General features: G+C 42.1%; 3 protein-coding genes across 6 annotated transcripts in view; 1 reads left to right on the forward strand and 2 right to left on the reverse strand.

Moving 5' to 3' along the window:
• hira (histone cell cycle regulator a) overlaps nt 1-4,974 on the reverse strand; it is a 116,041-nt gene extending 111,067 nt beyond the window's left edge. For 3 of the 4 annotated variants that reach the window (XM_078553883.1, XM_078553881.1, XM_078553885.1), the window contains exon 1: nt 4,789-4,974. In XM_078553883.1, coding sequence (XP_078410009.1) covers nt 4,789-4,825 — 37 coding nt within the window. In that variant the 5' untranslated portion in view covers nt 4,826-4,974. Of the gene's footprint in view, nt 1-3,850; nt 3,908-4,788 lie in introns of those variants that run through there. The other variant, XM_078553882.1, reaches the window with a different exon arrangement.
• A 2,824-nt stretch (nt 4,975-7,798) lies between these two features.
• Nucleotides 7,799-23,618, forward strand: mrpl40 (mitochondrial ribosomal protein L40). Its single transcript, XM_078553886.1, has 4 exons — nt 7,799-7,964; nt 11,221-11,304; nt 20,391-20,546; nt 23,222-23,618. Exons 1-4 carry the CDS (start codon nt 7,930-7,932, stop codon nt 23,529-23,531), a joined length of 585 nt encoding a protein of 194 aa, XP_078410012.1. The 5' UTR covers nt 7,799-7,929; the 3' UTR covers nt 23,532-23,618.
• A 1,086-nt stretch (nt 23,619-24,704) lies between these two features.
• c12h22orf39 (chromosome 12 C22orf39 homolog) lies at nt 24,705-37,076 on the reverse strand. The gene is made up of 3 exons (XM_078553887.1): nt 36,960-37,076; nt 35,033-35,200; nt 24,705-25,140 (listed from the first exon to the last, which is right to left on the reverse strand). The coding sequence occupies exons 1-3, from the start codon at nt 36,981-36,983 to the stop codon at nt 25,015-25,017; spliced, it is 318 nt and encodes a 105-aa protein (XP_078410013.1). The 5' UTR covers nt 36,984-37,076; the 3' UTR covers nt 24,705-25,014.
• Between the last annotated feature and the right edge of the window lie 35,013 nt (nt 37,077-72,089).

A 72,089-nucleotide genomic window follows, 5' to 3' on the forward strand; every position in this document is an offset into this window, starting at 1 on the left:
AGCTACACAAACTGCTTCACATATCTCAAACAGTTTCAGATGCCTTTACATTCACCATGACATAAGCAGCAAAAATATCAAAAAAGCAATTGCAAGTACTTAAAAGTAGTAAAAACTGGACTATTTAACGATCATTCAGATAGATGTGCATTCATATAACACCTTTAACAAAGTAAAACCTCCCAAGAAGTTCACAAGAGCATTGCAACAATTGACACTGAACCAAAGGAGGAGACATCAGATGACCAAATACTTGGCAAAGGGGGTAGGTTTTCAGGAGCGTCCTGAAAGGGGAAAGAGTGGAGGAGTTTAGGGAGGAAAATAACACACACAGCCCTCAAAGTATCCTATTTGAAGGATATGTTTTCTAACAATTCTGTGGCATTGTGTAAAAGTTCCATCTATTGAAGTAAAAATGTACTTCAATTGCTAGTCCAAAGAAAGTGTCATTGCCAAGTATTATAAGCATGAAGTATTTCTTTGCAGAATTAAGTGTCTTACTAACTGCCCAGAATGATTCCACAGAGCAAATGAAATCATGCAAGTCATACAACAAATATGTATGTCATACCAGTAACAGAAACTTTTAAAATTCATGGGTCATCTGCTGCATTTCTTCTAATCTCTCATCTCAATCAATTTCCTTCTCTCGGTGCTTATACTCACTATCAGAACTCAAGCACTTTGTGAAAGGGAAATCATGTTTGACAAATCTATTTAGAATTTTTCAAGGATGTAACTAGCAGGGTAAATAAATGGGACCCAGTGGATATCATACATTTGGACTTTTAAAAGGCATTCAATAAGATGCCACAAAAAGTTATTGCACAAGGTAAGGGCAAATGGGTTGAAAGTAATATATCAGCATGGATAGAGAATTGATTAAAGAACAGGAAAGAGAGTAGCAATAAACAGGTCATTTTCAGCCTGCAGGTTGTAACAAATGGGGTGCCAAAAGAATCAGTGCTGGGGCTCAGCTATTTACAAGCTACATTAATAACTTAGATGAAGAGACTAAGTGTAATGTATCCATGTTGTTGACACAAGCAGCATGTGATGCTCAGAGCCAAGCAATCCCACTACCAACAGATCAGACCAAGGCTCTGCAGTCCTGCCACATCTAGGAGTGAATGGTGGTGGACTATTAAACAACTAACCGGAGGAGGAGCCTCCACAAATATCCTCAAAGATGAGGCCAGCACATCAGGTGGATGATCCAACTTAGCCTCCTCCTGAGTCCCCAACACCACAGATGCCAGTCTTCAGCCAATTCAATTCACTCCACATGATATGGCTGAAGGTACCGGATACAGCAAAGGAAAGGGGCCCTGACAACATTCCGCAGTAGTACTGAAGACTTGTGCTCCAGAACTACTCTCATCCCTAGCCAGGTTGTTCCAGTGCAGTTATAACGGTGGCATCTACCTGACAACGTGGAAAGTTGCCAGGTATGTCCTGTCCACAAAAAGCAGGACAAATCCAATCCAGCCAATTACCTGCCCATCAGTCTACTCTTGATCATCAGCAAAGTGATGGAAAATGTCATCGACTGTGCTGACAAGTGGCACATACATAGCAATAATCTGCTCACTGACGTTCAGTTTGGGTTTTGCCAGAGGCAATCAGCTCCAGACGTCATTACAGATTTGGTCCAAACATGGACAAAAGAGCTGAATTCAAGAGGTGAGGTGGGAGTGACTGCCCTTGACATCAAGGCAGAATTTGACTGTGTGTGGCATCAAGGACTCCAGTAAAATTGCAGTCAATGGGAATCGGGGGAAAACTCTCCACTGTTTGGAGTCATATCTAGCACAAAGAAAGATGGTTATGGTTGTTGGAGGTCAATCATCTCAGTCCCAAAACAACGCTCCTGGAGTTCCTCAGGCCACAGTTCTACACCCAACCATCTTCAGCTGCTTCATCAATGGCCTTCCCTCCATCATAAGGTTAGAAATAGGGATGTTCGATGATGATTGCACAGCATTCAGTACCATCCATGACTCAAATACTGAAGCAGTCCATGTTCATAGCACAAGACCTGGACAACATTCAGGTTTGGACTGATAAGTGGCAAGTAACTCACCTCCTGATTTCCCAAAGCCTATGCAAGATGCAAGGCACAAGTCAGGAGTGTGATGGAATACTCTCCACTTGCCTGGGTGAGTGCAGCTCCAACAACACTTATGAAGCTCGACATCTTGGACAAACCAAACCACATAATCAACACCCCATTCACCAGCTTAAACATTCTCTCCCTCTGCCACCAACACGTACTGGCAACAGTGTGTACCTTATACAAGCAACACTGCGACAACTAGCCAAGCCTCTTTCCACAACACTTCCAAACCTGTGACCTCTACCATCTAGAAGGACAAGGGCAGCAGATGCATGGGAACACCATCACCTGCAAGTTCTCCTCCAAGCCACACACCATCCTAGCTTGGAGCTATATAGTCGTTCCTTCACTGTCGCTGGGTCAAAATCCTAGAACTCCCTTCCAAACTGCACTGTGGGTGCACGTACAACAGGCGAATGAAGAGTATTCCAGTTGGACTGCAGCAGTTCAAGAAGGTGGCTCACCATCACCTTCTCAAGGGCAATTAAGGCTGGGAAACAAATGCTGGTCTAGCCAGAGATGCTTAGATCCCATGAACAAATAAAATTGAAGAAAGTTAGTTGGGAAAGTAAGCTGTGAGGAAGACACAAAGAGTAGGAAAAGTAATATAAGTTAAGTGAGTGAGAAAGGTGGCAGGTGAGGTATAATGTAGGCAAATGTGGGGTTATTAAAAACAAAAACAAAAATATCTAGAAAAACTCAGCAGGTCTGACAGCATCTGTGGAGAGGAATACAGTTAACGTTTCAAGTCTGTATGACTCTTCACCAGAACTAAGGAAAAATAGAAAAGAGGTGAAATATAAGCTGGTTTAAGGGGGAGGGGTGGGACAGGTAAAGCTGGATAGAGGGCCGGTGATAGGTGAAGATTGCCAAAAGTTGTCATAGACAAAAGGACAAAGAGGTGTCGACGGTGGTGATATTAGCTAAGAAATGTGCTAATGGTGACATTAAGGGTAGAAAGCAAGACGAGCAAGGTACAGATAGCCCTAGTGGGGGAGGGGTGGGGTGGGGGGAAGGGATCCAAATAGGCTAAAAGGTACAGATAAAACAATGGATGGAAATACATTTAAAAATAATGGAAATAGGTGGGAAAATAAAAATCTATACAAATTTTTGGAAAAAGGGGGATCGGAAAGGGGGTGGGGATGGAGGAGAGAGTTCATGATCTAAAGTTGTTGAACTCAATATTCAGTCCGGAAGGCTGTAAAGTGCCTAGTCAGAAGATGAGGTGCTGTTCCTCCAGTTTGCGTTGAGCTTCACTGGAACATTGCAGCAGGCCAAGGACTGACATGTGGGCATGAGAGCAGGGTGGTGTGTTGAAATGGCAAGCGACAGGAAGGTCTGGGTCATGCTTGCGGACAGACCGAAGGTGTTCCGCAAAGCGGTCACCCAGTCTGCATTTGGTCTCTCCAATGTAGAGGAAACTGCATTGGGAGCAGCGAATGCAGTAGACATTCACTTTGATTGGTTGAATAGAAAAACAGATATCTTTTAAATGGTAAGAATCTATTAAACATTGGTGTTCAGAGGGATTTGGGTGTCATTGTACAAGAAACAAAGCTGGTTAACATGCAGGTTCAGCAAGCAATTAAAAAGATAGATGGCATGTTGGCCTTTACTACAAATGGATGGAGTACAAGAGTAAGGACTGTAACTGTACAAGGCTTTGGTAAGATCAGTCCTAGAGTACTGTGCACAGTTTAGGCCTCCATATCCAAGGAAGGATATACTTACCTTAGAGAGGGTACAACAGAAGTTCACCAGATCGATTCCTGGGATAAGAGGGTTATCCTATGAGGAGAGATCGAGTAGAATGGACTTATACCCTCTGGAGGTTAGAAGAATGAGAGGTGATCTAATTGAAATGTAAAAGATTCTGAGCAAGCTTCAGAGCATGGACGTTGAGAGGCTATTTCTCCTGGCTGGGGAGTCTAGAACTAGGGGGAATCCCAAGATAAGGAGACGGTCATTACAGGCTGAGATGAGGAGAAATTCTTCATTCAGAGGGTTGACAGCCTTTGGAATGTGGTTGCTCAGTGGTTAAGTATAATCAAGGCTAAGATCAACAGATTTTTGAATGCTATGGATATCAGGGGATATGGGGATTGTGCAGGAAATTGGAGTCGAGGTCGGGGGTCAGTTTTATGAGCATTGAATGCGGAGCAGGCTCCAGGGGCTGTGTAGCCTACTCCCCCTCTTACTATTTATTTCAAGAGTCTTGCAGTCCAATAGTTAGTTGTCCCAAGCACCAACTCACTGTGGTGACTAGGTCAGTCACCATGTCCCATTCCATAACCATTCTTCGAGGTCCACAAGTACATACATTGTGCATTAGCGACTCCAATACCTCCAGGCCCACTGTTAAGTCTTAGTACTTCACTACTGTCCATCTGGATCACTAGGCAGACTTCTGTAACACATCGCCACTTCAACCAACTCTCTCTGGGGATTCTGTCACCCATTCAAGCTCTTGGGTCTCTTAGATCTCCAGCTCCCCTCCCACTCACCTCGATCCCAGCACAATCTTTAGTTTCTGCCACAATCCCCATTCACCCTCTCTGACAGATACAGTCGCCTCAACCTTCCTGCAACTCCCAGCCCTTCCCGGCTTCCTGCCTCCACCGTCCCACTGCCAGTCCGAGTTCCCCCGGTCATTGCACAGCCCCGCTCACCATTGTGATGGACCCAGGCAGGTTTGAGCAGCTTCATGCTGGGCCCTGAGACCTGGGACTCAAGCTGCACCTCACTCGTTCCTGGTGTCACTGTCCCGGGGTGCCCCCGGCCTTTCACTCCGCTCCCACCGGAAGGGAGCAACACACTCAGCGCTCCCCGGAAAGCCGCGTGCCACGGCCGCAACACTCCGAGGAAATGTCAAGGTCAGGACAAACGTTCCTGTGCAAAATAAAGCCCCAAAACATAATCCATTCGGTAGCTGCACTTGGGCCAGGAGTCTTTCAAACATATCTGTGGTTATTAATGTGAACATATGCTAATCTAATTTCTTCATTTATTTTTGTTTTACTGAGTAGAATAAATGAAGAACCTGTGTGATGACCCAAAGCATCAGCAAACCTAACCCCCAGCCTATTTGGCTGGCCGACTTGTGTATTCAGCAACTGGCAAATTCTTCATCTCCCTGATGGAGAAAATGCTGCCCCAGTCACTACACGGAAGCGAAATCCAGTTACTCCCTAAGGTGGATTCCATTTATAAAAAGAAAGAGCTTGCATGGCACTAGCATGAGGGACTTCAGTTATGTGGATAGGTTGGAGAAGCTGTTTTCTTTCGTGAAGTGAAGGCTGGGAGGAGATTTGCAGTTCAAAATCATGAGGAGTCTGGAAGAGTAGCTAGATTAAAAACTGTTCCCAGCGCCAGAAGGATCGAGAGCCCGAGGACACAGGTTGAAAAGTGACTGGCAAAAGAACAAGAGGCAGCGAGTGGCTACAATCTGGAATGCCAGTTGCCTGAAATGGAGGCAGATTCAATCATGATCTGCAAAAAGGAAATTGCAGAAACAAGTGAAGGGAAAAGTATTGCAGAACTACAGGGTGTTGGGGTGTGGAACTAGATAAATTGCTCTTACACAGAGCCAGTACACTTGACAGCTTGAATTGCCTCTTTCTGTGCTGATTTTGTGATTCTTTCACAACCTCGAGGCACTTAATTACAACAAAATAATTGCTTTTGAAATGTAGTCATTGGTACAATTTAGGAAACGCCCCAATTTATGTGCAGCAAGATCCCCCAAACAGCAATGAAGTAAGAGCAGATAATCTGTTTCAGCGGTATTGGTTGAGGAATAACTATTGGCCAGGGCACCAGGGAGAACTCTCTTGCTTTACGCTCACCTGAGAGGACAAACAGGGCCTGGATGTTAATGGTAATTCACATGTAGATGTGAATTACATCTCATCCAAAAAAACCTGCTCCTATAATGCGACACTCCCTCACTATTGCACTCAAACGTCAGGCCAGATTTAGTGCTCAATTGACTTAAAAGTTATAAAGAAATGTTAAGGAAATTGTACTTGATAAATTTGGGAGGGGAAATACAATTTGATATGATATAGTTGAAGTTTTCTAGATTATTGTATGGGGAACTAATGAACTGGCCCAGGTCAATTATTCACTATGATGAAGAATTCAAATTAGATGGTGTTGGTAAATGGGCTTAAGAAAAAAATTATGATTGCATTTCTAGAGAGAAGTGCAATTTAGAGATATGGTAAGAGGAAGGGTAGCATGAAAATAAAGGATGGACTTGTTGGTGATAGTAGCCATGTCCTGTTCCTAATTTTTCTTATATTCCTTAATTTTTATTAGTTATTTCAATGCTCACAGAAGGGCAATAATATACTTCATATCGTTAGAAGAACAGATGTGCACACAATATTCCAGAACAAATGGTGCAGCACTCTTTCTATGGATCCAAATACTGCAATTGTTTGCCAGTATAATTAATTGATTAAAAGAAAGACTTGCATTTCTTGTTTTACTTGCTTTCACAACCACCAGATGTCTTAAAGCACATTACAGCCAGTTAAATACTTTAGAAGTGCAGCCACCTTGCACATGCAAGCTCTCACAAACAACAATGTGAGAATGTTTTTTTTTGTGATGTTGTTTGAGGGATAAATATTGGCCAGACAGGGGACAGGGTGGGAGGGGAATAGCTCTTCTTTGAAATAGTGCTGTGGGTTCTTTTACATTCGCTTGACAGTGTAGATGAGGCCTTGGTTTAACTTCTCGTTCGAAGAATGGATGATATCCACCATAACCCCAAGATCTACTTCCTTATTAGTATGCCACATAACTGTACCATTAAGCACATGGTCCCTCTTTGTTCTTTATTCCAATACTAATTATTTTACACCTATCCACATTAGATCACATCCATCACTGTTAAATCAGTTGCCTAAAAAAAAACCCATATCTGATTCCGAATGTTGTTTCACATTATTTGACCTCTCACATACTTTATATTCTGCAGTTTGAAAATGTGCCTCCCAATATCATTGTCAAAGTAAGGAGCATTTATTGAAGAAACAAGACTTATAAGACCAACTCTTTGGGTAACCCAATTGAAAACTCTTTCCAGCTTGAAAAATTCTCATTGATGGCAACATTCTGTTTCCTCTTGCTAACCGAGTTATTTATCAAACTTAATACTTTACTCCATACATTTGCTATTAATTGCCAGTGAGAAACTTTGTCAAAAACTTGCTGGAAGTACAAGAATATTACAATTCATTCCATCGTGAAAGGTGCTATATAAATGCAAGTTTGTTCTCTTCTGGGAAAACTCCATAACACTTCCCTTTCTTAAATCCATGTTGCATGCCTTTAGTAAGTTATATTTTTACAAGTGTTTTTCAATTCAAATATCTCATTTTACATTATAAATGAAGCTATTAATTCCCATTTTTATTTAAAGACTTTGGGTGCTTGGTGCACAGATTGGGCGTAAAAATAGGTGTGCTTACTGTAGATTTATTTAACAAAAAGAGTTGTGCAGTTAATAATCTTATTTTTTTTAAAAAAACGTTGTACAGACGTTCAAACTGAAAACAGACCCCTGGGTGTTAGCGTTTTTGCTCAGATTCTTGGCTGTGTGGACTAGGAACAATAATCGTGAACTCTGCATCCGAGTCGGACTGTATTTCTGTGGTGATGAGTTGCTGGTATTGGTGTGCCGCTGAAGGTGACTCGGGTGATGTGGAGACCGGGACCGGGGAGGGGTTGAGAGTGGGTTGGTGAAAGAGATAGCGAAAGACCGAAGGAGGTGTGGGACACGGAGACTCTTCACGGTGGACATGTCCTGGATAGTGCGACTGGCCCTCGGCCTGATGTGAGTTTGCGAGGGGAGAGGCTTCGGGTCAATGAAGTGACTGTGGGATCTCTCCATGTTGAGAGGGTTGTCCCTGCTGTGCGTGTTTCGCTGCTCACAAGTGTCGATCCCATGTATAGGCAAGAAGCCCCTCATAGTAAATGAAAAATCTTGCATTTATACAGTATCTTCCACAACTTCTGCAGCCCCAGTGTAATTAAAGTATCGTCATTGTTATAATGTAGGAAATGCGGCCGCCAGTTGGCGCACAGCAAAATCCCACGAACAGCAACCAGCTAACCTGTTTTTAGCGGTGTTAGTTGAGGATAAATATTGTCCGGCAGAAAGCCCCTGCCCTTAGACTATTCCCATCCTTTGTGTCGTTCCGAGAAAGTAGACTGCACCCGGGCTGAATGTTTCACCTAAAAGGGGGCACCTTCGGCCGACAGTACAGCAATCCCTCAGTACTGCAGTGCAATGCCAGCCTATGGATTATGGGTTTGTGTCCCTTGAACTGAATCTCAGAATGTTAACAGCACAGGAGGCCATTCGGCCCGTTGTGTCTGCACCGGCTCTCCAAATGAGCATTATGACCTAGTGCCATTGCCCTGCCTTTTCCCTGTATCCTTATACATCGTTTCTATTTAAATAATCTTGTTTCTATTTAAATAATCATCTAATGTCCCCCTTGAATGCCTCGAGTGAACCTGCCTCCACCACACTTCCAGGCAATGCATTCCAGACCCAAACCACTCATTGTGTGAAAAACCTTTTTCTCACATCACACTTGCTTCTTTTGCAAATCAGTTTAAATCTGTGCCCTCTCATTCTTTATCTTTTTACGAGTGGGGACAGCGTCTCCCTATCTACTCTGTCCACCCTCCTCATGATTTTGAACATCTCTATCAAACCTCCACTTAGCTGCCTTTCTCCAAGGAGAACAGTCCCAACCTCTCCAATCTATCTCCATAGCTGAATTTTCTCATCCCTGGAACCATTCTTGTAAACCTCTTCTACACTCTTTCCAATGTGTTCACATCTTTCTTATAATATGGTGCCCAGAACGGTACACAATATTCCAGCTGAGGTCTAACGAGTGTTTTATATAAATTCAGCATAACCTCCCTGCTCTTGAAATCTATGCCCCTATTAATAAAGCCCAGGATACTATATGCTTTATTAACTGCTCTCTCCACCTGTCCTGCCACCTTCAATGATCTATGCACATATACACCCAAGTCTTTCTGCTCCTGCACACCCTTCAAAATTTCACCCCTTATTTTATATTGTCTGTCCATGCTCTTCCAACCAAAATGCTTCACCTCACATTTCTCCACACTGAATTTCATCTGCTACCTAACTGCCCACTCCACCAACTTGCTTATGTCCTCTTGAAGTTCCACACCATCCTCCTCGCAGTTCACAACACACCCAAGCTTCCTATCTTCCGCAGACTTTGAAATTGTCCCCTGCGCACCAAGATCTAGATCATTAATATATATCAGGAAAAGCAAGGGTCCCAATACCGACCCTTTGGGAACTCCACTTTAAACCTTCCTCTAGCCCAAAAAAATATCCATTGACCATTACTCTCTGCTTCCTATCTTTCAGCCAATTCTGTATCCACGTTCCTACCATCCCTTTTATTCCATGAGCAATAACTTTTCTCACAACTCTGTTGTGTGACACTGTGTCAAATGCCTTTTAACAGTCCATGTACATCACATCAACAGCATTACCCTCGACCTTTTCTGTTACCCGTTCAAAAAACTCCAGCAAGTTAGTTAAACACGACTTCCCCTTTAGAAATCCATGCTGGCTCTTCCTTAACCCATATTTTTCCATGTGACTACTAATTCTATCCCAATTAATTGTTTCTAGAATCTTGCCCACCACTAAAGTTAAATTGACTGGTCTGTAATTGCTGGGCTTATCCTTACAACCTTTTTTGAACAAGGGCGTAATGTTTGCAATTCTCCAGTCCTCTGGCACCACCCCTGAGTCTAGGGAGGACTGAAAGATTGTGGCCAGTGCCCCTGCAATTTCTAGTCTCACTTCCTTCAATATCCTTGGATGCATCTCATCCAGTCCTGCTGTTTTGCCAACTTTAAGTACTGACAGTCTATTCAACGCTTCCTCCTTGTCAATTTTGAACCCTTCTAGTGACGGAGTTTCCTCGTCTGTCACCATGGCCTGGGTAGCATCTACCTCCTTGGTAAAGATGGATGCAAAGCGTTCATTTAATACCTCAGCCATGGAACCTTTGTCCATGTGTAAATTTCCTTTTCGGTCCCTAATCGGCCCTGCTCCTCCTTTTACCACCGTTTTACTCTTTATATGCCTATGGAAGACTTTGGGATTCCCCTTTATGTTGGCTGCCATAATCCCTCTTCACTTCTTTAATTTACTTTTTAATCTCTCCTCTGAAACTTCTGTATTCCTCTTGGTTCTCAATTGTAATGTCTACCTGACACCTGTCTTAAGCACATTTTTTCTTCTTTAGCTTAATTTCAATCTCCTTTTTCATTCAAGGAACTCTAGATTTGTTTGTCCTACCTTTCCCCTTTGATGGAATATACCTTGACAGTGCCTGAACCAATTATTTTTTGAAGGTAGCCCATTGTTCTGCCAGATAATCTCTTTCTGACTCAGAGGCAAGAGGGTTACCATTGAGTTGGTGCTCAGGCTTGGTAGAAAGATTGTTGGAAGTGACTGAATGCATTGCCCTTTTCAGCAGGTTTTGAAGGGAGGAAAGCAAGGAGATGGAGTTTAGGAACAAAGCCTTATCACTGATGGGAAGTTGAGTGGAAGAAGCTTGGAAGAGATTTCAGAGAGAGTGTGGGCTGGAAGCTGGTAAAGCAGAACAAAAATGTTAAATTCAGTGTATTGAGGAATGATCTGTGGAGGATGGGAGGGTGATGAGTTGATGTAGAGTGGAACATAAGAGGCCGGCTAGGAGCAAGTCACAGGAGTTAAACCTTAAGGTAACTAAAGCATGAACGAAGATTTCAGCATCAGTGATGTTGAGGCAAAGGCTGAGCTGGACAATGTTGCAGAGGAGGATATGTAATTGGTGGTGAGGGATAAGGTTTCAATCTCAGCTCTAGTTCAATCAGGAGACTGCAAGGTTTGGCCAGAGAAAGAGATGGCTTTGGATACTGAACTTCTGACTGGAACTGAGTAAATTTTGTCATTGTTAGTTTGGAGAAATTTTCTACTTTATTCAGGCAAGCAATCTAACAGCATATTGGTGAATGTGTCTTTCCTTCTCTTCCAGACCCCGTACAGTGTGGAATGCTTCTGTTCGATATAGTCACTGGCAGATGTCCCTGTTGGCACTCAGAGAATCCTTACCAATGAGGTACAGTATATCTTAGGACAGGTTGCGATTCTTCCGACCTGGGTTTGTATGGAACAGTACTCTACCCATTATATTCTGGCAATCAGTTCCTCTTTTGCAGGTGAATACTGTAGTTGGGACAGTCTCAAGGACTGTGTTTATAGTTGGCCAATTTTTAAGTATCTTAGCTGAGGAACAGTTAGCCTACACATTCAGTTACTGTGTTTTATGCAAATGCATTGACATCACCAATGATGTATATTTAAGTTATTGTAAAGATAAATAACAAGAGGTAATGTACAACAGGATAATCGCTGTCATTATATCAATTAAAAAGCAACAAGAAAAGTAATGTTGGTAGTCTGAAACATAAGGACTAGGAGCAGGAGTAGGCAATTCAACCCCTCGAGCCTGCCCCGCCATTCAATACGATTATGGCTGATCTCATTTCGGCCTCAACTCCAATTTCCCGCCCTCTCCCCATAACCTTTCCACCCATTACTAATTAAAAAACATCCGCTCCACGTCTACTTTGTCTATCTCCTTTAGCACCTTATATACCTCAATTAGATCTCCTCTCATCCTTCTAAACTCTAGTGAGTATAGGCCTAAACTGCTCAATCTCTCCTCATAGAAGAGATTAGTAGTAGTGGGGAACAAAGAAATGGCGGAGGAATTGCATCAGTCTTCACGGTGGAAGACACGAGTGACATCCCCAAATTTCAAGAGAGTTGGGGGGCAGAGGTGAGTATGGTGGCCATTACCAAGGAGAAGGTGCTAGGAAAACTGAAAGGTCTGAAGGTGGATAAATCACCTGGACCAGATGGATTACACCCCAGAGTTCTGAAAGAGATAGCTGAAGAGATAGTGGAGGCGTTAGTGGTGATCTTTCAGGAATCACTCGAGTCAGGGAGGGTCCCAGAGGACTGGAAAATGGCTAATGTAACCCCCCTGTTTAAGAAGGGAGTGAGGCAAAAGACGGGAAATTACAGGCCGATTAGCCTGACCTCGGTTGTTGGTAAGATTTTAGAGTCCATTATTAAGGATGAGATTTCAGAATACTTGGAAGTGCATGGTAAAATAGGGCAAAGTCAGCATGGTTTCATCAAGGGGAGGTCATGCCTGACAAATCTGTTAGAATTCTTTGAGGAGGTGACGAGTAGGTTAGACAAAGGAGAGCCAATGGATGTTATCTACTTGGACTTCCAGAAGGCCTTTGACAAGGTGCCGCACAGGAGGCTGCTCAGTAAGATAAGAGCTCATGGTGTTAGAGGCAAGGTACTAGCATGGATAGAAGATTGGCTGCCTGGCAGGATGCAGAGAGTGGGGATAAGGGGGTCCTTCTCAGGATGGCGGCCGCTGACTAGTGGAGTTCCGCAGGGGTCAGTGTTGGGACCACAACTTTTCACTTTATACATTAATGATCTAAGATGAAGGAACTGAGGGCATTCTGGCTAAGTTTGCAGATGATACAAAGATTCGTGGAGGGACAGGTCGTATTGAGGAGGCGGGGAGGCTGCAGAAGGATTCGGACAGGCTAGGAGAATGGGCAAAGAAGTGGCAGATGGAACACAACGTGGGGAAATGTGAGGTTATGCACTTTGGTAGGAAGAATAGAGGCATAGAGTATTTTCTAAATGGGGAGAGAATTCAGAAATCTGGAGTGCAAAGGGACTTGGGAGTCCTAGTCCAGGATTCTCTTAAGGTTAACTTGCAGGTTGAGTCGGTAGTTAGGAAGGCAAATGCAATGTTGGCATTTATTTCGAGAGGACTAGAATATAAAAGCGGGGATGTGCTGCTGAGGCTTTGTAAGGCTCTGGTTAGACCACGTTTAGAATATTGTGAGCAATTTTGGGCCCCATATCTCAGGAAGGATGTGCTGGCCCTGGAGAGGGTCCAGAGGAGGTTCACGAGAACGATCCCAGGAATGAAATGTATGAGGAACGTTTGAGGACTCTGGGTCTATACTCGATGGAGTTTAGAAGGATGAGGGGGGATCTGATTGAAACTTGCAGAATACTGAAAGGCCTGGATAGAGTGGACATGGGGAAGATGTTTCCATTAGTAGGAGAGACTAGGACCCGAGGGCACAGCTCAGAATAAAAGGAAGACCTTTTAGAACAGAGATGAGGAGAAACTTCTTTTGCCAGAGAGTGGTTAATCTGTGGAATTCATTGCCACAGAAGGCTGTGGAGGCCAGGTCATTGAGTGTATTTAAGACGGAGATAGATAGGTTCTTGATTGGTATGGGGATCAAAGGTTACGGGGAGAAGGCGGGAGAATGGGGTTGAGAAACTTATCAGCCATGATTGAATGGCGGATCAGACTCGATGGGCCGAACGGCCTAATTTCTGCTCCTATGTCTCATGGTCTTAGAAGACAAGCCCCGCATCTCTGGAATCAATCTAGTGAACCTCCTCTGAACCGCCTCCAATGCAACTACATCCTTCCTCAAGCAAGGGGACCAAAACTGTGCACAGTACTCCAGGTGCGGTCTCACCAATGCCTTGTACAGTTGCAACAACACTTCCCTATTTTTATACTCTATTCCTATCCATTTTGGAAGCCAAAATCCCATTTGCCTTCCTTATTACCTGCGTACTACCTTTCAGTGATTCATGCACAAGGACACCCAGATCCCTCTGCAGTGAAGCATTCTAAAGTTTCTCTCCATGTAAATAATAAGTCGCCTTTTTATTCTTCCAACCAAAATGGATAACCTCACACTTATCCACGTTAAACTCCATCTGCCAAATTTTGGCCCATTCACCTAACCTGTTCATATCAATTTGTAAATTTCTTATTTCTTCTTTGCAACTTACCTTCCCACCTATTTTGGTGTCATCTGCAAATTTAGCTCTAGTACCTTCTATCCCTGAATCCAAGTCATTAATATAGATTGTAAATAGTTGGGGACCAAGGACCGAACCCCATGGCATCCCACTAGTTACAGCTTGTCATCCAGAAAAAGACCCATTTATCCCTACTCTCTGCTTTCTGTTGGTTTGCCAATCCTCTATCCAAGCTAATATATTACCCCAACTCCATGTGATCTTACCTTGTGTGTTAATCTTTTGTGCGGTGCCTTATCAAAGGCCTTTTGGAAGTCCAGATATACTACGTCTACAGGATCCGCATTATCCACTTTGCTTGTCGCATCTTCAAAGAACCCGAGCAAATTAGTCAAACACAATTTACTCTTCATAAAACCATGCTGACTCTGATGGATTGCATTTTGACTTTCCAAATGCCCCATTGCTACTTCCTTAATAATGGATTCCAACAATTTCCCAACAACAGACGTTAAACTAACTGGTCTATAGTTTTCTACTTTCTGCCTCTGTCTCCCCCCCACCCCTCTTTGAATAAGGGCATTATTTCAGCATTTTTCCAATCCACTGGAATCTTTCCAGAATCTAGGGAATTTTGGTATATTATAGCCAATGCATCTACTATTTCTGCTGCCACTTCCTTTAAGACCCTGGGATGTAGGCCATCAGGTCCTGGGGACTTGTCACCCTTTAATCCCAATAGTTTGCTCAATACTTTTTCTCTAGTGATGGTGATTGTTCTAAGTTCCTCCTTCTCTATACCCTCTGCACTACTTGTTACTATTGGGGTGGTACTAGTGTCCTCCACCGTGAAAACTGAGGCAAAATGTTGATTAAGCATCTCTGCCATTTCTGCGTTCTCCACCATTAACTCCCCAGTCTCATCCACCAAGGTACCAACATTCACTTTAGCTCGTCTCTTTCCTTTTATATACTTGTAGATACTGTAGAAACAAAAAGAGAAAATGCTAGAAACTTTCAGCAAGTTAGCCTGCATCTTAGAGAAAGCATAAGAACTAAGAGCAAGAATAGATCATTTTGCTCCTTGGGCCTATTCTGCCACTCAATAAGATCACGGGTGATTTTGTACCTCAGCTAAACCTTCCCGCACTATGTTTCCATATCCCTTGATCCCATTAGTATCCAAAATTATTTATCTCTGACTTGACTATATTCAACCACTGAGCATCTACTGCTTACTGAGGTGGAGATTTATGAAGGTTCATAACCCTTTGAGGGAAGGATCTTCCCTTCATCTTATTCCTAAATGGCTGACCCCATATTCCAAGACTGTGATCTCGAGTTCTAGTTTCCTTAGCTGGGCAGAACATCCTCCCAGCATCCACCTTGTCAAGCCCTTTAAAAATTTTTAATGCTTTATTGAGGTCATTTTTCATGCTTCTAAAGTTGAGGAAATAGACTTGGTCTATTCAATCTCTCTTCATAGGACAATTCCCTAATCCCAATAATCAGTATAGTGAACCGTTGTTGCATTCCCTCAAAGGAAAGTATATCCTTTCTGGTCTCAGCAAGGCCCTATACAATTGTAGTAAGACTTCTTTACTTTTATACTCCAATCCCTTTGTAATAAAGGCTACTGTACCATTTATTTTCCCAATTGCTATCTGTATCTGCATGTTAATTTTCCACGATGCGTGTACAGGAACACTGGGATCCCTCTGAATGCCAACATATCTGATGTCTCACCATTTAAAATATGTTCTGCTCTTCAATTTTTCCTACCAATAAAGATAGCTTCATATTTCTTCACATTATATTCCATCTGCTATATTCTTGCCCACTCATTTAAACTGTCTAAATCCTTTTGCAGCCTCTTTGTGTTCTACTTTCCCACTTAACTTTGTATCATCTGCTTTCATAGATACATATCACTCAATCCCCTTAACTAAGTTATTGTTATAGATGTGAGTAGTGAGGCCCAAGCACTGATCATTGTGGTATCCCACTAATTACTGCCTGCCAATGTGAAATGTGTTGTTTAATCTTGCTCTTTGTTTTCTGTCCTTAACAAATCCTCAATCCATGCTAATATACTGTCCCAAATCCCATGAGCCCTATTTTTGTGTAATAACCTTTTGTGTGGCACCCAATTGAAAGCTTTTTGAAAATCCAAATATGTTGCATCCACTGGTTCCCCCTTATCTACCCTACTTTAAAAAAAGATTTATCAAACACAATCTCCCTTTCATTAATCCATGTTGACTCTGCCCAATCACAGTGATTTTTCGAAGTGCCCTATTATTACCTCTCTAATAATTCCAATACTAAGATTGTAGCATTTTTCCTACTACTGATGTCAAGTTAACTAGCCTGTAGTTCCCTGTATTCTCCCTCCCTCATTTCTTGAGTAGAGGGCTTATATTCGCTACTATCAAATCCATAGAATCATTCTAGATTCTAGGGAATTCTGGAAAATTGAAACCAGTGCATCTACTTTCCCTGTAGTTACATCTTTTAAAACCCTAGGGTGCAAGCTGTCAGATTCAGGGGATTTGTTGGCATTTTGTTCCATTAATTTCTCCAGTACCATTTCTTTGCTAATACCCTTAAGTCCCTTATTTTCACTGAACTCTTGGTTTCCCATTATTTCTAAATGCTTTTTATGTCTGCTAGCATGAAAACAGGTACAATGTATTTGTTTAATGTCTTTGCTATTTCCTTATTCCCCATTATAATTTATCCTGTCTCTGCCTCTGAGGGAATTGCATTTACTCTTGCTAAGCTCTTCCTTTTTGCATACCTTTGGAAGATTTTACAATCTGTTTTTATTCCTCTAGCTAGTTTACTCTCATCCTATTTTTCTTTCTCAATTCCTTAGTCATCCTTTGATGAATTTTAAAACAATTTTAACATTTTGGACTCCAACCCTTTAGGAGGTGGAAAAAAAAATACAAGCATTTCAATAAAATCAGGGCAGTGGAGACAAAGGAAACAATTTCTTTATTACGTAATATGGATAGAGACTTGAATCCAGTTGCACATGTTCCACTCCAAAAAGCTAGGTGGTACAGGATAGAACTGGAGCTCATTTTCTACCCAATTTAGAAGCTTTTATTTACAAAAGATGCACATTGCAATAAACACAACAACCACAATTTCAGTCTGTCCCTATATATAGGTGCATAAGTATATCTCCAGTTAATGCCCACCATCTGAATACAATTAAATACTCAAATATTATACAATTAACAGCACATTCTAATGCACTGTCAATTCAAATGATACTTTCAGCACAAGAATACATTCCCAAATCACCTTAATCATCATGTATTAATATTTCCCTACACTAATCTATACTTCATGAAATCGGGACCAGGCCCTTTCATTTTGAGCATCGGCAATTTTCTCTTAGTTACATAACATTCCTCCTTTTACCTTTTACCTTTACCTCTTTTAAGATGAAGTAATACAAGTGGAAAGAGTGATCGGACTGTAAAACTGTGAAGATAGAGGAAAGAGAACAGTGCAAGAGACAGTTGAAAAAACAAAAATACCTCTAACTCTTTGAGATTCTTTCCCATGTTGTTTCCTTTTCTTCTATTTTGGCAGTTTTACATTTCTTCACTCATTTCTGTTTTTCTTGCTTTATTTTCCTAGTTGATTTGTTCTTGTCTAATTTTGCTTTCTCCTCCTCTGATTAAATATGGCCTAATGTTTTGGCTCAATCTCTCAGCTGATCTTGGTTTGTCTTCCACAATCCTACATTATATCCTCCATTTTCAGCTGGAACCTTTCAACCCAGTAATTTCAAAAGCTATGGAAGCTGCTCCTCTCTTTCTCACAAATTATTAGTAAGTTCTGCCCTAACACTTTAAAGTTTTTGAGAGTTGTGTTACTCAGGTGTATAACCTAAACAAGAGCATCAATGTAACAATCATGATGAGAATGGCCATGGTTATTTTACTTGTGATTTTGTTGCCTCTGTTATGTATGACAGGAGCTCAACACTTGAACACTTCAGTGAAGCAGGCGTCATTATCTTCGGCATCTCCAAAGTTTTGTCAGAGCCTGTACCAATTCCTTCTAAATCAGTTTGTACCATATGCAGTCTACACGGAGCTATATTCATTGTTCTGTAGTTTCCTTAACTGCGCTGCACTTGAAGGCTCACCCTTTGACTCTTTCACCATTAACTCGGCTCCCCAAGTCTACATTCCCTTTTATAACAGTGATCTCCATACATTTTCCAACCCTCTTGGTCTGATGATTCCACTCTACATTCATCAACTTCCTTCAGAGCTCTCGCCTTCCATCCTCACCCAGTGCAGTGGCTGAGTCACTAAAATTCAATATCCTCTATACCCTTCAATGGTGCAATAAAAAATTCTTTAAATTCTTCAAAAATCAAATTTCCTAATTTTTCTTCCAAATCCAACCTGCAGCTACTACTTCTGAACTTTAATGGCTCTGCTCCTTGTCCTCCTTCCAGCATTATTGGCTTTGCTGTTTCCATTCACTGAAGCTACCTCTGAGGGGTTCACTTCCCTATTTAGTCCCAAATACTTTTTCCCTCAACAAATCCTACTTCTTCACAAAGTCCATTCAAAGACCAATACTGTTCTTCTGTCCTAACAGACTCTTACAGCACCCCTCACAAGCATGGGATATGGTATGGGGAAAAGCTTGTAATCAGATAGGTGATTCCTTTCTCATTTGTAGCCTGAAACCTCTATCTCTGCCCCAACCTCTCATTTCTTTTTCTATTCTTTCAATATCAATATGGCCAGTTGTTCTCTTAACATTTCTCTCTCATTTCTTCTAAGCTCCCAATAAGCTATTGTGCACACATTTTCTTCTCTCAGCACCTTACTGTATCTAAATCAAGACTCATTGTGGACTATCTTACTCAAATTTATTGTTTCCTTAGACATCAAAATTAGAACTTCTTGCCTTCTCTATGTCTTTCCTTAAGCTTTCAAAGCCTTGCTGAAAGGGCAGAACCCTTGTGAGGTTATCCTCCCTCATGGAATTAAGTTGTTTGCCAACACTCATTATCAAGATGCATACACATATGATGCCCATTAGAGAGAGGGACTGATAGGTGGCCAATGACTGTATGTAAACACCTCAAGTTTTAAAAATCTTATCCTCTTGTTCAACTCCTTCTATAACCTTGTCCCTCCATATCTCTATATCATCCTCCAGCGCTACAACCCTCCAAGAACTCTGCATTCCTCCAAATATGATCTCTTGTGCATCCCCAGTTCCTATGCCCATCATTGGCAGTCATGGTTTCGGCCATCTAGGCCCTAAGCTTTGGAATTTCCTCCACAAATCTCTTCACCTCGCCACCTTTCACTTCACTTTTGGTTCGATGTCAGTGTTTGTCTGATTACTCTTTTATGAAGCTCTCTGGGACATTTTTGTATTATAAATGTAAGATGCCATTAGAATAAATACCTGCAGCAGCAGAAAATTTCAACGTGTTCATGAGGTTGGAACTTCTGTATCAAGTTCTGTATATTAAGTTCGAAATCGTTAAAATTGCCTGAATCACCATTTGAGTACATTAATGTTTGAAAGGATAAATTACATTTTACATTTGCACAGATCAAAAAATGACTGAATTAATTACTATTGCCACATAATACTTTTGGGAACTAGTGCAACAGATAAAGGAAAGCAAAATACTGTGGATGCTGGAAATCTAAAAAGGGAGTTGCAGTACTTTAAGTTATGCACATCAACTTCTTTTGAGTCCCAGATTCTGACCTTGCACTTGTTATGAGAGGAGAAAAATTGAGGCTATGCATCTCTGGGGATGAATTAGAGGATATCATCCAGGCTGCTCTCGACCACTTTGCAGCAACTTCATTTACTGGCAGAGGTCAGGAAACAGAATGTATGGATGAGCTAAATTTATCCATCACATTTGGGAAACAGAAGATGTCAAAATAGAAAGCGTTAAAAAAAAACAAAATTGATGTGACATGAAAATTCTTTCCTCTAATGATGCCTTTGCCTGAAATCCTTATATCAAATGGGTGCTGTGTTGGCACCAAATGAGCCTGGGCCTGTGATTTCCACCTGACATAATCTCAGCTTTGACTGCTACGTCTGGGAAAAGCCTAAGGAAGATCAGCGGATAAGGCACTGCTGCCCCATCTCTGCACTTCCTTGTGGCTAGGTTAAAGTGGCAGCAGTAGATGCTGGAAGCAGGTCTCCTCACCATCCATTGCAGGGGAGAGATGCCTCGGAGACAACAGCATAGCAAAAATTATTTCCTCAATATTTGTATGTGAATTTGTTTTGCAGAGCTGAACCCAGGAAAAAGAAGAAAGTGGATCCCAGGAGAGAACAGGCAGCGAGAGACCGCCTGAGAAAAAGGCTGAAGAAATTGGAACGTGTTCCTCCAGAGCTGATCCCGATTGAAGATTTCATCACTCCAACTAAGTTCCTTGATGAATCCAGGTCTGTATGATCTGAGACAGAAAACCAAAAGACTTCATAGTTCCCAAGAGGGAAAAATGACCTTCCCTTGTAGTCTGGTCGGGATAGGGAATTAGGTACCTTTGTAGTTGTATTTTTTGTTTGTGTCATGTTTTTAAAATTATTGTAATGAGAAGGCATCCAACTTTCCAGATTTAAACATTCAAAATGGACTACCTGGCCAATACTCAAAACACAAAACTATCTCTTGGAAAGGCCAGAGTTGTTTTTTATTCACTCATGGGATGTGGATATCGTTTTCAAGGGCGGCATTTATTGCGCATCCCTACTTGCCTTTGAGAATGTGGCGGTAAGCCACCTTGTTGAACTGCTGAAGGCCTTTGAGGTGCATGTACACCCATTGAGCCTAAATAGAGTTTAAGTAATACCAGTGTACATTTAAGTACCTGTTTAATCCAGCTATTTGGCTTCGCAATGCTGCTTCTCAAGAGGCTCTTTCATTAACTGGATATCTGATGTATGCAGAAACCTACCAATGTACGTATGAATATCCTGTGAAATCAATATTAATAACTGAAGGTTATACTTAATATAATTATGGATGAGAATTGTATGTGGAGAGGTCTTGTTGATACAATTAGCACGCACACTGACTAATCCCAATACTTGGTTAAATCCAGTTCAAATGCTGGGAGCAGTTTGCCCAATCATTAAAAGGCTGGGTTGAGATTTGATTTTCTTTTTCATTGCAACTACTCATTCTGAACAGTTGTTTCATTGTGATTTGTTTTGTTATATTATTGGTAAAAGTTTATTTTCAGGCCTGGACTTTCTTTTCATCGAATTGGATTATTTTTGTGTCATCACCATTATCCATCTTCCTCCAGCTAGGAAAAGACCAGCGGATCCAACATCTGGGCTAGGGAGAGAAAGATGCAAGAAAAGGGAAAATGAAGTAGGAGGGCACACTGGTATTAGATTTAGGTGAGAGAGGTAGAGGCAGTGGATGCAAATGAAGACAGAACAGTGAATCCAGGAATCAAATGGTTAATTTGTTTGGGACAAGAAACTGATTGCTCAGCTACCCATCAGTCTGTAGCAGTACAGGGCTTTTGTGTTGCTCAAGTCCTAGCTTCAGCTCAACTGATGGCCCTCTGAGCTCATAATTTAAGACGACATTTCATTGAGATGCTGTCCTTTGGATGATCCATCAAAACTGAAACTATCTGCTCTGAGATATGTGAAAGACACCACGGTACAATTTGAAGAACAGGGAGTTTTCCCTGGTGTCCTAGCCACTATTTATCACTCAATCAATTAATTAATTACCTGAAAGTGTAGTGACTATCGTAACCAAACACAATGACTACTTTGTACACAGCAAGATTCCACAAACAATAATTAGATGAATGATCAGCCAATTTATTCTTGGTGATATTATTCAAGGGAGGACACCAGAACTTATTGCTCTTCTCCATCTAATAGAAATGGGATTCTCACTGGTGCCCTGACCAATATTTATCCTTCAATTAATATCAATGAAACATATTCTGATCATTATCATATTCCTGTTTGTGGAAGCTTGCTATGCACAAATTGGCTGCTGCGTTTCCTACATTAGAATAGGGACTACACTTTAAAAGTATTTTATTGGCTGTAAAATGCTTTGCGATATCCTGAGGTCATAAAGAGCACTATATAAATGCAAGGCTTTATTTCCTTCCTGATTTAAGACATTGGTTTAGACAGATGAAGTCTCAATTCAATCTCCAAATCCCATTTTCAATTAGTTGAGGAAGAACAGCGAGTACTGCTGTCCTCTCTTAATTAGCATTACCAACAATAGATTGGTAGGTCATTCATCTCATTATTGTTCATGGAATCTTGTGCACAAAATATTTGTTGTTTTTGGTTATAAAAGTCATGACACTTTGAAGTAATGTATGCGGTACTTGGGAGATATGAGAAATATTGGCCCAAATCTTCCAGTATCCAAGTCATCAGAGATTGCACCTAAATTGGGAAATGCAGGTCAGGACCTGCAGCGCCCTGACATGCAGGCGTACTGAAATTGCCCGGGAAGTTTAAACTTTTATTGGGCTTATTTGTGCTGCCCTGGAACCTCGGCGAAAGTGTCTGATACTGAGCTCGGTGTCAAACACTTGGGCCGGGTATGTGGGACTTAGCTGCATACTTACCCTGGAAATATTACACTGGTTAATGCCTGGTGTAACTTAGTTTTTAAGCCAGCATAACTGAACGGAGCACCACAACGGACACCACCGCCACCCCCCTCCCCCAGCCCGACCCAACTACCCAGCCCTGGACCCTACTACCCATTCATCCATTCACTAATCCACTCACTTACTGAAAGAATTGATACTGATACCTTTAAAAACTTAACCTGAATACAGCAGCTATGTTGTGAAAAGAGGCATATCCTGTCTTTGTCCATCATTTCTTGCACTTGGATGTCTGCGCTGACCCATTGATGCTTCAGCTGGATCGCGAAAAATGCAAAGAAGTCAGTTTGCAGGAATTTTCAGGCATCGATGCTGATTGGAAAATCTGGGCCAGTATTTATAAATGCAGGTTTTGACAGATTGCATTGGTTCAGGTCAGACTGCACCATGACCAATATGTTGTAATAACTGAGCACACAGCCTGCAATAAAGCATTGTATGTATTACCTACAGAGTCCGAGATCCTCCCAAGCTGACATTGGAAGAGAGCGAGAGGCGAGCACTTCTGATGAAGGAGTGGTCACGGTATAAGCAGAAAGAACATAAAAAGGAAGCTGAAATGATCCAGTCCATGATTGAGGCGCAGCAGCAGGCCCTGCAGGAACTGCGGCTCGAATCAGAGGAGTTGTACCAGGCTGCCATTAAACGAGACCAAGGACTCTTTCCATTGGAGTTACAAGGATGTAGTTTTACTCCTCCCATAGCTAACTATGAAGCACCTGATGGAAAATACAGAGATATCACAAAAGTGTATAAACAGTGACATGCCTGAGACCCTTACTGCTCTTGGGTTGTCCTTGTAAGCTAATTTTTCTAAATAAAGTGAATATTAACACGTGAATATACTACATTGCTGCAGCAATAGTGTACATATCATGCTTATATAAGTTTCCAGAAATGATGCTGGGTTTTATTAAATTAGTTTTGTTAGTTTTTTCTGACAGTTGTCATTGTTATTGCGTTGAGGTAATATGCTGTCTTGTGACCAGGTGACTGTATGCATGTTATACTTTGTGCTATAGCCTTAAAAACCAATGTGGTCAGGTGACCAGTAGTCAGCACAGTAAAAAAGATGTGAATGCTTCCATAACTAAATTGATTTACAAATATCGTAGGGTTCACAGGCAGAAACATGCTGTTTTCCAGTGCCTGTATTGTACTGTACTAGTCAGTTTATGCAAATTTACTCATGTGCCTACAATTTTTCTCCTTTCCAGGAGTCACTGCAGTAGACTTATCAGGATGTGAGTTCCCCTCAGTTGTAGCTGTTTCCTGTTCATGGAATAATAGTGCCTAGTGTTACACTATTTAATTTATTCATTCATGGGATGTGGCATCATGGGCAATAAATATTGGCCTTGCCATCAAGAAGGTGGGATGAACCAGCCACCCCTGCAGGTACACCTAGAGTGCTGTTAGGAATTTACATCAGAAGCAACATCTTGTATAGACCTGCAGAAATTCCATAAACTTGTGTTTCTCAATGTTTTCACCCTTCCAGTGTGCTGGTAAAGAAAAAGATTGCAGTTCCAAATTCCTCTTCAACTTTGACACATAGTATCTCACTGATTCAAGTGGAGACAATGCCCTGAACTTCTGCAGAAATTCTCCCAATTTCCTGTTGTAAACTTGAATGGAGATCAGTAGATGTCTCAGAAGTGGCATAAACACCTATTCACAATTTCTTCCCAGGCTCAGCTGATCTACAGAGTTGCAGCATGAGATTGGAATGGCACCCACAGAAATTCAGGATAGATGTATTTTAAAATCTTTGCCTGTGTCCTTTTTTACACCAGTTCTCTCCTAAGACAAACTGGTGTCTGATAATCTCTTATTCAATCTCCATTTCAAGTCAGTCTTGGACAGCTCTCTGACCGTCTTTCAAACTAAGAGCATTTACAATCACAGGTGTAAAATAAGCATTTTTTTAAGAATCCATAGTTAAAATGTTAGTTTATTTATTGAACACAGATCTTTACCACAACATGGCAATAGGATGTGCTATGGAGACAGTTACATAAACATTCTGATTACCAGATGAAAGACAGAAGGTGTACCACCTCTCCTAGTTCCTAGGAAAGTGCATCCAGGTTAACTGGTGATCCTCAGGCTGAGAACGCCACTTCCAGTTGGGTTCTCTTAAATCCAATGTTATTATGGGATGCACATCAGGGAGGAGTTGACAAACTTACACAGGCCCTATATCCCAACTGTCCAGAAGCTTGTGACACCAGGCGTGATCAACTCTATTTCCCTTTTCCGTCACTTAGGGGCAGATGCCATTCAGCTGGTGGATTCTTCCTCATCTTCCAGATTGGAAGGTGCCTCTTTTGTTCTTCTAACCTTCTCTTCTCACTCTGGCATAAAGCTTTCTGTAAATTTAAAACAATTTTTCAGTTAGATCCACATTTGCAGCATCATCTGGCTAAAAGCTGAAACTTTTGTATAAAGGAGCACGTTGATCTTACTGCATATCACAGATGAGCTTCCCACCCAAATATTCATGCCATCACTAAGACCACCCATTTCCATCCCCAACTCAGCTCATCTGCTGCTGAAACCACATTCATGCTTTTGTTATTTCTGGACTTGACTATCCCAATGCACTACCGTCTTGTCTCCCACACTGTACCCTCCGTAAACTCAGTTGTCCAAAAGTCTGCTGCCCATATCTAACACGTACGACGTCCCATTCACCTATCACCCCTGTGCTCGCTGACCCACATTGCTTCATTGGGAACCAATGTCTTGATTTCAAAATCTCATCCTCGTTTTCAAATGGCCTCATCCCTCCCTCTCTCCAATCTCCTCCAGCCCCACATCACTCACTCGTGCTCCTCTAATTCTGACTATTGTGCATTCCTGATTTTAAAATCACTCCACAGCCTCAAGATCTGGAATATCCTCCCTACACCTTTCTGCATCTCTACCTTGCTATCCTCCTCAAAACCTGCCTCTTTACCAAGCTTATGGTCATCTGCCTTAATATCTCCTTATGTGGCTCAGTGTCATACTTTGTTTTATGATGCTGTGAAGTACCTTGGGAGATTAATTAAAGATGCTATTCAAGTACAAGTTATTGTTTACAAACTATTGTAAGGAGCTTGAGATCAGGAGCAAGAACTGTAGCTCATTTTTTCTTCCCTGTTCCAGAGACATAAGAGGCCAATTGTACCATCCCCTAATCCAAGCTCCAATCAAGAAATTTAGTACAGCTGACTGGGTTTAGAGTGAAGGGTAAGAGTAACAATATTCTGATTCAAAACACTTTGCAATTATACTACAATATATTTCCCTAATTGTACCATATATTAAAGAACTGGACAGGAACTTTTCACAAAGTTGTAACAAAAAGTTCCCACTGGCGGAAGGATCGAGAACATGGGGGCACAGATTTAAAGTTATTGGCAAAAGAAGCAATGAAGATATGAGGAAAAATTCTTTCACTCAGCAAGTCGTGGGGATCTGGAATGCACTGCCCGAGTGTGTGGTAGAGACAGATTCAATCGAGGCATTTAAGAGGGAATTGGATTATCTGAAAAAGAAGAACGTGCAGGGAGTGACAATGGGTAAATTGCTCCTTCACAGAGGCAGTGCATACACAATAGGCCAAATTGCCTCTTTCTGTCTGTACTTAAAGATTATAAGGCACCAGGACCAGATAAGATGCACCCAAGGTTACTGAGGAGAGAGAGTGGAAATTGCAGAGACACTGGCCATAATTTTTTAGTCTTAGACTTGGCAGTGGTGCCAGAGGACTGGAGAATTGCAAACATTACATCCTTTTTGAACAAGGGTGTAAAGATATGCCCAGCAACTACACGCCAGTCAGTTTAATTTCAGTGGTGAGGAAACATCTAGAAATATAATCCAGAACAAAATTGTCACATGGACAAATGTGGTTAATTAAAGAAAGCCAGTGTGGATTTCTTAAGGGAAAATCATGTCTGACTAACTTGTTGGGAGTTCTTTGAAGAGGTAACAGAGGGTTGATGATGTGTACATGGACTTCCAAAAGGCACTTGACAGTGCAAAACAACAGACAGGTAAGCAAGGTTAAAAATCATGGAATTAAAAAGGGATATAAACAACATGGATATTAGATTAGCCAAGGGACAGGAAAAAAGTAGTGGTTAATGGTTGTTTTTCAAACTGGAGGATGGTTTGTAGTGGAGTTCCCCAGGGTTCAACGTTGAGACCCTTACTTTTCTTGATATATATTAATGATCTAGACCTTGGTGTACAGGGCTCTATTTCAAAGTCTGCAAACGATACAAAACTTGGAAGCATTGTGAGCAGGGAGAAGGATAGTGTAGAACTAAAGGGACATAGACAATTGGGTAGATTGAGCAGACAGTTGGCAGATGAAGTTAAATGTAGAGAAATGTGAAGTGATTCATTTTGGTAGTAAGAACATGGAGAGACAATATAAAATGATAGGTACAATTCTAAAGGGTGTGCAGGAGCAGAGGAACCTGGGTGTATATGTGCATAAATCATTGAAGGTGGCAGGACAGCTTGAAAGAGCAGTTAAAGCATACAGTGTTCTAGGCTTTATTAATAGGGGCAGAGAGTACTAGAGCAAGGGGGTTATGTTGAACTTGTACCAAGACACTAGTTTGGCCTCAGCTGGAGTGTTGTGTCCAGTTCTGGGCACGGCACTTTAGAAAAGGTGTGAAAATGAGAGAGTGCTGAGAAGATTCACAAGAATGATTCCAGCGATGAGGAACATCAGTCATGAAGATAGGTTGGAGAAGTTACGGCTGTTTTCCATGGAGAAAAAGGCAGCTGAGAAGAGATCCGATTGAAAATCATGAGGAATCTGGACTGAGTAGATGGGGAGAAACTGTTCTCACTCCTGAAAGTATCAAGAAAAAGAGGGCACAGATTTAAAGTGATTGGCAAAAGAAGCAAAAGCAATGAGAAAATACTTTTTTCACACAGCACAAGGTTAAGGTTTGCAATACACAGAGTGTGGTGGAGGCGGATTCAATCAAAGCATTCAAAAAGGGAATTAGGCTCATCTCCCCATAACCCTGCACAAAGGGAATTGCTCATTTGGAGAGCCAATGTAGACACAATGGGCCGAATGGCCTCCTGTGCTGTAACAATTCTTGGAACAACAAACCATGACGGCAAAGCACACAGTTTGTCATCTGAAACCCAGTTAGGTCCAACCACAGTTTCTGTTCCTGTACTCCTCCTCATACCACTCGCGGAGTTCTGCTGGCAGGCATTTGTCAAATTATTTTCTTGTTTTATATTTGTTCTTGGGATATGGGCATCAATGGCAGTGCCAATATTTATTGCCCATCCCAGCTTCTGACCTGCTCCTGTAGCCATTGTATTTATGCACTAATCCAGTTAAGTTTCTGGTCAATGGTATTGCCCAGGATGTTGGTGGTGGGAGATTCAGTGATGGTAATGCTGTTGAATATCAAGGGAAAATGGTTAGATTCTCTCTAGGTGGACATTTCCATTCCATGGCACTTGTGACCATCCTCAGCTGAGCACCATCTTGGTGACATGCGAGTTCTGCAACATGATTCAGTGTCATGAAGCCACATATTCCAAAGAGAATTTGATTATTTCCATCCGTTCCTAATGGTCTTTACTTATCTTTCTTATCCAGCACTTTAATGTAAGAGAAGTGCAACGTCAACTGCTTTTGCTGATATTCTGATCCACATTTTCAATTTGGAGTGAAAGCCTCCAAAGTCGCAGCTTCACTGAAGATTTAACTCTGTATTCATATCCCGTAATCACTTTTCAGCCTCGCAACCATTCTACCCAGTGAAATCATGGCTGATCTGTTCCTTCACTCCATTTACTTTCCTTTGTTCCATGGTCCTAGATACCCTGACCTAACTAAAACTGGTGTGAAATCCAGAACAAGAGGGCTTAATCTTAAAATTAGAGATTGCTTCATTATTTCAATTCTAAAATGTGCAGTTTTTCCACATAAAAGGTGGAAATTTGAGTTTTCATATGGAAAAACTGCACATTTTAGAATTGAAATAATGAAGCAATCTCGAATTTTAAGATTAAGCCCTCTTGTTCTGGATTCCACACCAGAGGATTCTTTGTATCTGTGCTGTTGAATCCCTTTAGTATTCTAAGGCCTTAGTTAGATCTCAACCTTTTAAACACAAGGAACTACAAATCATGTTTATGTAATTTATCTGCATAATTTAGCCTTTTGAGCCCTGGTATAATACTGAGAGTAGGGCAGTTGTCCAGTTGGCTTGATTAATATGAACTCTTCAAACAGAAACAGTTTACCTGGTCATTTATTTAATTGCTGTTTGAGAGACTTTGCTGTGTGCAAACTGGCTGCCATGTTTCCCTACATTACAATAGTGAGCAAACTCCAAAAGTATTTTGTTGGTTGTGAGGTACTTTGGGATATCCTGAAAGGTGCCAAATAAATGCAAGGTTGTTTTAACGTTATTTCTGTTTCTGTATACTAATCAAATAATTCTTCTACAACAACAGTTTGAAGCTATATTTCAGTAGTTAGTACAAGGATCCCTGAAAGTTCCTTGCCCCAACAGTCCCAAGCTAGAGGGGCAAACAGTCAACCGCAATTCCCATTTCCATAAAAGGTCAAAGTGCAGCTATACAAAGTAGAATTACTGCAATTTTGGTGTGTAAGGGAGTTCAATGAGGAGGGGAGGGAGGTGCTCTTTTCCCATCTCTCAGCTTCCAGGGACCAGGAGTTGAAAAGCTGCAAAAAAGGGCTGAGTTTGAAAAAAAATCCATGAGTGACCTCACAGGAGAAACAGAAGTTCATTGGTTGGTGAGAAGCCGCTGTTAGGGAGGATTTAGCTGAAAATTAGAAAAACGCATTCTTTTTTAAAAGAAGTAGCTACCTAGATTTAAGTAAGAAATATAAGCAATAGGGAAGTAAAAGTCAAGTTAAATAAAGTAGTATGAAGTAAACCAAAGTAAATTGGTGCCATGGTAGGACAGCTCAGTCGTGTGGAACGCGTGTCCTGTAATATGAGAGAAGTCGTGGGCCCGACTGGTATCCTAGATGACCAAATGTGCAGAAGTGTCACCAGCTGAAGAAACTCAGCTCTGGGTTTCAGAGCTCAAATGGCAGCTGGAGTCATTGTGGCAAATCACGAGGCTGACAGCTACGTGGATTGCATAGAGAGGTGGTCACACAACAGCTTAGGACTCTGGAGGCAGAAAGAATGGGTGGCTGCCAAACAATCCAAGAGAACCAGGCAGGTAGTGCAGGAGTCCCAATCAATTTTCCATTTCGGATACTGGTGAGGGTGTTGATTCCTTGGAGGAGTGCAGTCAGAGCCAAGTTTGTGGCACCACATGCAGCTCTGCTGTACAGGAGAGGAGGAAGAAGAAAGGAAGAGCAGTAGTCATGGGGGAATTCATTAGTTAGGGCAACAGATAGGGGTTTATGTGGCCATGACACCACTCCAGGGTGGCATGTTGCCTCCCTGGTGCCAGGTCAAGAATGTCATAGAGCAGCCTTCTGAAACAGGGTGATCAGCCAGAGGTCATGGTCCACGCTGGTACCAGTGACTTAGGTAGGAAAGGGGATGAGGTCCCGAAAGCACATTTCGAGGAGCTAGGAAGATGATTGAAAAGCAGGACCTCTAAAGCAGTAATCTCAGGATTACTCCCAGTCTCACATGCTAGTGAGTATAGAAATAGAATTGAGTGATTGAATATGTGGCTGGAAAACTGGTGTAGGAGGGAAGGCATCAGATTTCTGAGGCATTGGAACCAGTTCTGGGGAAGGTGGGACCTGTACAAGCTGGACAGTCTGCACCCGAATAGAACTGGTCAAATATCCTTGCAGGGAGATTTGCTAATGCTATTGAGGGATAGGTTTTTAGATTGGCAGGTGGCTGGGAACCAGAGGGCAAATTCAGAACAGGGAACAGGAGATGGAAAATTAGCAAATGACTCTGAAAGACAGAAGCAGTACAGGTTAAAAAGTGTACAGCATAGGAATTTGGCAGTATCAAAAGGTATATATGTGAATACAAGGAGTATAGCAAATGAAGCCAATGAGCGGAGGGCACACAGACACATGACAACATGACATCATCGCCATAACGGAAACTTGGCTTAAGGAGGGGCAAAAATGGCAACTCAACATTCCTGGATATACAGCTTTCAGGCAGGATAAAGAGAGGGATAAAAATGCTGGGAGTATAGCATTATTGGTTAAGAATCAATTACAGCTGTGAGGAGGGATAATATACTAAATGAAGCATCAAATGAGGTAATATGGGTTGAGCTCAGAAATAAAAAAGGGGCAGCTACATTGCTAGGAGTGTGCTATAGACCCCCAAATAGTGGAAGGAGTTAGAAGAGCAAAATATGTAGGCAGATTTCAGAGTTCAAAAACAATAGGGCAGTAATAGTTGGATACAACTATCCTAATATCAGTTGGGGTACAAATAGTGTGAAAGGCACAGAGGGCACAAAATTCTTGAACTGCATTCAAGAGAATTTTTTTTAGCCAGCACATAACAAGCCCAACAAAAAGGGGTGCAACTCTAGATTTAGTCTTAGGAAATGAAGTTAGGCAAGTGAATAAAATAGCAGTGGGGATCATTTTGGAGATGGTGACTATAGTACAATTAGATTTAGCATTATTATGGAAATGGTCTAAGATAGAACAGGAGTAAAAGTTCCAAATTGAGGGAAGACAAATTTTACAAAGCCAAGAGGTGAACTAGCAAAGGTGGAATTGATACAACTACGAGAAGGGAAATTAGTGTCAAATGGGATGTGTTCAAAAGCAAGATTCTATAGGCAGAGAGTAGACATGTCCCCACAAAGAAACAGGGGCAGACTGCCAAATCTAGAGCCCCCTGGTTATCCAGAAGCATACAGGGTAAGATAAAGCAGAAAAAGAAAACTTACAAAAAGACTTACTGTAGAAAGCCTAGAGGAATATGGAAAGTACAGGGGTGAAATAAAAAAGGAAATTAGGAAATCAAATAGAGGATACAAAAAAAATATTGACAGGTAAAAATCAAAGAAAACCCAAACATGTTTTACCAGTACAATAAGAGCAAGAGAATAACTAAGGAAAGGGTAGGTCCTATTAGAGATGTGCATGGTAACTTATTCTTTGATGCAGAACATGTGGACAAGGTTCTCAATGAGTACTTTGTCTCCATCTTCACTAAGGAGAGGGATGATGCAGACATTCTAGTCAAAGAGGAGTGTGAAATATTGGATACGATAAGCATAATGACAGAAGTAGTACTGGAGGGACTGACATCCTTGAAGGTGGATAAATCAAAAGGGCCAGATAGATTGTATACCAGGCTGTTGAAGGAAGCCAGGGAGGAAATAGCAGATGCTCTGAGGATCATTTTCCAATCCTCACTAGATTAAGGCAAGGTACCAGAGGATCGGAGGTCTGCGAACATTGTAGCATAATTTAAGAAAGGTGTGAGGGATAAGCACAAAATTAAAAACCGGTCAGTTTGACTTCAGTGGTGGGCAAATTCCAGAAGGCATTTGATAAGGTGCCACATCAAAGATTATTACGGAAAATAAAAGCACATGGTGTAGTGGGTAACGTATTAGCATGGATAGAAGATTGGCTGGCTGGCAGAAAGCAGAGAGTATACATAAATGAGTCTTTTTCTGATTGGCAGGATGTAACAAGTGGAGTCCCACAGGGGTCTGTACTGGGGCCTCAACTTCTTACAATTTACATCAATGACTTAGATGAGGGGAGTGAAGACATGGTAGCTAAATTTGCAGATGACAAAGATAGATAGGAAAGTATGTTATGAAGAGGACATGAGGTTGCAGATGGATATAGATAGGTTGAGTGAGTGGGAAAAGATCTGGCAAATGGAGTTTAATGTGGGAAAATGTGAAGTTGTTCACTTTAGCAGGAAGAACAAAAAAGCAGAGTATTACTTAAATGGAGAACGGCTGCAATATTCTGAGGTGCAGAGAGATCTAGACATTCTAGTACATGAGTCGCAAAAAGTTAGAATGCAGGTGCAGCAAGTAATTAAGAAGGCTAATGGAATGCGATCCTTTATTATGACAGAGATTGAACATAAAAGTAAGGATGTTATGCTTCAGTTATACAGGGCATTGGTGACACCACACCTCAAATACTTTGTGCAGTTTTGGTCTCCTTATTTAAGGAAGGATGTAAATGCATCGGAGGCGGTTCAAAGGAGGTTTACTAGATTGATACTTGGAATGAGTGGGGTGTCTTATGAGGAAAGTTTGGACAGACTGGGCTTGTTTCCACTGGAGTTTAGAAGAGTGAGGGGTGATTTGATTGAAGTATACAAGATCCTGAACAGCCTTGACAAGGTGGATGTCAAAACAATGTTTCCTCTTGTGGGTGAGTCCAGAACTAGGGGGCACTGTTTTAAAAATTAGGGATCACCCTTTTAAGAAAGAAAGAGGTGAGAGGAAATTTTTTTCTGTTGTGCGAAAAAAATTTTTTTGAAATTTCTTTGAAATTCTGCCTCAGAAGGTGGAGGAGGCAGGTCATTGAACATTTTTAAGGCAGAGGTAGACAGATTCTTGTTAGGCAAAGGAATCAATGGTTATCAGGCAATCTGGAAATTGAAACACAAGATGATCAGCCATGATCTTGTTGAATGGCGGAGCAGGCTCGAGGGGCCAAATGGTCTACTCCTGTTCCTAGTTCTTAAGCTCTTATTAGAATCAATTCTGAGAGACAGGATAAACTGTCAATTAGAAAGGCATGGATTGATCAGGGATGGGCAATATGATTTTGTTAGGGAAGATTGTGCCTTAATAACTGAATTGAATTTTTTGAGGAAGTAACTAGAAGGATTGAACAGGGTAATGCAGGGGGTGTTGTCTACATGGATTTTAGTAAGGCATTTGACAAGATCCCACATGACAGACTAGTCAGAAAAGTGAAACCCCATAGGATGAAGGGGGAGAGTTGGATCCAAAATTGGCTCAGCAACAGGAAACAAAGGGTAATGGTTGGTGGATATTTTTGCAAATGGAAAGCAGTTTCCAGTAGCTCAGTGTTGGGGTCCTTGCTGTTTGTTCTATATATTAATGATTTGGACTTAAATGTGGGAGGCATGATTAGGAAATTTGCAAATGATACAAAAATTGGCTGTGTAGTTAATAGTGAAGAGGATAGCTGTTGTTTCCAGAATGATATCGCTGTTTCAGTTGAGTGGGTGGAAAAGTGGCAAATGGAACCTAATCCAAAAAAGAGAGATATTGCATTTGGGGAGTGCAAACAAAGCAAGAGAACACTCAATAAACAGTAGGATATTGAGATGGGTAGAGGAAGCGAGAGACCTTGAAGTGCATGAACACATGTCCCTGAAGGTGGTAAAGATGGCATAAGGAATGCTTTCCTTTATTAGACAAGGTATTGAATACAAATGCAGGGACGTAATGCTAGAACTGTATAAAACGCTGGTTAGGGTACAGCTGGAATTGTGTACACAGTTCTGGTCACCACATTACAGGAAGGACATAATTGCTCTGGAGAGTGCACAGAGGAGATTTACAAGAATGTTGCCAGGGCTTGAAAATTGCAGCTATGAGGAAAGACTGGATAGGCTAGGGTTGATTTCCTTAGAACAGAGGAGTGAGAATTGAGGTGTACAAAATTATGAGGGGCCTAGATAGGGTAGACAGGAAAGAATTGTTTCCTCTAGCTGAGAGGTCAATTACCAGGGGGCATAGATTTAAGGTGATTGGTAGAAGGATTTTCACCCAGGGGGTGGTGGGAGTCTGGAATTCACTGCTCAAATTGGTGTTTGTGGCTGAAACACTCGACTCATTTACATGGTGCCTGGATCTGCACCTGAAGTACTGTAAATTGCAAGGCTACAGACCAGGTACTGGAAGGTGGAATTAAAATGAGCGGCTGGTTTCTTTTCTCTTTTTGGCCAACACAGACATGACAGGCTGAATGGCCTCTTTCTATGCTGTAGCTTTTCTATGCTACCTAAGACCATTCAGTGCCCCCTGAATGACATGTGCATTTAAACATCAGGAGATAAAGATGTAGTCTCAGCAATGAGGCTTCCAATAGAAACACCCATTACTAAAGTTCCCACATTAAAAATGGTTACTTAACTGGATGGCCACAGCTGCTTGTATACCTGTATCAAGCAAAAGTCACTGCCTTCAGAAGAGGAGAACAACATCAGAGAATAAGACAAAATGTTTCCGAAAGTTATTTAGCTAAATCCACATGTATTGAATGCGTAATAGACAGCTTATTTTCACAAATCTCACCTTAGCCTCGTCAGACTTAAGTTTTTCCCATTCCATACAACTGTTGTAATCTTTCTTCCACTGTTTACACGAGGGCAACTCTCCATATGTGTAGTAGTGATGAAAGAGATTCCCCAGACTTTGGCAGTGCTTCCACTCACTCCGGTAATCATCGCACACCCGAGGAGGCTGTAATGACAAGATTGGCAGCGACATCAGGGAGACTTTGACAGAACACAAACATTTTTCAGATATTCACAGAATCTCACAGTGCAGAAGAGGCCCATCAAGTCTGCACCGACACGTGAGAAACACCTAATCCCATTTACCAGCACTTGGCCTATAGCCTTGAATGTTACGACGTGCCAAGTGCTCATCCAGGTACTTTTTAAAGGATGTGAGGCAACCCGCCTCCACTGCCCTCCCAGGCAGCGCATTCCAGACCGTCACCAACCTTGGGTAAAAAAGTTTTTCCTCACATCCCCCCCTAAACCTCCTGCCCCTCACCTTGAACTTGTGTCCTCTCGTGACTGACCCTTCAACTAAGGGGAACAGCTGCGCCCTATCCACCCTGTCCATGCCCTCATAATCTTGTACACCTCGATCAGGTTGCCCCTCAGTCTTCTCTGCTCCAACAACAACCCAAGTCTATCCAACCTCTCTTCATAGCTTAAATGTTTCATCCCAGGCAACATCCTGGTGAATCTCCTCACCACCCCCTCCAGTGCAATCACATCCTTCCTATAATGTGGCAAACAGAACTGCACACAGTACTCCAGCTGTGGCCTCACCAAGGTTCTATACAACTCCAACATGACCTCCCTACTTTTGTCATCTATGCCTTGATTGATAAAGGCAAGTGTCCCATATGCCTTTTTCATCACCCCACTAACATGCCCTTCCACCTTCAGGGATCTGTGATATTGGTGAAGGCGCTGGTTCCTCAGAAGAGTACAGCCGGAGCCAAGTCTGTGGTACCACATGTGGCTCAGCTGCGCAGGAGGGAAGGAAGAGTGGAAAGCAAAAGTGGTAGGGAGTACAATAATTAGAGGAACAGACAGGCATTCCTGCAGCCATAGACGTGACTCCAAAACAGTATGTTGTCTCTTTGGTGCCAGAGTCAACGATGTCACCAGCGGCTGCAGGACATTCTTATGAGGGAGGTTGAACAGCCAGAGGTTGTGGTCTACATCAGTACCAACAACATGGGTAGAAAGAGGGATGAGGTCCTGAAAGCCGATTTGAGAGAGCTAGGAAAGAGATTAAAAAGCAGGACTTCAAAAGAAAGTAATCTCAGGATATCTGAAACACCGTATGTCCGGGGGGCGGGCAAGAATGCTGCCTTGCCTTACTCCCCACCATCTCCCGCCCCGCCCCCCATAAACCACTTTTTAAGGCAATAGAACCAGAATTCAAACTCTACGAATGCACTACTGAATTGCATTGGGCCAATACTGCCTGAGTAAATGCGCGCAGTCCTGACTTCAGAAGAACAGCCGAACTTCTGCAAAATAACATTAGAGATTTATTCCAACGGATTTTTGTAAGAACATTAAAAGTGGCTCAACAACACACACAACATAACCCAATATGCTATCCTAACACTGAGAGCTTTTCACCACAGCTAAAATTATTTATAAAAATACCTGGAATTAAAATTATTTAGTTCATCTGATTCTCGAATTCTATCCTATCCCGTTTCAGTGGTGTGCAAAGAACGTCCTAAACCTAAAGCAGGTCCATTTTCAATCAGATGCGAGCACATTTTGAATTTATTCTTGTTACTTGTATGGAGAAACCAGGTGATTTAATCTTTGCACTGAATGTTCACCAATAAAACAAACATCAGAACGCTATCCACTTCCCTGAAAATCAGAGTGTAAACCTACGGTCTATTCTACTACTTGACGCATTGTCCGAGCCACAAACCAGGCCCCCACTCACTCACCCTCCATAACTCACCATCCGCCATCCTTTCACCTTTCAGCAGCTTAACCACAGCCAATCATCATGGAACCTCTATCACTTTTCCGCGCCCTATCGCCTAATTGATAGCAATGTAGCCAATCAACGTTTAGGGTTTTGAGTGGCTCGCCCTCCGGGAAGGAATCTGACCAATCAACGTTACATAAATTGTCGCATAACTCTTAAAACGGAATAGCCAATCAGCGCATATATGGGGCGTGGCTTCTATTGTGACATCACTACAGTGGAGTTGCTGGAAGGACTTGGAACCAGCGTTTATTGTAGTTTTACATGGATTGAGTAGATTTAGCTTCAGCTTCAATCTGACTCTAACAGCCTGCCGGGTATCTTTGGGTTAAAAAAATGTTTTCCAGGTTTTCTTCCTCATAGGATTGGGGGTAGAGTTAATGAAATAGCAGATTCTACCTTTGGATGACGCCCTCTCCATGACAACTGGCCCCCACGTCCCATTTCCCCTCCCATCCAACTGTGCTAGCCTGCAAATCTATAGCCCAGATCGTCCAATCTCCGGATCGTCGGAGACCAGGCGTACCCCTCAAGATGCCCTTCGGCACACCGAAGAAGTTCCGACGCACTGATTCCGTGGGAACTGCCTGGGATGTTTGAACTTCTGATAGGCAATTCCCTTATTCCCGGACCTTCCGCAAAAGTCTCTGACTCTTGTCTCTTTGTGGATGACACAAAGATTGGCCGGGTGGTTAACAGTGAGGTTGAGTGTCTTGGGCTACAGAAAGATATAGATGGGATGGTCAAATGGGCATATAAGTGGCGGATGAAATTTAACCCTGAAAAGTGTGAGGTGATACACTTTGGAAGGAGTAATTTGACAAGTATTCAATGAACAGCATGGCACTAGGTAGTTCTGAGGAACAAAGGGATCTTGGCCTGTGTGTCCATAGATCTCTGAAGGCGGAGGGACTCGTTAGTGGTGTGGTGAAAAAGGCAAATGGGACACACCTTTATCAATCGAGGCATAGATTACAAAAGTATGGAGGTCATGTTGGAGTTATATAGAACCTTGGTGAGGCCACAGCTGGAGTACTGTGTGCAGTTCTGTTCGCCACATTATAGGAAGGATGTGATTGCACTGGAGGGGGTGCAGAGGAGATTCACCAGGATGGGTTGTTTTTGTTGGAACAGAGAAGACTGAGGGACGACCTGATCAAGGTGTACAAGATTATGAGGGGCATGGACAGGGTGGATAGAGAGCAGCTGTTCCCCTTAGTTGAAGGGTCAGTCACGAGGGGGCATAAGTTCAAGTTGAGGGGCAGGAGGTTTAGGGGGATATGAGGAAAAACTTTTTTACCCAGAGGGTGGTGACGGTCTGGAATGCCAGGTTGCCTCACATCTTTTAAAAAGTACCTGGATGAGCACTTGGCACGTCATAACATTCAAGGCTATGGGCCAAGTGCTGGTAAATGGGATTAGGTAGGTAGGTCAGGTGTTTCTCACGTGTCGGTGCAGACTCGATGGGTCGAAGGGCCTCTTCTGCACTGTGATTCTGTGACTCTCGAGTTAGAGTCGGAGACTTCGGACATTTCCGACTTACTTGGATATTTACCCAGGACATGTTAAACAGAAAAATCCTAGTGTAATTCCTGGGTAACTATACAACTAACATCTGACCTCCAACTACCGCCTGACCTCTGACTCCCCCAACCCAATTTGACTAGGCCACCACCCGACTATCCCTTTGACCCCGACTCCACCCTGACCCCGGGAACTCCCCAAGACCTGACCTCACTAACCCGACCAGGACATTTAAACTTGCCTTAAGCATGCCATAAAAAGGGAATGTGGCTTCTGCGCTGATTCTCTTCACAGCTCTTGGTGAGGATTCCTATGCTGAGGGTGTTCTTCTGCATCGTGGAATGGAAGTTGGAGCCTTTTCAACGTATCCAGTTAGGTTGGTAGTTTTCTGCCTGGTAGTGTCAGACACAGGGGCTCCAGTTCTGATTGGAGGATTTGATATCATTCCTGTGTCAATCTGTTCAGGAATTCCTCTCCCACTTTGCCCTCTATGATATCTTACTGTGTCATTCTCCTTAATCTATGACATCAGCCAATTTCATGCTGCTTATTTTACGATATTAGCCAAGTGTTGAGGAATTCCTCTCCCTTTTTTGCCGTCTATGAAATCATACTGTGCCATGTCTGATCATTCTGTGATATCAACCCTGTGTCACCTCTCCTCACGCTCTAATATTAGCCCTGTGCCATGACTGCTCACTCTGTGAATTCAGCTGTTTCATGCAGCTCACTTTGAAATCAACCCTGTGTCACTCACTCTATGATAATAACTTTGTGTCATGCTGCTTATTCTATAATATCAACACTGTTCACAGCTGTTCAGGAATTCCTCCCCATCTTTGCTCTCTATATCATCCCATGTCACATCTGCTCATTCTGTAATATCAGTCCTATCCATCTATTCACTCCATGCTATTAGGCCTGTGTCATACTGCTCATTTTGAGATATCAGGTCTGTGTCATGCTACTTTATATGGTATCACCCTGTGCAATGTCTACTCACTCTGCGATATCAGCCGTGTCATGACAACTCACTCTGATATCAGCCCTGTCATGTCCGCTCATTCTGTGATATCACCCTATGTCATATCTATTCACTGATATTAGCCCAGTGCCATGCAGTTTTTCCTGTCATATCAGCTCTTTTTTATGTTTGCTTACACTAGAATCATAGAATGATAAAGCAAAAAAAAGGCCATTTGGCCCATTGTGTCTATGCAGGCTCTTGGGTACAGACATCCAATTAATCACAGAATCCTAATGGCACAGGAGAAGACCATTCAGCCCATCGTGTCTGCATCGGCTCACCAAATGAGCATTATGACCTAGTGCCATTCCCTGCCTTTTCCTCATACCTCTGCACCTTGTTTCTATTCAAATAATTATCTAATGCCCTCTTGAATGCCTCAATTGAACCTGCCTCCACCACACTTCCAGGCAGTGCATTCCACACCTGAACTACTCATTGTGTGAAAAAGGTTTTTCGCACTTGAGTATTGCCGAAAAAAGAGACATGTCAAAGCTTTTCATCTTGCACTCACCAGGACACTTCACAAGAATACCAATATAAGAGGAAAGCAACAATTTATGCTGCATGAGAAGAGAGTGCTGATTGGCTGGCAAGTGGACTGGCAGTATAAATTGTTATACTGCATGAGAAGAGAGTGCTGATTGGTTGGCAAGTGGACTCTGGCAGTATAAATTGTTGCCTTCCCCTTGTATTGGTATTCTTGTGAAGTGTCCTGCTGAATGCAAGATGAAAAGTTTTGACATGTCTCTTTTTCCAGCAATAATTCCATTCCCCTGCTCTTTCCACTTAGCCTTGTAAATATTCCCTTTCCACTATTTACCAATTGTCTTCTGAATGTTTCTATTGAATCTGCTTCCATTACCCTTGCAGCCAATGCATTTGAGAACACAATAACTCACTGAAAAGAATATCTCCTCATGTTGCTTCTGGTTCTTTGGCCAATCACCTTGAATCTATGTCTTCTGGTTACCAACTCTTCTTCCAATGGAAACAGTTTCCCTTTATTTACTCATGTCACAACCATTCATGATTTTGAACATCTCTATCAAAATCTTCTCTTAACCTTTCTGCTCTATGGAGGACAACCCAGCTTCTCCATTCTCTCAACATAACTGGTACCATTCTAGTAAACCTCATCTGCATCCTCTCTAAGATTTTGACATCCTTTCCTAAAGTATGATGCCCAGAACTGAAAACAATAACAACAATTTGTATTTATATAGTACCTTTAAAGCAGTAAAGTGTCCCAAGGTGCTTCACAGGAGCATTATCAAACAGAATTTGACACTGAACCACATAAGGTGATATCAGGGCAGATGACCAAAGCCTGGTCAAAGAGGTAGATTTTAAGGAACGTGTTAAAGGAGGAAAGACAGGTGGAGAGGTTTAGGGAGGCCTTGGCAGCAGAGTGATTAACATCAGGAATGCTCAAGAGGCCATAATTGGAAGAGCATAGATGTTTTGGAGTCATGTAGGGCTGAGGAGAATAGAGAGATAGGGAGAGATGAGGCCATGGAGGGATTAGAAGACAGGAATGAGAAATTTATAATAGAGGCATTGCTTTGTCAGGAGCCAATGTCGATTAGAGAGCACAGGAGAGAGCTGTCGGGCAGTTGCTCCTGGTACTGCTCCTGCACTCTTCATTGAACCAGGACTGATCTGTTGGCTTGGTGGTATTGGTAGAGTGGGGGATATGATGAGCCATGAGGTTACAAATTGTGTTCGAGTACTGTTCTGCTGCTGCCAATGGCCCACAGCACCTCATGGATGCCCAGACTTGAGTTGCTAGATCTGTTCAAAATCTATCCCATTTAACATGGTGGTAGTGCCACACAACACGATGGGTGGTAGCCTCAATGTGAAAACGGGTCTTTGTCTCCACAACGACTGTGCGGTGGTCACTCCTACTGATACTGTCATGGAGAAATGCATCTGCAGCAGGCAGGTTGGTGAGGATGAGGTCAAGTATGTGTTTCCCTCTTGTTGGTTCCCTCATCACCTGCCACAGACCCAGTCTAGCAGCTATGCCCCTTAAGACTCAACCAGTCTGTAGTGGAGTTAATGAGCCACTGTTGGTGATGGACATTGAAGTCCCCACCCAGAATATATTGTGTGCCCTTGTCACCCTCAGTGCTTCTTCCAAGTGGTGTTCAACATGGAGGAGTAGTGATTCATTAGCTGAAGGGTGGGGGTGGATGCAGGGGCGAAATGTGGTAATCAGCAAGAGGTTTCCTTGCTCATGTTTGACCTGTAACCATAAGACTTCATGAGGTCTGGAGTCAATGTTGAGGACTCCCAGGGCAACTCCCTCCCGACTGTATACCACCGTGCCACCACCTTTGCTGTGTCTGTCTTGCTGGTGGGACAGGACGTACCCAGGGATGGTGATGGTGGTGTCTGGAACATTATCTGTAAGGTATGATTCCGTGAGTATAACATGTCAGGCTGTTGCTTGATTAGTCTGTGAGACAGATCTCCTTTCTTTTATAAGGCATTACATTTGCGGTTTTCCAAGCCTCTGGAACCTTTCCAGAATCTTGGGGATTTTGGAAAATTACAACCAATGCATCCACTATCTTTGCAGCCATTCCTTTTAAGACCCTAGGATGCAGGTCATCAGGTCCAAGGAACTTGTCAGTCTTTAGGCCCATTAGTACTTTTTCCTCTAGTGATGGTGATTGTTTTAAGTTCCTCTCTTCCTTTTGCCCCTTGATTTTCTACTATCATTGGAATGCTTTTAGTGTCTTTTACCCTGAAGACAGATACAAAATACTTGTTCAAATTCTCTGCCATTTCCTTTTTTCCCATTATTAATTCCCAGTCCCATCCTCTAAGAGACCAAAATTTACTTTAACTACTTTCTTTTATTTTATATACTTGTAGAATCCATTAATAAAGAGTGGAGGTGGCAAGGACTGATTGCAATGAGGAACAAGTGCTAACTTGGGAATTTGATGCAGAGAGGGAAGGAAGTGATGACTTTTATACTTTTTTTCAGCCTCCAGCAGCTGGTGAGTGTTCAAAGGCATTAATTACGTGAGCAAGTAGGTGATTGGTTGGTAAGTTTTAAGATTTTATCCCTCTAAACGGAGATAGTAGTTTAAACCAGTACTCAAGAGATATAGGCATTGCAGTAAATTTATAGCTCAACTAGTTAAACTGCTTAATATAACTACAGATAACAGTTCAGTGATATTTCTAAATTTGCAACGTAATTAGCTAAATAAAACACAATAAAGATGGTAAGGAAACACACATGTCACAGCTGTAGAACGTGAACAACAGTGTGACCATATTTGCAGTGTCTGCAACTCGAAGAACTTTGGCTCAGAGTTGATGAGCTGGTGTCCGAGCTTGGGACACTGTGATGCATCAGGGAAGGGGAAATTTACCTGGACACATTGTTCTAGGAGCTAGTCACACCCTTAGGCTATGTACTTCTGATTTGGTCCATGGTCAGGGACAGGAGGGTGTGACTGCGAGTGAGACAGATATGGGGATCCAGAAGGTAGCAATGGAGGAGCATCAGCCCTTGCAATTGTCCGACAGGGTAGATGTTCTTGCAGCTTGTGTGGACGAGAGCAGGGACTGTAGGGAGAATGAGCAAACTGACCACAGCAGCATGATGCAGGGAGCCATTTAAGTGGGGTGGAGAAAAACAAATGTAGTTTTAGTAGGGGGAAGTATAGTTATGGGGATATATACCGCTCTCTGTATCCGAGAGAGTGAGTCAGCTTGGTGCCAGGGTTAAGGATATCTTCTCCAGGTTAGGAAGGAACTTGTAGTGAAAGGGGGTGGATCCAGTAGTCAGAGTGCAAATAAGTACCAATGACATAGATAGAATTAAGAAAGAGGTTCTCCCGAGGGTGTATGAGCAGCTAGGGGCTAAATTGAAAAGCAGAACCACAAAAGTAATAATCTGTAGATTACTATCAAAACCATGACCAATTGGCATAGGTAAATTAGAACACAGAATTGAATGAGTGGCTCAAAGATAGGTGTGGGTAAAATGGGTTTTGATTCATGCGGCACAGTATCCTGAACTAGAGAGAGGGAACTATACTGTTGGAACAGTCTTCACCTGCACTGTGCTGGGAACAGTGGCCTGGCAACTCATAGAACTAGAGTTGTAGAGAGAACTTTAAGCTAAATAATGGGGCAGGGGGTGGGGGTGGAAGAGGCATGAGGGAGGGTTCAAATGAGGGGAGATTTGGAAAGTTAAAGAGAAAGGACAAGGCAATAATGCAGTGTAGCGATACGGGTAATGGCAACCAGAGTTTGACAGGAAGAGGTAGAGCGTACAAAGCTAAGAGTGCACCAGCAAATATGGTCAGAGTAGGCAAAAATGGCTTTAACCAATCGAGTGGGAGGAGAGTTTGGGTGAAGGGAGACTTAAAAGTCTAAAGATAAAAGTGGAGGCAATAGAAAAATATATCAATGTAGGTAAAGACAAGCTGAGTGGAGCAGGAAAGGACTGAGGAGTTCAATAGTAATAGTGCGTCAGAGTAAGGTCCATGCAGGGAATAATAGTAAAAACGTAAAATTGAAGTCACTTTAACTTAATGCGCGGAGCATTCGCAATATGATAGATGAACTAGTGGTCCAAATAAGAGATAAATGGTGTAGATCTAATCACCAATACAGAGACATGGTTACAATGTGACCAAAGTTAGGAAATAAATATTCTAGAGTACACATTTCAAAAAAGACAGGCAGAATGGAAAAGGAGGAACAGTAGCCCTGATAATAAAGGATGACATAAGGACATGAGTGAGAAAGGATCTTGGTTCAGAAAATCAGAAAGTAGAATCAGTATGTGTGAAGATTAGGAATAGCAAAAATCAAAATAGGATGGTGGGAGTACTTTATAGGTCCTCTAATAGTAATTATCCCATTGGACAGAGCATTAAACAAGAAATTATTGGAATTTGTAATGAAGGAAATATAATAATTATGGGGTCTTTAATCTTCATCTAGACTGGACCAATCAGAAGTGGGCTGGAAGGTGAGTTTGTAGATTGCTTTTTTGACAATTTCCTGGAGCAATAGGTTGTGGAACCAACTAGGAATAAAGCTATTTAGTTCTACTATTGTGCAATGAGGCAGGGTGAATTAGTAATGTCATAGTTAAAGGTCCACTGGGAAATAGTGATCATAATACATTTGAATTTCACATTGTTTGAAAATGACATACTCCAATCACAAACAAGAATCTCAAACTTAAACAAAGCCAATTACATACATATGAGGGGAGAACTGGCTAAGTTTGATTGGGTGAATACACTTAAAGGTATGGCATTAAATAAACAATGGGAAACAGTTAAAGAAACAACTGAAAATGTTCAACAAAAATAAATTCCATTGAGAAACAAAACATCAGTGAAAAAGATCTATCCATGGCTTAACAAGGAGATTAAGCATTATTTTAGAGTTTAAAAAGAGGCTTATAATGTTGCAATGAATATTAGTAAATCTGAAGATTGGGAGTGTTTTAGAAACCAGCAAAGGGACACCAAAAAGTTTATAAAAAGGGAAAAATAAAATATGAGAGTAAACTAGCCTTGAATATAAAAACTGATTGTAAGAACTTTTACAAGAATATATAAAAAAGGAGTTGTTCAAATTCTCATTGGTTCCTCAGAATCAGAGACGGGAGAAATTACCCTGGCGAAATGAGGAAATGGCATAGGCATTAAAGAAATATTTCTTGTCTTCACAGTAGAAGACACAAGTTACTTACCAGAAATAGAGGGTAACCTATTGGCTAATAAGAGTGTGGAAATTAACGTAGTTAATATCAACAGAGAAAAGTACTGGAGAAACCCAAGGTACTAAAATCTTACAAATATCTGGGACCTGATGGTCTACATCCTACGGTTCTAAAAGAAATAGCTGCAAAGATATTATTAGATGCGCTGGCTATGATTTTCCAAAATTCGTTAGATTTGGGAATGGTCCCAGCAGATTGGAGGTTAGCATATGTAACACCATCATTTAAGAAAGGAGGGGGAGAGAAAACGGGGAACTACAGGCCAGTTCGCATGAAATCAGTCATGCGGAAAGTGCTGGAATCTATTGTTAAGGAAGTCATAACAGTACTCTAAGAAAAGCAGTGTATGATAGTGCAAGTTAACATGGTTTTATGGAAGAGAAATCCTGTTTGACAAATTTATTCGAGTTTTTTTTGAGGATGTAACTAGTAGGGTAGATAAAGGGGAACCAGTAGATGTAATATATTTGGATTCCCAAAAGGCATTTAGTAAAGTGCCACACAAAAGGCTAACACACAAGATAAGGACTCGTGGGGGAGAATTTTCTCCCCGTCAGGCGGGCCGGTCAGGAGCGGGCACGGAGCCGATCACCGCCCGCAATCGGCTGCATGCTGCCATTACGTGGGCAGGCCAATTAAGGTCTGCCCTGTGTGATGTGCGCCTGGTAGTGCTCAGCGCTACCTGTGTGAATGGGGGGAGGAGGTAGAGTCGGGGCCTGCGCTCTTTTGTGCATGCGCGCAAAAGAGCGCAGAATTCTCCCTGAGGCATGGAGCTGCCTAAGGGAGAATAATTTCAGAATGAGAATTTTTAATAGAGAGGGTAAAACATAATTTACACGTCCCCTCATGTGACAGCATCACATGAGCTAGGACATGTTTATGAAATGTATTAAAAATATTTATTAATTTAATAAACTCTTCATGAAACCTCATACTGCTCATGGATGAGGCTTCATGAAAAATGCGAAGGCCGCCTGTGCTCTTCGCCTGCCCACCAACCTTAAGGTTGCACGGGCAGCCCTGTCAAATTGGTTAATTGTTTTATTAATGGCCTTAACAGGCCTTTGATCGTTCAGCGGGTGTGTAGCTGACTCCGGTGCGCACCCGCCGAATGAAAGATCGGAATGATGCGCGGTGACGTCGGGACGCATGCCTGACATCACAGCACGCCGAACAGAAGATTCTGCTCTTGGAGTTGGGGGTGATATATTAGTATGGACAGAGGATTAGTTAACGGACAGGAAGCAGAGAGTAGGGATAAATAGGGCACTTTCAAGTTGGCAGGCTGTGACTATAGTGGATTGTCACAAGGATCAGTGTTGGAGCCTCAGCTATTTACAATCTATATTAATGACTTAGACAAAGAGACAGAGTAATCTCAAGTTTGGTGATGATACAAAACTAGGTGGGAATGCAAGCTATGAGGAGGTACAGAGGCTGCAAAGAGATATAGACAGGTTAAATGAGTAGGCAACAAGTTGGCAGATGGAGTATAATGTGGGGAAGTGTAAGGTTATTCATTTTGGTCAGAAGAATAGAAAAGCTGCATTTTTTTTTAAAAAGGTGTGAAACTTGTAAATGTTAATGTTCAGAGTCTTGGGTGTATTTGTATACAAGGAACACAAAAAGTTAGCATGCAGGTACAGCAAGCAATTAGGAAAGCAAATGGTATGCTGGCCTTTATTGCAAGGGGATTGGAGTGCAAGAATGAAGAAGTATTGCTACAATTGTACAGGGTTTTGGTGAGACCACACCTGGAGTACTGGGTGCAATTTTGGTCTCGATATTTAAGGAAGAATATACTTGCATTGGAGGCAGTACAGTGAAGGTTCGCTAGATTGGTCCCTGGGATGAAAGGGTTGTCATATGAGAGGCTGAGTAAAAAGGGTCTATATTCTCTGGTGATAAGAATGAAAGATGATCCCATTGAAACATTCAAGATTATGGAGGAGCTTGACAGGGTAGATACTGAGAGGTTGTTGGGGAATCTAGAACAAGGGAGAACTGTTTCCAGATAACGAGATGATCATTTACGACTGTGATGAGAAATTTATTCACTCAAAGGCTTGTGAATCTTTGGAATTCTTTATCCTTGAGGGTTGTGTATGCGTCATCATTGAATATATTTAAAGCTGAGATAGATGTTTGGTTTCTCAGGGAATCATGGGATATGGGGAGCAGGAGAGTGGAGTTGAAGCTCAAGATCAGCCATGATCATATGGAATGGCGGAGTAAGCTCAGTGGACTATGCGGTCTTCTCTTCCCCTATTTCTTATGTTCTCTTCCTGACTGTTTTTATATTTCTTGCTAGTTTACTCTCATATTCCAATTTCACCCCCTATTATTTTTTAGTGCCCATGGATGAGGTTCCATGAAAAATGCAAAGGCCGCTTGGGCTCTTTGCCTGCCCGCCAACCTTAAGGTTGGATGGGCAGCTTTCTCAATAGGCTTAATTAGTTCATTAATGGCCTTAACAGGCCTTTGACAGTTCGGTGTCGGCTATGTGCCCGCCAAACTGAAAATCCAAATGACGCGTGGTGACGTTGGGGCGCACGCTTGACGTCACCCCGCATCGTTTTACGCCTCGGTGAGATGGCTCCGCCCCCGCTTGCCGAGCCGATGATTCAGCCCATAGAGTACAAGAGCAGGGAAATTATGCTGAACTTATATAAGACACTGGTTAGACCTCAGCTAGAGTATTGTGTACAGTTCTGGATGCCACACTATAGGAAGGATGTGAACGCTTTGAAGAGAGAGCAGAAGAGGTTTATGAGGATGATTCCAGGGATGAGACACTTCAGTTATGAGGAAAGATTGGAGAAGTTGGGACTGTGTCCCTTGGAAAGGAGAAGACTGAGAGGAGACTTGAAAGAAGGTTTCAAAATAATGAGGGGCCTGGACAGAGTAGATAGGGAGAAACTGTTCCTGCTCGTAAACAGATCAAGAACCAGAGGGCACAGTTTTAAAGTGCTTTGCAAAAGGAGCAATTGTGAGGTGAAAAAAAATGTTTTCACACAGTGAGTAGTTAGGGTTTGGAATGCACTGCCTGGAAATGTGGTGGAGGTAGGTTAAATTGAGGCATTCAAGAGGGTATTGGATGATTATCTAAATAGAAACAATGGGGCAGGGTTATAGGAAAAAGGCAGGAGATTGGTACTAAGTTAAAATGCTCAGAGAGCCAGTGCAGATATGATGGGCTGAATGGCTTCCTTCTACACCATAATAATTTTGTGATTCTGTGGCATGGGACTGTGAAACAGCGGACCTCACTCACAGCATGGTTGTCTGATGGATGTTGCACTGCTGGATCTTTAATTGATTGAGCGCCGCTGACCTCACTGTCAGCACAAGAATGGTCCAGATCATCGTCAGCCAGCTGATGGCTCTATTTTCAAAGTCTGCGAGGACCTTGATGTCGGGAATTCCACCACCAATCTGCAACCTCTCCCTTTTGTTGTGTGCCAGCTTGTCCTGCATAAGTACAGATGAAGAGAGTGTAAACAGGACACCTGCCAGGCCAGATGAGAAGGATGTGTGGCATGTGTGGGTGCTGAGTGGTGCCATGGACAGGATGAGAACACTATCTGCAGGGCAGATGAAGGTGCATGTGAGACAGTGAATGGTGATGTCTTTTGAACTGGCAGAAAATGAGATCCCTGTGGATGTGTGATGGGTTCATGAGTGTGTGAGTTGAGAGTGGTGAGAAAAGCGACTTAGCCTGATGGAATGAAGGAGATCATTCATCCTCTTTCGGCACTGGGTGGCTGTATTCTTTTGCAGGGCATTGGCACTGACCACCAATGCCACCGCCTCCCATGCCAAATTGGTAACCTTGCTTGCTGGTCCTCGCCCAGAGCAGGGGTAGAATACTTTGCGGCGGGCCTCCACTGCATCCAGTAAGCATTCGAGGCAGGCATCACTAAATTTGGGGGCTGCATGTTTCCTCCCTTTGGCAGCCACGACCTTCCAGCAGATGTGATTCCTTAGAGAGTGCTAGCTCTGTGCAGGGGCACCTTTTAAAAATGGCGCCCGGATTACTGAAGGCCTGAGGTGACGACAGGGAGGGTGAACCAGAGGCCACTCTGCCAGCAATCCAATGTGAAACCTATGCCTCTGAATCTTTTCAACAAACTGCCGCATGATATGGCGGAAAAAGCTGCCACTGCTGTCAGTGGGTCAAACGCCACTTTCCCTGCCCGATATTGGACTTTGCCAATTTCTGGGACGATTCCACCCATGGAGTTATATAGAGAGATGGCTTAACCTCCATCTGGACCGGTCCTCTCAGAATAAAAGGAGATTTCCTCCCACATCATGGCACTGAATCTTAGTACTGTAGTGAATAGTGCTCCATGCAAGAAAAAAAACGCCAAACAATCTGACTTATTTGTAAATATATATGTTTAAGTATTTCAATTCATTTTGAATTGCTGAGCTAAGTTCAGCTTGACACACAGATTTTCAAATTACTTTTCGTCAACAGTTTATAGATATCTCAACTTCAGCATAATCTGAAGCAAATTCTTCTTATAATCTGAAATAGGATCTCTCTTTATTAGGATTAGGATTCATCGCCATTTATATAAAATCATACAACCCAATGCAACAGCAGAGATTCCTATTGTCCATTTCCAGTTTATGTTCTGTGAAAGAAAATTAACAAAATTAGAAAATTTGAATATTAATAACAATGAGTAATAATAATCATGGGCATACAAGACACAATGGCCCTGTTCACCTATTAACACTTAATATACATAACAGAGATTGGAAAGATTCCCAAAAGGCAAATATTCTGGAGCCAAAAAGAGCAAAGAGAAGAGAAGAAAAAGCAATAAGGCATTCTTTTAGCCCTGTGCTGGATTATCCTTCTGGATGAATATGAGACTTCATTACAGTCAGTGTATTCACGTTCGCCCACCTTAACTTCACTGGACAGCCAAAGAAATCTGAAAGAAAAATACCATGCCCAATCTTTCAGGAAAAATAGCAACATTTTAACAATACACATCAATATTAATTTAAATCGACCTGAAAATTCAGATGATTAACAGATATGCCATGAATTGAGAATCTCCATTGTGCCTCATACAAATAACATCTCACCCTTCCTTTGCCGCTTTTCTCTCTCACACGCCTAATCCAATCCTTCTTTCTCTCTTATTTCTCTTTCGGTACCTGACTTGATTCTAATTCACCCTGCTTCTCCATTTCTCCATCATTCTTCTGTTTCTTTCTCAATCCTTAAATTTCAGTGGTTAAGATACACTTTGACCTCACTGGTCTTTAAGGTCCCAGATGCCTTGTTGCACTCATCAACTCACATTTCCAAAAATTTCTCAAGTTGAAGGGTTACAGGAAAAAGCCTACCAAATAGTGCATGCAGCACAATGCCCTGCTTCAGCAAGATCCAGCTCATCAATTTTCCAGGGTTGCTTTGGCTTTTCCACCAAAGTTTTGGTGGATGACAGGGATAAACCAGCATGCAAATTTTCCCCCTATGTACTTAGGTCCTGGACCATTAAGCAAGAGTATTACCACCTGAACCAGGCTGATGGTGATGGTTAGGAGTTTCTGACAAAAAGTGAAAATGGTGACACAGTAATTGAAATGAGTTCAGAAAATCTATAGGCAAAGATTTTAGATTCTAGAATGAGCATTTTAAATGGGAAGTCAGTACCACAGTCTTGCAGTTTATTCCCTAACATGAGGTATTTAGCCTATTTTCCCTTATGAAAATGTTTAATTTTAAAAGAACAACCAGCTAGAAAATGGTGGGAATCCCATCACCATTAACAGAACTGGATTTAATGCTACTGTTTGGTAGCTAGATACATAGTTTCTACATTAGTTTATGTATTAATTGAGACTGAATGCCAGCTCCTGCTTTATCCCATCTCAATCCTGAATGAATGCTGAAGGTGATGGATCTATGCATTAATGTTTAATAGCATTACAGCTCCATCTAAATATTATATGTAACACAGAGGGGTTGCTTATACCATTTCTGCTGAAAATAGAGTCGGAGATCAGGAGAATTTCCATGGAAATGCTATCTCAGTGATTCCACTGAAGGTTAGCACTAGAATTGAATGGATTAGATGAACTTGACCAGCAAATTATCAAGTGTTTCTCCATCATGCTAAATACAAAGAAGATTTAGAACCTGAGAAAGAAAATATAGGGCTGGACGGAGTCAGGCAGAGCAATAACAACTTGAGTTTGCACAGCATTGTCGAGATAGAAAATGTGCCAGGGCACTGTTTCTACATAGTACCTTTCATGATCCCAAAACCTCCCAAAGACTCTGGAGTGGGAGATGAACACATGACCTCTAACTCAGAGCCACAGCTGACACTAGGGAGACTGCTCCAGTGAGTGGTACCAAATCAGCTGGAATATCTACCCCCAACAGTTGGAAAATGAGAGGGAAGAATGAACAAAAGGCCAGTGTTGGATAATTGAAGGATGTGAGAGACGATATAAGGGGGTGGTTGTAGAGATACCATGGGCTGAGACCATGAAGATGAAGAAAAGAATTTTAAACTTAATGCATTGGAAGCCTGGAACCCCACGTAAGTCAGAAAGACGGGAATGAGGGTGTCAGGCAGTTTAGGTAGCCCAGTTTTGGGCCAATTAGTGTTCATGGAGATTTGAAGACAAGTGAGGATTTCATTAGTGAAATCAAGCCTAGGAATGGCAACACATTAGTAAGGTTTTCAGTAGGAGATGAGCAGAAGTGGGCAACATTGTGGAGGTGCAAATAAGCTGGCTTGTATGTAGTGTTAACTAGGAAGAAGGCTTAGCATAAATGCAGTAGGTGGAAGGCCGGAATCTAATATATTTAGAGCAGGTAATACATAGAATCAAAAGCACATAAACAAGTTATTTGACCCAAATGGTCAGTGCCGTTGTTTACACTTCACCTCAGCATGATCCCACTCTACTTCATCTAACCATATCAGCATACTTTTCTATTCCTTCCTCCCTATTGTACTGACCTATCCTTCCCTGAAATTCATCAGGATATTCTAGTATATTTACAAGCAGAGGGAAGAATTGACTGGTTTGCTTTATTGAGCAAAAACTCTAAATATTTCACTTATCCACAAACACCACAGTGCAACTGAGCATGGTTTGCTCATGTTACGCTATGTTTAAGCAGATATCCCACAAACTTGCATATTCTCTTTTAAAATGTCATACTGTATGTTAAATCATACACCCCTGTGCCAACTGGTTGATCTTTTCCTTAGTATCAATGGATTTAAAAATCACAGATAATTCAGGCACTTTAGGGCTAACAAGTGAATAACAGAAACTTCTCATACCCATGCCCAGGACATATGAATGAGGCTCTGATAGGAAAAGACTCAAGCTTAGGTTCAAACAAGTTGTGTCACAAAACAAATGCTGATTGGGAAATATGCCCCTTGGTTCCCATCCAATCCAGTCAGTGGGTGATTTCAAGCCTACCTTTAAGGACCTCTGCCTGGTGACTGGTTGTTTTGAACTGCCATGTCCAAATTTCTCTGTAACACCAGATATTTTCTGTTTTTTCCATATGCTAATAATGGTCTTAATTTCCTCTTTAATTTCCTGGAGGTGTAAGTAATGGCATACAAGGACATCATGTAAAGGTGAGTGGTATTGCATTACATGGTCTCAAGCATTGTTACATCCTAAAAGTACTCTCTCAGACACACCCGCATAGAATTTCTGTGAATTAGTCTTGGTTGTTTAAAAACAAAAGAGAGCATGGAATGAGAAAACATTATTTGGCCCCTTAACTCACTTCCTACACAAACAATGTATAACTTATCCTCTCTTGATTTATTCATTTTCTGTGGGTCTACTTCTACATAATTTCTCCCTGAAGTTCAGAATATCTATCTGTTTTTTTGTTCATTCACAGTATTTGGAATTGGCTGGCAAGCCAGCATTTATTGCCCACCTCTTAATTTCCCTTGAGAAAGTAGTGGTGAGCCACCTTCTTGAACTGCCATAGTCTGCGTAGTGAAGGTGCTCCCAAAATGCCCTTAAGTTGGGAGTTCCAGGATTTTGACCCAACAATGATAGAACAGTGATGTATGGAAAGGGACTTGAAGGTGGTGGTGTTCCCAGATGCCTGCAGCCTTTCCCTTCTACATGATAGAGGTCATAGGTTTTGTATGTGCAATCAAAGACATCTTGGTGAGTTGCTGCAGTCCACCTTATAACTGGTAGACACTGCAGGCATAGTCGGCTGAATTTTGCAGAGCGGGCTAAAGTCCTGTCACCAGGGACAAAAGTGGGATATGATCCCAGTTTGGCAGGAGCCGGGGTGGAATTTAAGGGCTGTGGCCCACGTCCAAGAGCTGCCGGTACAATCAGAGGACTGGAAGCTCTGCAGGCTCAACACCACCGCTTTTAGCCTCGTGGCCGGTTCTCAGGCTGCAGCTCCAGGGAGAGGGTGCTTCAATGATGGGCTTCTGTGCTAGTGCTGGAGACTTAGGCATCGGGACAGCTATTGCCACTGAAGGCCCCTCCGTGGGCCAAGGAGTTCCCACAAAGGAGGGCACCCCCAACTACCCACCCCCCCACCCCCAGAGCCTGCTGGGAGGCTGCAGGTTTCACTGGGCGGTGTACCCGTGTAACGCCGGGTGAACCCTCCTGACTAAGAAGGGAAGCCACTCAGCTCAATTGAACACTGGACCAATGGCCGATCCACCAACATTCCTGCCACTGGCAATATACCATGGTGGCGGGAAGACTCTGGGCTTCTCTTCTGACACATTCCTCTGACATTTTGCTGGCCCTCCCGCTTCCCAGCCCATCATCTCCAAAATGCCCAGAAAACCCAGCCCAGTGTGTCAGTAGTGGGGAGAGTGAAAGTTTAAAGGTGTTGCCTGGGGTGTCAATCAAGCAGGCTGTTTTGTCCTGGAGGGTGTCGAACTTCTTGAGTGTGGTTGGAACTGTACCAATTCAGGCAAGTGGAGAATATTCCATCAGATGTCTGACCTGTACCTTGTTGAGTGGGTAAAGAGAAGTCAGAAGCTCATTTGCCACAGAATTCCCAGCCTCTGACCTGCTCTTGCAGCGACAGTATTTACACAGCTGGCCCAGTTAAGTTTTTGGTCAAAGTCAGCCACAGGATGTTGATGGCGGGGTATTCTACGATGGGAATGTCAGTGAGTGTCAAGGGGAGATAGTCAGACTTTCTCAAGTTTTCTTAGCCAATACCACAGTTGGAAAAAACAGAAAGACCACTCACCGGGTGCTCTGGCTGTACAGCTAAAGCTTTCTTTAAGAAGACAATGGAAAGGGGATATATCTGCTGCATTGCTAACACCTGAAACAATTGCAAACAAATTGTTCATTGCAGCCCATGGCATTCCAAACATGTGGTTGCAAAAAAAGCAGCAGTGAATGAATAACAGACTTACCTTCCCTTTCCTGAATAAGGCCTTGCAGTGGTGAGGCCGGTGCTGCAAGACAATATCACAACAAGAGATCGTCTCCTTTAAGTTTCCTGTCTTTAAATGACAGGCTGCCATATTGCTATAACATTTCACTTTCTCATCAAGAAGCATATCCTTTTGTTCAAGTTTTATCTCACCTTTAAAAAAAGGTATAATCTGAATGTTATTCTTTGAAATTCCATACTGGTATTTTGTTCAGTAAACCTTGGTTATGCTCATTCTTCATTTTGCCTGGATTCACATCCCTTCTTGTATGAAGAGAGGCCACTTCCAAATCTCCACTAATAACCCAGCCGTCTCAAAAGCTCCTGCCAAAATAATGGTAGCTACAGCACCAGCATCAAAGGGATGGTAAATTATTCAATACCATTTTCAGGCCATTATTTGCCCATTTATAATGACTGGCTGGAGTTAAAAATCAGCCCCTTTGTCACACAGAGGTAGAGCTCCAATAACAGTCCCACCATTTCAAAGTCCTAGCAGACAAAATCAAAAGGACTTGGGGAAAGTGTAGGGAAATCAATTTGGTAGCTCCAATTTAAGAAAAGGAGTAGCTGATTGATAGGTGCTTTTGTCTGACATTGAAAAGAGGAGCAGAAGGGGGAAAAGGTTCACACAAGCGGGATTGGATATACACAATGCACCAGCCAGTAGGTAACATGCCCTCATTACAATAACTCAGCCCAACCCACAAGTAAATCTCTCATTAGACTACATCTCAACCCACCAAGAACTCTCCAATTTGACTCATTTCACTCCACACCAGCCCACAAAGGCCCTCCTCCCAATTGGAATGACCCTATGTCACTACCAAGAATCCAACCACAAAGAACATGTCCAATTGCATCAGTTCATTTAGCTAAATGTAAGGTGACCAGCTTGCTTCCCATTATGGTGCACACCTGCTCTACCCCAAACTGTCATGGGTAAAAAAGCATTCAATGAACAAGAGTTAACTACTGAGGTTACTGAGTTATCAGCTGTACCTATAATAGACGAACATAGAACATGTACTGGTGTTTCAATCTCAGATGTTGATTGAGATTACGTCGACTATACTTAAGTACCTTCGGAACATGACTCTATAATCTTCAATGTGCAAGTATAGATAAAGAGTGCCAGTTGATAGTCCTTCCTCTGGAAATAGTTATTGCCTTTTTCCCTCTCCCTATTGATTAATTCCAGCTGCTCCTCCTCTGATCTTTCCTTTATACGGACACCACTGATCGACAGAAGTTTTACTTCAAGGAATATTCTAGATCCTGGTGGCTGGCTGAGGGTATACAAAAGCGCAAGAGTTTTACTTGGGAGCAGTTCTGCAACATGCACATTTATGAAGCTTAACTGAGTTGTGGGAGAGAAATTTGTTTGCCAATGCAGACTACGTTGATTTTCTAGGGATGGGCAGGTCACTACCCTGCCCAGGTTTCTTCAATGACGTCAATGAGAAAACTTGCACTGGTCAAGCAGGTAACAGCCCACAGTGCTACCTGCCCCCAGGGAATTGACATAAGTCTGCATAGACAAACAAATTTCTCTCCCATTATGTTAAAATGTATTGTCCTGTCACTTGTATATGATGTCATTTATTGAAAATTATGCAAGCCTCTCACACACTCAGGTCTGTTGTCCTGGATAATTACTTTGCCCACATTTACTGCTGCTAACCTAAGGTTTTTTGGGTAGAATTCAATTCCAGAACACTAGTGGGTCCCTCCCTAGTCCATTTAAGAGAAAGATGTTAGCTTGCACCAGTGTAGTGGAAATAACATTCCTCAGGGCTGATTTTGTATTCCAGCTGTCTCAAAAATCACCCAGGTTCAGGAGAGCTGTCCTGCAGGACCAGAATTATATCAATCATACAGAATAAAATGCTAATCATATGAATTCATAAGTCTTTCACATATTATAGATTAAATGGCCTCCATCTGTGCCATAAATTTTCCATTTCTAAAAGCCATCTCTATGAATACAAGGTCAAGCAGAATAGATGACAGAAGAGAACTCATCTGTTGTCCTGTTCTAGCACAAAGAGGTTAATCTATTGCTATTAAATGGCTATTAGGCTGAATCTTATTCCCAAAAATGGATAAACTGGGGTTGGGTCAGAGGTTGAAATTCAAAAAATCTGAAACAGGCAGTCCACCTCAGACACATCCACTTCTGATTTCAATGGAGCTGAGACAAGGGGTGGGTGGCTATTTCAGTCAGGAGGTGAGCATTTCATTTAAATATTATAATAAGGCTAACTGTCTTCATGCTAACAGTCATTCTATTCTAACTGAGTTAGAGTTCTGCTGAGTTCTGCCGAAGGGTCATGAGGACTTGAAACGTTAACTGATTTCTTCTCCACCGATGCTGCCAGACCTGCTGAGTTTTTCCAGGTAATTCTGTTTTCGTTTTCTATTCTAACTCATGTTGGCTAGGTTTCCCAAGCCTCTGGCAACTAAGTAGGTGAAAAGAGATGAGAAGGATTGAATCTATGAAGTAATTGCTTTTACAGCACTGCTTGTGGGCTAGGAGGTACAGGAGTATTTCTTTCAGGCACAGTAAGCTATCCAGTGAGATAATCCTACCCCTGTGATCTATCTGCTCCCCAACCTACCATTGGATTGCCTGGAACACGATCAGGCTACACCCCTGCCATTCCCCTCACCCTCGACGATCGTTTGCTCCCATCACCAACTGATTTCCACCCCCCACGACATGACCACAATCAGACACTCTCCCCCATTCATCCAGACACCCCATGCACAATCATACAGATGCCCACCTCCACACACACAATCAGACACCTGACCCCTCCCCCCATCTCTCCTACTCACCCTCCACTGGACCCACCTGCTCTCAGATCAGCTCAGCTGCAGGATTCTGCTTTAGGATTTCTAGTCTGCCAGCCCTCTCACCTCTAAATCAGCAGGCTGTGAGCAGGAAGAATATGGAAAAAAATCTAAAGATCTAAAAATCTAAATCTCAATTAATAATTGTAGGATATTCAGGAAACCTGTATTTCCAGTTTTCCTAGCATCAAAACAACCCCCACCCCATCCAGCACAAAGCATGTCTTCGAACTAAAACCTTTATATATTATGGGATCATGAAAAGCAGATTACAGCCACAAATTACTATGGGCATATTGAACTCTTAAAAACACAGGTCTTCCTTAAAAAAAGAAGTACAAGTAAATACTGTTCAAAAGATGGCTGATAATGTAAAGTGACCACTTTCCAGAAAATTCCTGTGTGGATTATACTGACATACCTGTCCTGAGAGAACATGGAATAGCACACTTGAAGAGGTATCAAGGTCTACTTCAAACAGAGACACTTGAAAAGAGGGTATGGAAAATGCAAAAGACTGGACTTTAATCACCTGTGGTTGTGAAGACAATGTAGACTGTTTCCTACCTTGTCAGACATCCAAAAATCCCTCTCCTGTTGATTTGTACCTCAGAATGTGTAAAAGGTTCTGATATGAATGTAGGGCATGACTATTTCCCCTCCCAGGAATACACAAGAAAATGGTTAAAAACCTGGCTGCAGACTAGTGTTTGTGAGTGTGTCAGCAAGAAGAAAAAGCAGTCACCCCTGCAGTTTGCAGGCAAAGTCTCTCTCTCTCTCTCTCTCTCTGTTGCAAGAGGCAAGGCTCAACAGAAGCCACAATCAAAAGGAAAAAGCACAGCCTCTTCAGCTACGCTGCACAGCCAAGTGTCTCCAACTGACTTCAAATCTGCCAAATTCAGCTCTGCTGGAATCACCCAACTTAATGGCCACAAAGTACCACCATCTATGCTTCACAGACAAGTCAAGGATTGATTTGTATATTTTTAAACATTTATTTGGACTCTTAACTTCCCTTTTCTGATCTGTGTGTATGTGTGTTGTATTTTTATTATTTTTCTCGGGTTTTAGTAACTAATACACTTACTCTTTCTTTGACTCAAGAAAGCCTGGTTAAATTGGCTCCTTCTAAAAAGTAAATACATTTGGACTGGGAAAAGGTATCCATGGGGAAAGGATTTTTAAATTAACCTTGTTGCGACCAACTGAGGGGGTTGAATAAAGAAGGGGAGCCAGCTCATTCCTTCTCACTCGGGATCATAACAAATTGGGGTCCTGTTCGGGAATTTAACAAATTGGAGGAACCTTGTCCGGGGACCAGTCGTGACAATGGAAATCCGCTTAATGAACAAGGCAATTAGACCAAACTTTGAACATGGGTATAGAATGCTATTCAATTAAAATAAGAATTAATTGTGGAAATTAGATTTATCAGGTGCTCATTTAAATATCTTTTCTGTCTCAAGTGAAATATTGCTATTGCAACATGCAACTTTCTGTTGTTAGATGTGATTAGTGACTTTGCTGTTGTCTCTACCCATTTTACTCAGCATTCAAAAGGAATATTTGTTCCCAGCTGTCATACAACTTTTGGATCCCTCCCTTCTGCTGGGATGATATCATTGAAAGCTAGAGTCATCAGCCCTGTTTTGCAGATGATCTCAGCCAAAATGTCAGTTATGCTTTATTGATTTGTACAGTAACCAATTTTCCTTTATCAGTCCCAGCTTTACCATTAAACTCTCCTATTAACTCCCTGCCAATGTAGGCTATGCTCAGAAAGGAAGCCACAAATTTTTCCTGACACAGAAACTCTTGGAGCTTAGTACAAAAAAGACTGAACACAACATCAATCCTCTCAGATGAAAAACAACTCATCCCTTCTCCCCCACTTTGTTTGAATATGGGTGAAGTTCTCTATTTTCACTAGGGCAAGGATTTCTCCAGTAATCTCTCCATACTCAGAGCTGAAACAGCTCTTAAAACGAATTGAGCTTTTTCTCTTATCAACATGCAATTTGCATACATTCCTTAAATACAACAGAGTCACAGTAAACTGTAACAAGCTAACACAGTTTAAAGGTACATCAATACAAGCAATACACTAACAAAGCTGAAACAAATCAGATCACACCAGAGAATAAATGTTTTACATCAGTAAGGCCATGTTCAAATCATATATTCGCATATCACTGATAATACAATGTCCACTAATTTGGTGTTTGGAGAGCTACATGGCTACAGTCCAAAAATTGTGTGGGTTGCTACTGCTCACAAATTAAAGTCACAATTTCCCAGATCTATCTGGTGAGCAGCTACAGGAAACATCCTCACAAGTTTCACAGAACAACGTGGAGTTACCCAGACAACAACTTAACCTTATAGATCATTATGATTGGAAATGTCAGTATGCAGTTATCACCAGGCAATTACTGACTGTTAGAATTGTTTCTGAGATCTATCTAAATTCGATTTAATTCCCAGTGTATGAAGATTGTCATCCAACAGAACAGGTGCAGGGCCAATGGTGATGACATTCACTTTGTGGCAGAGCAAAGCAGTCAAGTATTTGTTACATAATAACGTCTACACCTTAGGCAATGAAAATGTGTCTAATTAATTAAAATAAAATTAAACCTTCTGTTTGTCACTGATAATTTTCCAGCCAGTCAGCAAGTATCCACAATTGTTATGCAACTGCACTCCACTCCAAACTGCTATATTAAACCCTTTAAATCCACACTTTGTAAACTCAGACTGAAAACAACTTAAAGATCACATCTAACCAGTGCTTTGAACAAAAGCACACATAATATAGCTCGCTAGATGGTGAGCTCCTGATTTGAAGTCTGCCACCACATTGGTGAGAAGTGAGGAGAGAGAGAGAAGCGAAAAAGCCTACAGGACTAGCAGTATCATTCAAAACCCTGATGCATTTATTGTAGTCCCATCACTATCTCTATGGATGCTGGGATAGATACTGTTCCTAAAAGTTCCTTGTTTTTTCTCAGTAGATAATTGGAGAAGGAGTTGTCTTACTCGCAGCTCTGATAACATTTAACAAGGGCATAAATAGTAATTTGTTGAATACTATTGATATAAATGAACATTGTTATATAGAATCAATACAGATTATATAGCTTACATTTTATTATATAGATATTGATATCCTTTAAAGATCATCACTTTATTACTCCCTCCTGTGGTGTGTATATTTTATTGGGTAAACACATGATTGGACCCTGAGTCAGCTTCCCATAACAACATTAGGTCCCACCATTTCAACTTTCTGGGGAAAAAACTCATCTCAAAAATTCCCTGTTATGCCTCATAGGCACTTACACAGAACAAAACAGGCACCTGATGAGCCATCTGCCGAGTGCTTTGACACTTGGTGGTTTGAATACATCCTGAGACAGTGCAGGATGAGGGGACGGATTTACCATTGACTTATGATTTCGTTGTCTAGCATATTGTTTGCATAATCTGTGCAGCGTGCACTCTCAAATCAGTGTCACAGGTGATAGGGAAGAAGATAAGTTTGAAATTATTCTTGTGGGATTGGTAAAGAGCAAGAGTCCCAATAAAAGTAGCCTGAGTTGCTAACTCCCACCGCCCGTCCCTCCCTCCATTGCCACCAACGAGCACGTCCTGATATTGACCAAATCTGGCGACAGCCACTTGGGACCCCACAGCTTGCTGGCTTGATACTAATGAGGCTGGGGGCCTGAAAATTGCAGCCTCCTCTTCAGAGCAAGACAGGCTGCTTGGGAGTTTACTCTGGCAACTGGCCACTCAAATACCAGAATTAGCCCATGTGGCGTTCAAGCTGGGACCAATTTCAAATCTTTGGGAATGTTGTGCTATACAGCAAGACTATAAATTCATCACTATCCAATGATGCATCTAATCTTACCATCCTGCACTTGGGGAACAAAATTTAACATCGGCAAGGATCAAGATGGTTTCCTCCAGCTTCATCAAAGGAACACAGATCTCAAGAGCCTTTGAAAGAGAAAGCAAGTTTTACAGGGAAATTATGTGTAGTTACAATTTCCATGGAAAAGTCTCAAATCCTATTGAACAGCATTAATTGAAGTTGGTAATTACATATCATATTTCATTAGGAGTTGTATTTTGTGGGGTATGCACCACTTTAATTGCTTGCACCTAAAGTCATCATGAATAGGGATGATTAAATAACATAGGCAAGAAAATTGAGCTGGATCACCGTATTAGCATTTGACCCATGCATAGAGATGTTTGAATTAACCTAATCAAATTCAACAGTTAGCTCATGTAAATAATTGTGTGCTCTCTGTGCATTTCTCATGAGTGCAGTGTATTCTATGAATGAAAGAAGTCGAGGATCAAGAGAGTAGCTGATCATAAATGGTGCTGCTCCATTTAAACATTGGTGTTTTAGAAACATAGGGACACAAGGAGGCCATTCAGACTTTTGAGCCAAATTGTACCTCAGCTCCACTTACCCGCCTTTGCTCCATTTCCCTGATATCCTTACTCAATGAGAATCTAGTGACCCGGCCAGAAGACAGTAAGGAAAATATATATATCTACGTCAACCTGGCTACTTTATAAAATTACTATTTTTATTTTCTAAATGGACAAGGCTTTACCCTGACTAGCCACGACTCAAACCAGAGGATTTTCTAACCTTCAGAAACCAGCAGGGACCTTGTTATCTTTAAAGAGGTGCTAATGCCCTCTGTGGCTGCCAACAATCAAATTCCAAAGAAATACACCAACTCCTTTGCATTTCTAAGGCGAGCTCCAGCCAAAGAAAATGGTATGTCTGCAGAGAACAAAAGGGACCCTAACTCTTCTATTAAACCCCACATGATTCCAGACCTGGGAAAATACATCCTTTGTCCAACACCCAGGAAAAGAAGTGGAAGATATATCACATGAATTCCCCACAAGCTGCTAATATTGCTGTGTGGAACTGAACCCAGGCAGTCTACCATTTTATTATCTAACAGCAGCAGAAAGAGCTCTGTCCAGGTAAAGTGCCTGGCCCTCATCTACACTGTGAACTACTGCATTGGAAGTGAACCTTCAAGACTAATTCATCTCTAAGTGCCTTCACCCATTGAGGAAGTCCTCACTTCTGGAAAAACAGATCACCCTGCAACAGTTTCAGCCTGCTAACCTCTGAAGGAATATGCCACTGGACTTTTGATTCTGGACTCTGGACTCATGTGAAAACATAACCTTTATTTTTATCATGGTCTTACCCTGCACCCCGTTCTTTCCCTTATCCCTCTTTTGTTGCACGAGTGCAAAGGAGGCAGACGTTGTGAAAATCCTTCCCCACGTTTTCTGTGTACGTAAAAATAAACCAACCCCCTCATTTTACCATTTCTTGAGTTTGCAGTGGAGCTATTAATAGATGATTGAATTGGATCACTCCAAACTGAAGGTTCGGGTGAAACACTTATAAAAGGGGAAATCAGAAATCAAAACACCTTTCTGCTTATGGATGGGTAGTAAGAGGCAAAATTAGGGCTGTTTAAATTTATCCCCCTCCTGTCCCAGTCCCAGTCAATCCCGGTCCTGAAAATTACAATTGACCAGTATCTACAGCCTACACAAAAACAGAATTACCTGGAAAAACTCAGCAGGTCTGGCAGCATCGGCGGAGAAGAAAAGAGTTGACGTTTCGAGTCCTCATGACCCTTCAACAGAACTGAGTAAAATTAGGAGAGGGGTGAAATATAAGCTGGTTTAAGGTGGGGGGGGGGGGGGAGAGAGAAGTTGGGGAGGGGGGGTGGTTGTAGGGACAAGCAAGCAGTGATAGGAGCAGATAATCAAAAGATGTTACAGACAAAGGAACAAAGAGGTGTTAAAGGTGGTGATATTATCTAAGAGAATGTGCTAATTAAGAATGGATGGCAGGACACTCAAGATACAGCTCTAGTGGGGGTGGGGTGGAAAGACTGACAGGGCATTACAGGTATAGATTTAAAAATAATGGAAATAGGTGGGAAAAGAAAAATCTATATAAATTATTGGAAAAAAACAAAAGGGAGAGGGAAGAAACGGAAAGTGGGTGGGGATGGAGGAGGGAGTTCAAGATCTAAAGTTGTTGAATTCAATATTCAGTCCAGAAGGCTGTAAAGTGCCTAGTCGGAAGATGAGGTGCTGTTCCTCCAGTTTGCGTTGGGCTTCACTGGAACAACGCAGCAAGCCAAAGACAGACATGTGGGCAAGAGAACAGGGTGGAGTGTTAAAATGGCAAGCGACAGGGAGGTTTGGGTCTTTCTTGCGGACAGACCGCAGGTGTTCTGCAAAGCGGTCGCCCAGTTTACGTTTGGTCTCTCCAATGTAGAGGAGACCGCATTGGGAGCAACGAATGCAGTAGACTAAGTTAGGGGAAATGCAAGTGAAATGCTGCTTCACTTGAAAGGAGTGTTTGGGCCCGTGGACAGTGAGGAGAGAGGAAGTGAAGGGGCAGGTGTTGCATCTTCTGCGTGAGCATGGGGAGGTGCCATAGGTGAGGGTTGAGGAGTAGGGGGTGATGAAGGAGTGGACCAGGGTGTCCCGGAGGGAACGATCCCTACGGAATGCCGCCGGGGGGGTTGAAGGGAAGATGTGTTTGGTGGTGGCATCATGCTGGAGTAATTCTGTTTTTGTTTTGGATTTCCAGAATCCGCAGTAGTTTTTTGTTTAGTATCTACAGCCTTTTGGGGAAGCAAATTCCAGATTTCCACTATCATTTGTATTTCCTGTTTTGTTTGTTGTGTCTGTGTGAACCAGCAGGTACGGAAGATCATCAAGGGGTAGTGGCAGAATTATATCCTTCAACAGTTGAACACTGGATGTTCTGTTGAAAGAAGGGCAACAGAAGAGGGAAGTAACATTTGGTGCAGAGAAGAACCTCTTACGTGAGCTACTGTGCAACATACATGGAGGAAGATGAAAGGTCAAGTGAATACTGTCTCTGCTATCCATAAATCATGAGAGGAGGTAAGGTGTTACGATCCCCAGCTGATGTTACCAATGGACAAACCTCATCCCAGAGTGGAACCCAGTTTGATAGATCCTAACTTTTATTTGTTTGTTTAGATACGTGGAGAGTGGCTACTGAACAGAGTTACAGGAGTCAGCTGAAGAACTTTAAACAAAACATAAAACATTTATTAAACAAGAAAAGATGAACTATATTACAATACTCCTTCACCCACAACTATACCTTTATGGATATATACAAATTTGTAAGGATAACACAAGTTACTAAAGCTATCTTATACTTTAATGGTCATAGTAAGTACACAGTCTACGTAAACTTATGGCGATCTGTGGTCAGGCACACCACACTCTGAAACCCAATCACAGATGCCACCTCAACCAGATGCTACGGATCTCTCCCCAACTTCCCCCAGACACTTGTCGCACCGTGAGCCAACCAGTCTCACTGAACTCCGTCTTTCACAGAAGGGTTTCCAATCTCCACTCTTCAAGAACTCACTTTGGAATCTTCTCCCAAACCGACACTTTCTCTCAGATGCCTTCCGCATGGGTTCACCTCCAGGGTTTCGAACTCTCTCTCCGATGTTCCTCTTCCCTGGGTCACCAAATGCATTCAAGCTGTCTTCCACACATTCTCTCTCACCGACTCAGCTGTAAACAGTACCACTGCTTCACATGTCAATAACAAAGGGTTACAGACCCTCAGTTGTCTCTTTGGACCTTCTTGCCTCTTGCAGCTGCTCTCGTTTTAAATCTGCTTTCTGCAGCTTTTGTTTCATTAAATCTGAAACTTGGAACTTTTCTCTCTGCCCCTCACTCCTAACTTCATTAACAGGACCTTTTACATGTTCCTGTCCTTCCTTTGACTAAATGGTCTGCTTTGGACTTTCCCCTCTTCCACTCCCCTGGATTATTTTGGGTTTTTCTTTAGCTTGGGACTGGCTATCTGTACCCTTTGCTCCAGTCTCTCCTGACAGCTACTTTCAACCAGCTGAACTCCAACAGCTTCCAAAACCAAACTCCTGTTTTTCTTTAGATTTTCTGTGCGTCTATGGGAGGGACCTGCCTCTCTGGACACCTGTTGCTAGGCAATAGTCCAACTCTACTCTTGTGTTTGCTTAACTTCTTAAGTCGTGAGCTCTCATTCGAAATGCAAGCACCTTTTTTAAAGTGAACTAAAACTCAATTTGTCCTTTCTTAACATACAGATACAGAAATACAAATCAAACTTAAACTTTAAAGCTAAAACTCATTCCTAACACTCACAGATACAAATATAACCTACTTAAACTGTCTCTATTTCCTAAAATAAGGAATAAATTAACAAGCATCAGGGAGAATGCAAACAAAGACTACCCAGTTTGACAATATAGTCTATGTCCATAGTATGCTTATCACTGTGCTGTCAATGTGGTGCAGCATTAATAATAAAGCAAGGGAAGCACTGGGATAACCTTTCATATTTGCACTCTAATCTTTCATGTCCTTGATGTTTCTTTGTGGCTGCCACAGAAAGAAACTTCTAATGTTACAATTTTGCATACTGTGCCATTTGACTTGCTGTGTTTTTATCCTGTTAGAAAAAATGGGATAGAAGTTGAGCACTGGGGTAGCAAATGCTGGAAGTATATGTTTTTCATGTTTTTATAGGAGAAGGCTAAACACAATCAAGTAGCCAGACTGTTGGTGCAGAAGTGATGGTGCAAGTTATGAAATGGGCAACAGAGCTGAGCTCAAACTTAATAGGATGTAAGGTGGAAACTCAGCCAGGAGAGCCTAGATGAGTCTAGTTGAGTCTAGAGGTAACAAAGGTATGGATGAAGGTTTCAACAGCAGATGAGTTGAGGTAGAGGCAGAGGTGATCAATGTTGTGGTGATTGAAGTAGGCGGTCTTGATGATGAAGCAAATATGAGCAAAAACCTGAAGTCTAGGGCAGATGTTCCTCTGCTGCAGGGCCTACAGACTTTTACTCAACAGGAGCTACTTATAAAGGGGAGCTGATTAAAGAGCAGAAGCAGACATTTGAGAATTTTTGGAGTTCCCTGATTGGGATGGTGGAGTCTTTGCAACAGTGTAATTCTAAAGCCTACAGTCACATAACACAAGTTAAGCAGAGAACACAATACAGTACCAAAGTGTGCTGCAGTTTAATTTCTCTTACAATTTCTGTGACTGCTGCGATTGAGACCTGGGCTCCAATTTTTAGGAAACTCACTTCTGTCTTGGAGAGGCTTTAGGGGTTTTCTAAGATAATATTTTTCGCAAGTGGTGACCAAAGGTCAGTTCCGACACAGATCCCTAGTCATCTGCGAGGGGTGTACAGTACCTAGCATCCAAATCACAGATCATTTGATGATACTCTGATTACCCCACCAATCTGTTAGGTTGCACATCAGCATCAGCCTCTTCTTTCTCCTTCTCCTCCTTCCCTATCAGAACTTCATGCTGACTCTTCTGATCCTCCTGCTCAGTAGTTTCCCCTCCCTAGGTAGAAAGCTTTGCAATACAGAGTAGATACTGATAATTTTGACATTTTGTAGGGCTGTAAAGTAGCACTCTATCATTCAAATATCTGTATTTTTGTTTCAACATGCAAATTCTTTGTTCCACCAGAATTTGGATGCGGGCATGAGCTTCATTATACATGGATTCCGACTTGCTTTGGATGTTTCTCAATGACATAATTACCCAGGATTCTTGTGGGTTACTTTGCTCCACTGGCAGGCACGTTTTGTTCGCTCCTTCAAATTGTAGTGGCACAACAGATTGTCATAAAATGGAAGCATTGTGACCAGTGTATTGTACTTTAACATGTGTTGTTCTGTTCCAGTGGTCCAATATCTGCTATACATTGATCAAATGAAAGCTTTTTCCATTCATGTAGGCCATGGATTTGCTTTAAGGGTGGGTGATTGCTAAGTGTGCCATCAATCAGACTCTGCAATTTTCGAAGTTCACCACCTGATACATAAGAAATTGGAACAGGTGTAGACCATACAGCTCTCAAGCCTGCTTTGCCATTCAAAACATCATGGCTGATAGTCTAACTCAACTGCCAATATCCCTTTATTCCTTTAGTGTCCAAAAATCTATTTATCTTGTTCTTCAATATACTCAACAATGTAGCATCCATAATACTCTAGGATAGAGAATTCCACAGATTCTCAAGCATTTGAGTGAATAAATTCCTCATCATCTCAGTTCTAAATGGCTGGCTCCTTATCTGGAGACTATAATCCCTTGTTCCAGCCTCTCCAGCCTGGAAAACAGCCTCTCAGCATTTACCCTGACAAGCCTTCTAAGAATTTTATGTATGTCATAGTAGTTTTATGATGTGGTCTCCTTTCCATTGGGAAAGTGATTCACCTGGAAAACAATATCTTTGCCATTTTTATTTATTGCAGCCTGCAGTAGATGTATACAAATTTAAAGCTGTGGTAACCTTCACATAATGGGCATGGCTGTCTCAGTAGTCATCTTGTCTGCTGATTATCTTGCCTGCTGGTCATACTCAATCAGATGGCAGAACTCCATTATACAGGTTTTGTGCACAGATAGTGAGGGGCAATCTCAGACTATTATGTCTAGGTCTGAAGACTTAGCTCCTTATCATGGCCAAAGGAGACTTGGCAAAATAGAGCAGCAACTAGTAGCAGGGACTTATGCTCTAAAGATAATTCAGAAGCAGTCATATTTAAAAATGAAAAAGAACTTAAAACTAAATTTACACCTATAGTAGTCAAATATAAGTTGACCATAGGTTGTTGATTCATTGTGGAACTAATTTTCATTGTAACATATTTAATTAAAGGGTAACAATTCTCATGCACACTCTATGCAAGTTCTTGAAAAAGAGCACAAAGAAGAAATGGGCCCAATTCAATGGGACAACTAATAAAAAGTATAGGTGTGCACTAACATATCTCAAATGCTTCCTTCTCAGACCTAACACCTGTTCTGTCCAACAACTTTCTATTCAAAAAGAGCACCACCTTCTACATAGCTGTGAATTTTCCACTTCTCACAGCAGCTCTCCATGTAATCTGTGTGAACATGACCAGATATGCCCAAGTTATAGGTAAGTTTTCCGCACTCGGACCCTACTATATTAGAAGTGGGGGAATGTGGTGGCCAAAGTGTTGTATCTAACTTCTCAATATCTACTTTTGTTCAGAGGCCAAAGGTAAGATGCCTGCTCCCTCAGTAATGTTACTTTCCTTTTATATTGTTATGAAACACAAACTTACATTAATGTTGAGCGGGGAGGTCGGGAACTTCAACTCCTGATGGACCCTGGACTTTCTGCACATGCACAGGCCAGGAGCAGGCTGCATGTGCGCAGTTCTGTATCTTTAAGTTCTTCAGGCCCAGCACACCTGCGCATGTAGAAAAAGGAAAATGGCACAAAAGCCTGAGTCAGGTGATTGGGAACAGAGTGCCATGAAAAAGTAGTATCCCAACCGAGGGACAGGGAGAGGTCCCAAAAGGAAGTCTGAGGTAGGAGCAGAGACGGGGGACAAAAACAGGTCTCAGCTAAGTTCAGTTAAAATAAAGGAGCAGAGAAACAGGCTCCAAATTAGATAAAGGGCTGCAGGGAGCAAACTTTAAGTAAATACATCTCAGGAGATGCCCTTGTAATTGAAAAGAGCCACTGGGGCAAAGGTACCCCTTTGGAGCAGTAGTGTTCTGCTTGGCGTCGCTGAAGATCTAAAGTTGTGCTTGTAATTTGGTGTTTGAGTGCATACACAGGAATCCAGGAGAATGGAATCTCTAGAGACGATATTGAAACCATGCGAGTTGGGTTGTTGATGCCGGCTGAGTTTGGTAATTGAATAAGGCTAAAGATCTGAGAAGGCAGCTGAAGGCTGGTGATGCCGTGCTTTGTGCCATTGAGTTAAACGTATCCCTTTGGAGCGGTACTGTTCTGCTTGGTGGGGTAAAGAGCTGAAGTTGTGCTTATGAATTGATGCTTGAGTGTATACTTGGGAATCCAGGGGAATGGAATCCCAGGAGACGAGATTGAAGCCCTGCGAGGTGGGCCGTTGTTGATGCTGACCGAGTTGGAGCAACTTTTGGAGAGAATTCCAAGGCGAGATCTTTGAAGGTGAAGATTGGAAACCCTCATGAGAGAGAGAGTTTCAGTGAGATTGGCTGACTCACAGTGTTAATGACATCTATGTTGGTTGCTGAGAAATCTGTGGAATTTGTTTTGGTTGCATTTGGCATTTATTGTGTAGTGTGTTGTGTTTGATCACAGTTTGTCTGTTAATTCACATATACCTCATACTTATCCTGAATGTTAGGCGTATAAGATAGATATTGTAAATTATTTTATCTTTCTGACCTTGTACAGTAAAGTTTACTTTTGTTTGTTCAAAACCCATGGAAACTTGTGGCTTTCTTCACTGAGCGAGTGTCTTGAATTGCAAACTTTGTCTACTTTAAACAAAACATTATTGGTCCCTAACTATTCCTAGCAACAACTTGGGGGTCTGGCCTGGGATCATAACAACATACAGTATGACAACTTAATTCAAACTATGTAAACACTGCTTCACATTAAATATACATTGAATTTAATCTAATATTGTTAATTTCCTTTAATTTGCTAATTTAACTTTCACATACCTGACAGACGTCACCACTACCTATCATGAAGCTAAGATATTTAGAGGGTTCAATATCGTTCCTATTTTCAAGCATTGTCCTTATCCAGATATTGACATTTTGGCCAGTTTGTGGGTTGTCAGGTTTGTTGCTGCTAGATTTGAGAGTTGTTTTCTTTAGCAGGCCATTCCCTAAGGAAACAAGTTTACTGTCATACTTTGATATTCTTAACTCCATTGTCTTGTTAACATTTGCATGGCCCATTGTACATACCAAGCACATCAATCCAGCCTTCAAGATATTGCACTGAATTGCAGGCTGTATGTTCATGATCCATGTCACAGAGAGTTCTAACTGCTGCAGCTCTGTCGGGCACACAAAGAACAAGCTTATGTTAAAAAATAGGTTTAAAAAAGACTCACATGCTGCAAGTGAGTGTTCATCATAAAAAGAGCAGTGGTACATTGGACCTGCACAGGACATACCACAACAAACCTCAACACAACGCTCAAGTAGTCTCATGGACCTGTTGCACACAGGAAGTTCCACACAGATAGTGATTTAGGAGTCACCTTGGTACTTGCTTTCATGCTAGAAGTTTGTGAAATCAGAATTGATTTCACACCTGCCCATGACATCAAGGCAGCATTTGACCGAGTGTGGCATCAAGCAGCCCTAGCAAAGCTGGAGTTATTGGGAATCAGGGGAAAAATTCTCCACTGGTTGGAGTCATACCTTGTTGGAGGTCAGTCATCTCAGCTCCAGGGCATCACTGCACGAGTTCCTCAGGGTAGTGTCTTTGGCCCACCCATCTTCAGCTGCTTCATCAATGCCTTCCATCATAAGGTCAGAAGTGGAGATGTTCGCTGATGATTGAACAATGTTCAGCACCATTCGTAACTCCTCAGATACTGAAGCGGTCCATGTCCAAATGCAGCAAGACCTGGACAATATCCAGACATGGGCTGACAAGTGGCAAGTAACATTCATGCCACACAAGTGCCAGGCAATGACCATCTCCAACAAGAGAGAATCTAATCATCACCCCTTGATGTTCAATGGCATTACCATCACTGAATCCCCCATTATCAACATGCTGGGGTTACCATTGACCAGAAACTGAACTGGACTAGCCATATAAATACTGTGGCTACAAGAGCAGGTTGGAGGCTAGGAATCATGCGACGAGTAACTCAACTGACTCCCCAAAGCATGTCCACCATCTACAACGCACAAGTCAGGATTGTGTTGGAATACTCCCCACTTGCCTGACTGAGTGCAGCTCCCACAACACTCAAGAAGCTTGACACCATCCAGGACAATGCAGCAACTGATTGGCACCACATCCACAAACATTCACTCCCATCCACCACCGACACACAGTAACAGCAGTGTGTACAAGATGCACTGAGGGAATTCACCAAGGCTCCTTCAACAGCACCTTCCAAACCCCCGATCACTACCATCTAGAAGAACAAGGGCAGCAGATAGATGGAAACATCATCACCTGGAAGTTCCCCTCCAAGTCACTCACCATGCAGACTTGGAAATATGTCACCGTTCCTTTGCTGTCGCTGGGTCAAAATCCTAGAACTCCTTTCCTAACAGCACTGTGGGTACACCTACACCACATGGACTTCAGCAGTTCAAGAAGGCAGTTCACCACCAACTTCTCAAGGGCAACTAGGGATGGGCAATAAATGCAGGCCCAGTCAGTGAAGTCCACATCCCGTGAATGAATGAAAAAAAGACCTTTGACAAAGCTTTATGTGAAATTGAATAAATTAAGCTGAAAGTCGTGGGGATTTAGGTTAAATGTTGGAATAGATTAGAAATTGGCAGAAAAGCAGAAAATAACAGATA

Source organism: Cetorhinus maximus, chromosome 12 (assembly GCF_964194155.1).
Source record: "Cetorhinus maximus chromosome 12, sCetMax3.hap1.1, whole genome shotgun sequence".
Taxonomy (NCBI): domain Eukaryota; kingdom Metazoa; phylum Chordata; class Chondrichthyes; order Lamniformes; family Cetorhinidae; genus Cetorhinus; species Cetorhinus maximus.

Excerpts from the sequence above, each read along its gene's own strand:
- mrpl40 (XM_078553886.1), top strand. The coding sequence starts at position 7,930 with ATGTCCTGGATAGTGCGACTGGCCCTCGGCCTGAT. Across the intron at positions 7,965-11,220 it reads CGACTGGCCCTCGGCCTGAT|ACCCCGTACAGTGTGGAATG; the intron begins GTGAGTTTGCGA and ends CTTCTCTTCCAG. Across the intron at positions 11,305-20,390 it reads AGAGAATCCTTACCAATGAG|AGCTGAACCCAGGAAAAAGA; the intron begins GTACAGTATATC and ends TTTGTTTTGCAG.
- c12h22orf39 (XM_078553887.1), bottom strand. The coding sequence starts at position 36,983 with ATGGCGGATGGTGAGTTATGGAGG. Across the intron at positions 35,201-36,959 it reads CGGATGGTGAGTTATGGAGG|CCTCCTCGGGTGTGCGATGA; the intron begins GTGAGTGAGTGG and ends TTGTCATTACAG. Across the intron at positions 25,141-35,032 it reads TTAAGTCTGACGAGGCTAAG|AAAGCTTTATGCCAGAGTGA; the intron begins GTGAGATTTGTG and ends TTAAATTTACAG.